Source organism: Arachis hypogaea, chromosome 15 (genome assembly GCF_003086295.3).
Source record: "Arachis hypogaea cultivar Tifrunner chromosome 15, arahy.Tifrunner.gnm2.J5K5, whole genome shotgun sequence".
Taxonomy (NCBI): domain Eukaryota; kingdom Viridiplantae; phylum Streptophyta; class Magnoliopsida; order Fabales; family Fabaceae; genus Arachis; species Arachis hypogaea.
In genome coordinates this window covers 15,019,051-15,091,139 of record NC_092050.1, presented here as the reverse complement: position 1 = coordinate 15,091,139, position 72,089 = coordinate 15,019,051, and the positions used below count along the sequence as shown (strand labels likewise).

The window sequence follows — 72,089 nt, the reverse complement described above, 5'->3', positions numbered from 1 at the left end:
TGTCCAGTCAGGTGCAGAGATGACTGGTGATGTGACCAGCTTGGCTTTCAGGGTCTCAAACACCTGCAGACACTCTGTGTCAAACACAAATGGCGTGTCAGCAGCTAGCAGATTGCTTAGAGGTTTTGCAATTTTTGAAAAATCCTTTATGAACATTCTATAGAATCCTGCATGCCCCAGAAAGCTTCTGATTGCCTTAACATTGGCAGGTGGTGGTAATTTCTCAATTACCTCTACCTTGGCTTGATCCACCTCTATCCCCTTGCTTAAAATTTTGTGCCTAAGGACAATTTCTTCAGTTACCATAAAGTGACATTTTTCCCAGTTTAAGACCAGGTTAGTCTCTTGGCACCTTTTCAGGACAAGTGCTAGATGATCAAGACAGGAGCTGAATGAGTCTCCAAATACTGAGAAGTCATCCATGAAGACTTCCAGGAACTTCTCTACCATATCAGAGAAGATAGAGAGCATGCACCTCTGAAAGGTTGCAGGTGCATTGCACAGACCAAAAGGTATTCTTCTGTAAGCAAATACTCCAGATGGACATGTGAATACTATTTTTTCTTGGTCTTGAGGATCCACTGCAATTTGATTGTAGCCTGCATAGCCATCCAAATAGCAGTAGTATTCATGGCCTGCTAGTCTCTCTAGCATCTGGTCTATGAATGGTAAGGGAAAATGATCCTTTCTGGTGGCTGTATTGAGCCTTCTGTAGTCAATACACATACGCCACCCTATAACTGTTCTTGTGGGAACCAGTTCATTCTTTTCATTATGAACAACTGTCATGCCTCCCTTCTTGGGGACAACTTGGACAGGGCTCACCCAGGGGCTATCAGAAATAGGATAAATAATCCCAGCCTCTAGTAACTTAGTGACTTATTTCTGCACCACTTCCTTCATGGCTGGATTTAGCTGGCTTAGCATCATCCTCCAATAGGATCTTGTGCATGCATCTTGCTGGGCTAATGCCCTTAAGATCACTTATGGACCACCCAAGAGCTGTCTTGTGTGTCCTTAGCATTTGAATTAGTGCTTTCTCTTCCTGTGGATTTAAAGCAGAGCTTATGATCACTGGAAAAGTGTCACCTTCTCCCAGAAATGCATATTTCAGGGATGGTGGTAGTGGTTTGAGCTCTGTTTTAGGAGGTTTCTCCTCTTCCTGAGGGATTTTTAGAGGTTCTTTTATTTCCTCTGGTTCCTCCAAATCAGGCTGAACATCTTTAAAGATGTCCTCTAGCTCTGATTCAAGACTCTCAGTTATATTGATCTCTTCCACCAAAGAGTCAATAATATCAGTGCTCATGCAGTCATTTGATGTGTCTAGATGCTGCATAGCTTTGACAGCATTTAACTTGAACTCATCCTCATTGACTCTCAGGGTCACTTCCCCTTTTTGTACACCAATAAGAGTTCGTCCAGTTGCTAGGAAAGGTCTTCCTAGAATGAGAGTTGCACTCTTGTGCTCCTCCATTTCTAGCACTACAAAGTTAGTGGGAAAGGCAAATGGCCCAACCTTGATAATCATGTCCTCAATGATGCCTGATGGATATTTAATGGAGCCATCAGCAAGTTGAAGACATATCCGGGTTGGTTTGACTTCTTCAGTCAACCCAAGCTTTCTGATAGTGGATGCAGGTATTAGGTTGATACTTGCTCCAAGGTCACATAGAGCTGTCTTGGTACAAGCACACTCTAATGTGCATGGTATCATAAAGCTTCCTGGATCTTGAAGCTTTTCTGGTAAGCTTTTTAGAATGACTGCACTGCATTCTTCAGTGAGAAACACTCTTTCAGTTTCTCTCCAATCCTTCTTATGACTTAGGATCTCTTTCATGAACTTAGCATAAGAGGGTATTTGCTCAAGTGCCTCTGCAAACGGGATCTTTATTTCAAGAGTCCTGAGATAGTTTGCAAAGTGGGCAAATTATTTATCCTGTTCCGCTAGGCGGAGCTTCTGAGGATAAGGCATCTTGGCTTTATATTCTTCAACCTTAGTTGCTGTAGGTTTATTCCCTACAGAAGTGGTTGAAGAAGCCTTCTTAGAGGGGTTACTATCAGCACTTGCAGGTGTCTGATTCCTCATTGGCGTTTGAACGCCAGGATTGGGTGTTGGATGGGCGTTTAACACCAGCTTCCCACCTTTTTCTAGCGTTTGAACGCCAAAACTGGGCAAGGAATGGGCGTTTAACGCCAACTTTTCCCCCTTTTCTGGCGTTTGAACGCCAGAGTTATTCCTCTCTGGGCTCTTGATGTCCTCAGAGGGATTTTGGGCAGTGGTTTGGTCATCCTTTGTCATTTGTTCCTTTCTTGACTTTTTGCTACTTTGAGCTGAGTTATTTAATGTCTTCCCGCTCCTTAGTTGGACAGCTTGGCATTCTTCTGTTATCTGTTTAGATAGCTGCTGTCTTGTCTGATTCAATTGTGCTTCTATATTCTTGTTAGAATTTTTAGTGTCTTGGAGCATCTCTTTGAATTCTGCTAATTGTTTTAATTTTGTCATAAGGAGTAATTGCTGATTAAGTTCAACAATCTGTTCTTGAGGATTAGGATCAGTAGTTACTGCCATAGCCTCTTCTTTTATGGAGGACTCACTGTTTGAGTACAGATGTTGATTTCTAGCAACTGTATCTATGAGTTCTTGAGCCTCTTCAATTGTTTTTCTCATGTGTATAGATCCATCAGCTGAGTGGTCTAGAGACATTTGAGCTCTTTCTGTAAGCCCATAGTAAAAGATGTCTAACTGTACCCACTCTAAAAACATTTCAGAGGGGCATTTCCTTAGCATCCCTCTATACCTCTCCCAGGCATTATAAAGGGATTCATGATCCTCTTGTTTAAAGCCTTGGATATCCAGCCTTAGCTGTGTCATCCTTTTTGGATGATAAAATTGATTCAGGAATTTGTCTGATAACTGTCTCCATGTTTTTATGCTTGCTGTGGGTTGGTTATTTAACCACCTCTTAGCTTGATCTTTTACAGCAAATGAAAACAGTAATAATCTGTAGACATCCTGATCCACTTCTTTATCACGTACTGTATCAGCAATTTGTAAGAACTGTGCCAGAAACTCAATAGGTTCTTCCTGTGGAAGACCGAAATACTGGCAATTTTGCTGCACCATGATAATGAGCTGAGGATTTAGCTCAAAACTGCTTGCTTTGATGGGAGGTATACAGATGCTACTCCCATATGCAGCTGTAATGGGGTTAGCATATGACCCCAGCGTCCTTCTGGACTATTCATTTCCACTTATGTCCATGATGGAGAAAAGGAAATTGATATGAATTGCAAATAAATTATATTTTTATTTTTTATTTATTTAATTAAAAGTGACCGAAATTAAAATAGAATAAAATAAAATAAATGGAAAATAAAATTAAATAAAATTTTGAAAAAAAAAGAAAATAAAATAAAAGCAAATTGAAGACTAAATTAATTAATTAATTAAAAAGATTTTGAAATTAGCAATCAAAAAGATATGATTGAAAATTATTTTGAAAAAGATTTGATTGAGAAGATATGATTGCAATAAATTAAAAAGATTTGATTTTTGAAAAAGATTTGAAAAGATCAATTTTTGAAATTAGAATTTTGACTTGGCTAAAAAGAAAAGATATTATTTTGAAAATCTTTAACTACTTTAATGCCAAATTTCGAAAATTATGAGTAAAATAAGGAAAAGATATTTTTTTTTATTTTTGAATTTTAATGAGGAAAGAGAAAAACAACAAAATGACACTAAACTTAGAAATTTTAGATCAAAACAGAGAGGACAAACAAGAAAACTTTGAATGTCAAGGTGAACACCAAGAACACTTTGAAGATCAAGATGAACACCAAGAATAAATTTTTGAAAAATTTTTAAGTAAATAAAAGCACAAAAACACACCAAACTTAAAATTTTTAGAAAATCAAACACAAATTTTCGAAAAATTAAAGGAAAACACAAAGAAGACACCAAACTTAGAATTTTTTTTTTTAAAAATCAAGAAAGAACTAAGGACATGCAATTTCGAAAAATTAAAAGAAAATAAAAGCATGCAATTGACACCAAACTTAAAATATGAAACTAAACTCAAATAAAAGACTCTAAACCAACAAAAATAAAATATTCCTAATCTAAGCGACAAGATAAACCGTCAGTTGTCCAAACTCGAACAATCCCCGGCAACGGCGCCAAAAACTTGGTGCACGAAATTACAATCACACTTTTGCAACTCCGCACAACTAACCAGCAAGTGCACTAGGTCGTCCAAGTAATACCTTACGTGAGTAAGGGTCGATCCCATGGAGATTGTCAGCTTGAAGCAAGCTATGGTTATCTTGTAACTCTTAGTCAGGATATCAATAATTCTCAGATTTAATTGTAAAAAGTAAAAGGACATGAAATAAATACTTGTTATGCAGTAATGAAGAACAGGTTGAGGCTTTGGAGATGCTTTGTCTTCTGAATCTCTGCTTTCCTACTATCTTCTTCTTCATGCACGCAAGGCTCCTTCCATGGCAAGCTTTATGTTGGGCATCACCGTTGTCAATGGCTACTTCCCTTCCTCTCAGTGAAAATGTTCCAAATGCGCTGTCACCGCACGGCTAATCATCTGTCGGTTCTCGATCATGTCGGAATAGGATCCATTGATCCTTTTGCGTCTGTCACTACGCCCAACACTCGCGAGTTTGAAGCTCGTCACAGTCATCCCTTCCCAAATCCTACTCAGAATACCACAGACAATGTTTAGACGTTCCGAATCTCAGGAATGGCCGCCAATAATTCTAGCTTATACCACGAAGACTCTGATCTGAATCATGAGGCTAAGAGATATGCATTCAATCTAAGGTAGAACGGAGGTGGTTGTCAGGCACGCGTTCATAGGTGAGAATGATTATGAGTGTCATGGATCATCACATTCATCAGGTTGAAGTGCGAATGAATATCTTAGAATAGAAGCAAGCATGATAGAATGGAAAACAGTAGTAATTGCATTAATTCATAAAGAACAGCAGAGCTCCTCACCCCCAACAATGGGGTTTAGAGACTCATACCATAGAGAATACAATATGAAACGTGTAAAGTGTCATCAGGTTGAAGATGAATCACTAAAAGTAGTTTTTATAGTAAACTGATGGCCTAGGGTTACAGAAAATGAGTAAGCTAGGGTGTTTAGTGTAAAAATCCACTTCCGGGGCCCACTTGGTGTGTGCTTGGGCTGAGCATTGAAGCTTTCATGTGTAGAGACTTTTCTTGGAGTTAAACGCCAGCTTTTGTGCCAGTTTGGGCGTTTAACTCCAGCTTTTGTGCCAGTTCTGGAGTTAAACGCCAGAATTCTTGAGCTGACTTGGAATGCCTGTTTGGGCCATCAAATCTCGGGCAAAGTATGGACTATTATATATTGCTGGAAAGTCCAGGATGTCTACTTTCCAACGCAATTGAGAGTGCGCCAATTGGGCTTCTGTAGCTTCAGAAAATCTACTTCGAGTGCAGGGAGGTCAAAATCCAACAGCATCTGTAGTCCTTTTTCAGCCTCTGAATCAGATTTTTGCTCAGGTCCCTCATTTTCAGCCAGAAAATACCTGAAATCACAGAAAAACACACAAATTCATAGTAAAGTCCAGAAAAGTAAATTTTAAATAAAAACTAATAAAAATATAATAAAAACTAACTAAAATATACTAAAAACATGCTAAAAACAGTGCCAAAAAGCGTATAAATTATCCGCTCATCAATCGCCTGTCAGGTAAATCACATTATTGCTTTTTAGATGGTTACACATACTATTTTCAGATTCATATAGCTCCTGAAGATCAGGAAAAAACTACTTTTACATGTCATTTTGGGACTTATGCTTACAAGAGAATGCCCTTTGACTTGTGCAATGCACCAGCTACTTTCCAAAGGTGTATGATGAGTCTTTTCTCTGATCTTATTGAGGACTGTATGGAGGTTTTTATGGATGATTTTAGCATTTATGGTGATTCTTTTAGCCTTTGCTTAGATAGTTTATCTAGAGTATTAGATAGATGTGTCAGTACAAACCTTGTATTGAATTTTGAAAAATGTCACTTTATGATTAAACAATGTATTGTACTCGGATATGTTGTGTCTAATACTGGCATTTCTGTAGATCCAGCAAAGGTGGATGTTATTTCTAGTTTACCTTACCCCTCCTCTGTGAGGGAAGTCCGTTCGTTCCTTGGCCATGCAGGTTTTTACCGGAGATTCATTAAGGACTTTAGTAAGGTAGCACTTCCCTTATCCAGATTACTGCAGAAAGATATTGAGTTCGAGTTCAGTGAGAATTGCAAACAAGCGTTTGATAAACTGAAGACTGCCTTGACTCAAGCTCTAATTGTGAGAGGACCTGACTGGGGCCAGCCATTTGAGATCATGTGCGATGCTTCCAACCATGCAGTAGGAGCAACGCTGGCTCAGCGTGAAGGTAAGGACCCCTTTGTAATTGCTTATGCGTCTAAGACTTTAGACGCCGCTTAGTCTAATTACACTACTACCGAGAAAGAGCGTCTTGCTATTGTTTTTGCTCTGGATAAATTCCGAGCCTATTTACTTGGTACTAAAGTACTAGTATACTCAGACCACGCAGCTCTAAAGTATTTATTAGCTAAAAAGGAATCCAAACCAAGGTTTATACGTTGGATACTGCTACTACAAGAATTTAATTTAGAAATTAAGGATAGGAGTAGTAACCAGAATCTAGTGGCAGACCACTTGAGTCGCCTTGAGCACATTAAGGATAACTCCACTCCTATAGCTGATAACTTCCCATTTGATAACCTGCAAGCAGTATCTGAGGTAGTCCCTTGGTATGCACCTGTAGCTAATTATCTAGTTAGCCGCACCTTTCCTCCAAACTTTACTAAGCATCAAAGAGACAAGCTGAAAAGCGAGTCTAAATATTATATATGGGATGACCCATATTTATGGAGATGTGGCGCTGACCAGGTAATTAGAAGGTGTATTCCTCAATCAGAATTCCAGTCCATTTTAGAGGCCTGTCACTCATCTGAGAGTGGAGGACATTTTGGCCCTCAAAAAACAGCTAGAAAAATCTTAGACTGTGGATTCTGGTGGCCTACTCTTTTTAAAGACGCTGCTGGATTTTGTAAATCCTGTTTTCCATGCCAAAAATTTGGTAATATATCCAAGAGGGATGAGATGCCTCAACAAATTATGCTTTTCTGTGAAATTTTTTATGTTTGGGGCATTGACTTCATGGGTCCATTTCTGAATTCTAATAGTTATTTTTATATATTGTTAGCTGTAGATTACGTTTCTAAATGGGTGGAAGCGATTCTTACCCGCACTGATGATGCTAACATTGTTGTTTCCTTTGTTAGAAACCACATTATTTGTCGCTTTGGATCACCGCGAGCAATCGTGAGCGATCAAGGCACCCATTTTTGTAACAGGAGACTAACAGGATTACTGAAGAAGCATGGGATAATTCATAAAGTAGCAACAGCCTACCACCCTCAGACCAATGGGCAAGCCGAGGTGTCAAACAGAGAGATAAAGCGTATATTGCAGAAGATAGTCAAACCTCATAGAAGAGACTGGAGCACCAGGCTACAAGATGCACTTTGGGCATACAGAACAGCATACAAGACACCCATTAGGATGAGTCCCTTTTGCTTAGTTTATGAAAAAGCCTGTCATCTCCCAGTTGAAGTAGAGCACAAAGCCTTTTGGGCAGTAAAGGAGTGCAACATGGGATTTGAGAAAGCCGGAGCTGAAAGGAAGTTGCAACTGCAAGAATTGAAAAGCCTTCGCCTGGAAGCCTATGAGAACTTAAGACTGTACAAGGAAAAGATGAAGGCTGTACATGATCAGCACATTAAAAGGAAAGAGTTCCAACCTGAGGACTTAGTCCTCCTTTACAAATCTAGACTGAGGCTCATGCTAGGCAAGTTGAGATCAAGATGGGAAGGTCTCTATAGAGTAGAGAAGGCTGAGCCGTATAGAGTTTTTCACCTAAGTCATCCTTCAAGCTCTGAACTCATCAAAGTTAATGGCCATCATTTGAAGCTATATCATGGTGAGAAGGTGATGAAAAATAAGGAGTTAGACATCTTCCTCTTGGAGGATCCACTCACAGTAGAAGACTGAGCTAGTGGAGCGTCCAACTTACGGACGTTAAAGCAAAGTGCTAGGTGGGAGACAACCCACCATGGTATGATCGTTCCTTTCTTTTCTTTTCCAATAACTCTTCTCTTTGTTAACACATTTAGTTTGCATCTGCATTTACATATTTTTATTAAAAAAAAATTCAAATATTTGCACGCGACGCGACCGCATCGCCGACGCGTCCGCGTTGCAGGTGGATCAGAAAGAATAAGAAATCGAACAGAAAGTCACGCGAGAGTGTGGCTGGAGGCGTGCCTTTGGCACAAATCACCCCATGCGACCGCGTCGCTGACGCGTCCGCGACACTCACGTGGACGCGTGACCTGGAAATCGACGTAAGAAAGGGTGCACGACCAAAAGTTGTGCTAGAGTGGTGTTGGACTGGTGCTGAACGCACACGCCTTACCACGCGGATGCATGGCTCACGCGTCCGCGTCATATCCCTATAATGGCCACTCACGCGATCGCGTTGACCACGTGACCGCGTCACCCTGGAATTTGGCAATAATGAACTTTGAACAGAGAGTTGTGCGAGCGCGAGGCTGCCCTCGCGCCAGTAGCACAAAACGCGTCACGCGTCCGCGTGACCGATGCGACCGCGTCGATTAATTTAAGCGCAAGTCGTGCGAACGCATACCCCACGCGTCCGCGTCGCTTGCGCCGCACAGCTTATCCTAATTTGCCAAATATCTTATCTTTCTCTTCCCCCAAATTCTACTTTTTCTTTTTCCCCCTCATTATTTTCTTCCCCTTTCTTCCTCCTTCCTTCTTTCTCACTTTCTACTCTCTCTCTCTCACCACCATTATCAAGGTTTTTCTTTTCTTCCCCCCTCCTTACTTTTCTATTCTTCTTAATTTATGTTTTATTCTTCTTTTCTTTTTCTTTTTACTTTCATTATTCATATTTTCTTTTTCTTTCTTTTTCTTTTGATTGGTGTTGGATGTTTATTAGGGTCATTATTATTCCTTTTGTTTGCTTGTGGAGTGTTAATAACTTGTTTGGCAATTATATGTTAATTTTTAAAGGGTTGCTTGCATGTTCCATTTATTATTTTCAATAGCTTACCTACCATGCATGCTATGTGTTTGTGAAAATGCCCGTATGGCATTGTGCACTATTTTTGGAATTCTTTTATCTACTACTCTAAATGCCTGCTTTTCACAAAACCTTTTTTTATATTTTATTAATTTAATATAATTGTTATTACAAACAGGTTGCTAGTTTGAATCCTGTGGTAGTTTAACATGGACATTGAATGCTTGATCTACGCTACTCATGCCTTTGCCTGCATGCCAATAAACACCTTGCATTCAATTGTCATCATATGCACTGGCTATTTTCTGTTGATAACTTTTCACATGTAGTCATGACCATGTGTTAACATCATTTATCTTTTAATGTGTATTACTTACCACCTTTCCCGTTCTCTTCCTTGCTCTATCCCTTGACATTTTGACATACTTTCTCTTTTCTCCCTTTAGGATGGCCACCAAGAAAGGCAAGGAGAAAGCTGCCCCCAAATCAACAGCAAGGAAATGAATAAAACGAGCATTAGTGGCAGAGCCATCTTCAACTGCAGTTAAACCTTCAACAAAAAGAATTAAGAGGATTATAAAGGTTGATGATAAAGCGAAAGCCTTACCAGCAAAGGACACTGCGCGATTTACCAATCGCTACTGTGAGCAGATGTTCCCCATCCTGGCAGAGAGGAGTTATAACAACGAACACCTTCTTATCCTCCCAAACCATATTGCTGAATTTGTTGAGCCGCAAATTGCACAAAGACAATGGGGTTTCCTACAGAGACAGCCATGGCAGGTTAATCTTTCCTGGGTAGTCGAGTTCTACTCCAACTTCCACCTGCCGACCCTGCAGTCTGTCTATGTTCGTCAGAAGCAAATCCACATCACAGAAGAGGCCATTCAACGAGCTTTAGATCTTCCCCCCACTCCAGAAGGACTGGACGCATTTCAAGAAGCCGCACTCAAGCGCCAGATGTACCAATTTGACTGGGACGCTGTTCTCAGAGTTATCGCACTACCTGGCAGCAGATGGATCTACGGATACCATCGTGCCTGTCCTAAGGGAATATTGGCTTCCGCACTTACCTTGGAGGCTCAAGTATGGACACAGATTATGTCCCATTACGTCTTTCCGAGCACCCACGAGTCCTGCTTCACTGCAGACATGGCCGTTCTACTATGGTGCATCCTTACAGACCAGCCTCTGAACCTACCACGACACATCCAGAATGCCATGGGACACGTACAAATTGCGAAAAACATACCTTTTCCCGCCTTGGTTTCAGATCTCGTCTCCACAGCCGGAGTCTCCTACAGAGCTGGAGACACCAAAGCCATGCTTCCACGAGATGATCAGTACGTCCCTAACGGGAAATATATCAGACCTCCAGCAGCCACTACAAGCCAGCCTACTGAACCGGCTGAAGAGATTCCTCCTTCAACACCGCAAGCACCTACAACCACTCAACTGCTCCATCAGATACTTGAAAGGTTAGATCAACAGGAACACAATGCAAAGCTAAGAGAGCGCCGTAATAAGCGCCGATTCACATACCTCAAAGAGCTACTTAAGGGAAAATACAGAGACTCAGACACCCCGGACTCCACTTCTTTTACCAGCACAGGGAGCCATGACGGTCCCGACTGTGGAGATACTGCTACCAGCCCACCTTTGTTCCTGACAGATGGCACCGAGGACGGTGCAAAGCCTTAAGTGTGGGAAGGTCGGTCAGTACCTGACTTCCGGAGGTAATCTCTCTTCCCTAACACCAATAAAATAGGATCTTTAGTTAGTTTTTCTTTTGTAGAATAGGATAAATTTCATAGTAATAGATTAGTTGCATGCATGTTCTACTTGATTTAAAAGACAATAAGTTTCTTCTAAGACCCCATTTTTAGAACAGAATTTCACTAATTTTAATCAAAACTTTTATGTTAAATTTGCTTGAAGTTGTATTTGGAACATGGTTTTTGAGCTAAAGAACACACAACCTGTGAGATTTGAGCCTTTATAAATGGTTACATTATTTAACCATAATTATTTTATTCTTGTGTGTTTACTTCTCTATGATTGTAATCTATATTTTGTTTCATCCTATATGTCCAATGTTTAATATATTTATATGCTTGCATAGGATTGAGGCCATTAATTGTTTAGCTCACATATCCCAAATAAGCATACCCTTACAATTACCTTTGTCAGCCACTTTGAGCCTTTAAATCCCATTTGTTCTTTATTTTACCACATTACTAGCCTTAAGCGAAAAAACAATTTTATATTCCAATTGAATCTTTGGTTAGCTTAAGATAGAATTGTGTGTTAATTAAGTATGAAAAAATTGTGGGAACAAAAGATAATAAGGGAATGTGTCATGATGATATAATGGGAATTTGGGTACCTACTCATGTGAAACTATAAGAATTAAAAATCTATGTGCATTGATAAGTTATGTTTATTTTTATATTTATGTTCAAAAAAATCCAAAAAAATATTCAATAATTAAATAAGGGGACAAAATTACCCCAATGTTAAGTTAAGTATTCAAAGATCAATGCATGTATGATAAAATTAAAATAAAAGTTAATACATGAGTAAGGAATGTGAAAGGAAAATTTTGGATAGTTAGGTATGAAATTTAAGTTATATAGAATTTATATATGTGCGTTAGGTGAAAGATTGGGTTAATTAAAGATTCAATTTATAAGCTTACTTAGCCATATATATACCTGTACCCTTACCTTGGCCCCATTACAACCTTGAAAAGACCTCATGATGTTTGCATTGGTATATTAAATGTTGTTGATTGGTTAGGTGAAAAATAAAAATTAGAAAGCATGATTATAGAAGGATAGAGTGATTACCCTATACACTAGAGAGATTAGAGCATACATACATCATCAGTGAGGGTTCAATGCTTGAGTTCTATGTTCCCTGCTTTCATGAGCTACCTTCTTGCATTTTTATCTGTTCTTACTGAATAAGAATTGAATTAGTGAAATTTGATTTGTGATTATCTTGAAGAGCTTATTTACTTTTGACCAAGTGGACAAAAATCATATTGTTGCATTCACATATATAGGTTGCATTGTATTGCATGAGTTTTACATGTTCCTACTCATTTATTTTATCTCCTTCAACTAAGCATGAGGACATGCTAATGATTAAGTGTGGGGAGGTTGATAAACCATTATTTTATGGTTTACATTGTGTTTAATTATGTGGTTTTATCAAATCTTTACCCACTTATTCATTAAATAAGCATGCATTTATAATTCCTTCCTGAAAATACTTTATGGTTGAAAACTTGCTTCCTAGAGACTTTTAATTTTGTATTTTAATTCTCCTTTATTTCATTCGATGCCGTGATCTGTGTGTTAAGTGTTTCAGGCTTTATAGGGCATGAATGACTTGGAGATTAGAAAGGAAGCTTGTAAAAATGGAAGGAACACAAGAAATTAAGGAGATAACCAGCGAGAAGTGACGCGGACGCATGGCTCACGGGACCGCGCGACATAGAGGAAATTGCAGTGACGCGGACACATGGCTCACGCGACCGCGCGGATTAGAAACTGCACCAGTGACGCGAAGGCGTGGACGACGCACACGCGTGGCAAGGGGAAACGCTGGATGGCGCGAACGCCTGGATGACGCGATCGCGTGACGTGCGCGATCTGCAGAATTTGCTGGGGGCGATTTTGGGCCCTGTTTTGACCCAATTTTCGGCCCAGAAAAGCAGATTAGAGCCAGGGAACATGCAGAGACCAGGAGACAACATTCATTCTATCTAGTTTTACTTTTTAGATCTGATTTTACTCCTCCTCTAAGTTTTCTCTCTACACATTCATAGTTCTTAGGATTTTGAATTTATTGCTTTTTGGATTGGGATATTGAGAAGAGTTATTACCTCCGCCAAGACTTCATTATTCTAGTTTGTTTTCCTTACTTATCTCTTACTCTTCCATGTCCTCAATTATTCAGAATTATTATTGGATTATTTTTAGAATTTATTAATACAAGAACTATTTTTATTTTTAATTGATCTTTTGATTATTATTTATCATGTCTTTCTTTACTTCCCTTTCTTATGTTATGAAGTTTACATTCACAATGAGCGAGTACTTCCATAACTTGATTGGGAGTTGATTGAAAGGAGGACCTTGAGTTGGAATGCTCAAGAGAAAAATTGTAATTGGATTTATTGTTGGATTGTCCTCTAGTCACTGACACTAATCCTTTCCAAGGGAGAGGATTGGAACTTGTGAATAGAAATAGCTTTCCAACTTGCTTGACTTTCCCCTACCTAGTAAGGGATAACTAAGCAGAACAACCTTCAATTATCAATTAATCTTGAGAGTACTCCAACAAGAATAGGGCTTCCAACTAATCTACTCCCAGTCAAGGTTTTTATTTAAGATTACATAAATTCTCTAATTTAATTTCCTGTTTATCAACTCAAACCATTTTAGAAAACATCTGATTAATAAAATAGCACACCTTTCTGCAACTCGTTGGGAGACGACTTGGGATTCATACTCCCAGTATTTAAATTTTAATTTTGTGACAACCCTTCTAAATTGATAAGCGGATTTTCGGTCGGTTAAGGACTGTACTTGCAACGTATCTCTTATAACAATTTCTTAACTCGCCAATTTCCACCACGTCAACGACCTTTCTAAATCAAGCCTCAATGGGGGTGCCTTCAAATGAGTCAATAAAGCGAGGGTTTAACATTTGCCAAAGACTCTTGGATTTAACACAGTCCCGCAGGTAATATTCAATTGTCTCCTGAGCTGCATTGCATCTCCGGCACAAATTCAAACTAGCTAGATGTCACCTGAATCGGAAAGCCTCCATCGGGAAAGCGTTATGAAGCCCAAGCCACGTAGTAAAATTTGATCTTCTCCGAAAGATTTAAATGTCAAAGCCATATCCAATTACTATTTCCATTCCAATTCACTTTATGCTTCAACAATCAACTGTAACATTCTCTTGCACTGTACCCTTTTGTCCTTACAGGTCACCAACTCCACCCCAGATCCAAGTCCGCCGAATTCAGGTAGGGAAGGCTGCAAATGAATTGCTTAACTGCAAGAGAAATTGTCGTAGCAAGTGTATCTACCACCCAAGATCCATCACACTACAAATCAGCCACTACGAATTCTGACTCATATATGTGAACCTAGGGAACAAGATCACAAAGTCTTCCAAACGAGGTCCATTCATCATACCACACAAACTGCTGCACATTCCCTACATTCCACCTAAATCCATCTTTAAGAGCCTCATATATTTTAAGAATGTTCTTTCAAGTGGCTGACACATTCTGTCCATGACTACCATCAAAATAATTCGAATTTTGGAGGTATTTTTGTATCACAATATGCAGTTCTACACCTATAGTTTTTTTTTATTATTGAAGCAATCCCAAACCAAATTGCTAAGAAATGCAAGATTAGCACAGTATGTATCTCTTGCACCGAAACCACCCGCCTTTTTGGGAGTAATAGCTACTTCCCACTTAACCAATGACAACCCTCTCCCATTATTATAGTCTCTCTATAAGAACGGTCGCATCAGTGAATCAATCTTTTCATGCTCAATATTAACCCCTAGGTACCTTCCTAATTCCTGACAAAAACGAATACTAGAGACTTTCGAGAGCATCTCCTTCATTCTCACAAAAATATTCTTTGAACATTGAGCCCTAGACTTACTAAGATTCACCCGCAGGCTTGATACTTTGGAGAATAAGTTCATGCACTTCATAACCTCCTCTACCTGAGCTTTCATAGCTTTACAGAATAGCAACAGATCATCAGCAAACATCAAATGGGATATTTTTGGATCATGTCTGAAAACTAAGATCGTTATCCACGAGCCTTGAGAAATCTGATAGACAATAAAACAAGCAAGACACTCCATACAAAGCACAAAGAGATAAGGGGACATGGGATCCCCTTGTCTCAAACCCCTCTAGGGGTTAAAGCTCTAGAGTTTGTCATCATTCCACAAAATAGATAAAGAAGATGACGTCACACAAGCCATAATAAGATGAATAGTAGCCCTGGAAAGCCAAACCGAACCAAAGAAGCTTCAAGAAATCTCCAGTCTACCCTGTCATATGTCTTCTCCAAATCAATCTTAAAGGCCATAATCTCTTTCCTAGACTTAGTGTTCTTCATGAAACTCATAAATTCCTGCGTAATGATAATGTTCTCCGTAATACCTCTTCCCAGGATAAAACCACCCTGAAGTGGACCAATGATCTCCGAAAGAAAGGGTCTAACTCTGTTCACTAGCACTTTCATAATGATTTTGTAAAGAACATTACATAAACTGATGGGGCAAAAATCTCTTAAGGAAGTAAGAGCTTCAACTTTAGGAATCAGGACAATGTATGTCTCGAAAATTGCAGCATTTAGAATCTTTTCCTCAAAAGCTCTCTTGACTAAACCCCACACATCATAGCCCAGAGAGTTCCAAAATTTCTTATAAAACAGGGTCTGAAAACCATTTGGTCCCGGAATTTTGAAAGAATTTATAGTCATTACAGCTCTTTTCACCTCTTCCAATGCTATCGGTTCAACATAGCATTTAGATCAATATTCTCTCTTGTTGAAAAGAACTTTTGGAAAAAGGAGTTCGTTTCTTTCTCTAACACCTGCGGCTCAATAGCCCAAGTTCCATCTTCCAGAAATAGTCCATAAATCTTGTTCTGTTTTTGCCTGATGTTCGTTTCGAAGTGAAAAAACTTAATATTTCTGTTACTACACCGAACCCACTGCTCTCTCGATTTCTGATACCACATAATGTAAATTTTTCTTGAAGAAGGATATTAAAGTATTTTTTTGAAATAATATTTTTTATTTAAATTTAATGTTTTTTAATTATTTTTTGTATTCTATATTTTCATTCACCATAAAAAATAATATTTAATGAAATAGAAACATAATTGATTAAATATATAATAAATATTAAATTAGAATAATTTTACCAACAACACAATTTTTTTCTTGAATTTTAATTTGATAATCTAACATCTTTTTTTCTTGAATGAATGTTTAATATTCAAATTACATTCAAATAGTATATTTAAATAAACTAGATCAATAAGATTTTCATAAATATTTCAATAGGTATGAGACTGGCTAAAAAATATTTTTATCATTTATTAAAAGGATTCCGCTAGGGAGATAATGGACTATTTGTACAATGTGTACAATAGGCTATTGAGTTACAAAATGAACATCTCCCATACTATCTAGAATAACCATCCGAGTACTAGCGATAATAAACATCTTTCCAAAACCTTAAACTGATTTTGGGGTTCACCAAGGCTCGAACTCTTAACCTTCTGGAACTAGCGCTCTAATACCATGCATGATACCACTCATCCCAAAAGCTTCAGCTAATGGAAAAAGGTAACACTAATTATTATATCTTTAATACTCTCTAAACTTCTATTATACACATTGTATAAATATTCTATTGGCTGTTCATACTTTCCCTTATTAAAAAATCGAAGACGATTTTAATAATTTTCCCTATTCAGATATCATGTCAAATGCAAGAAAAATCAATGATTGCTTATTTAATTACTTTTCTCAGTTATTGTCATACATGTTTATATCTTAAATTGTTTTCAACAAGATGTATAAGTTCAAATAAAAATATTTAGACAATAGACACTAAACTCAAAATCTATACAAAAAATATATTAATTAAAAACTACTTTATTAAAGCTTATCCTCATATTTTGCATCACTAATTCAAACTCCCTTCCCTTCGAATTTATGTTAAGCGTCCTTTGCTTACAGTACTTGATATATTATTCTAAACTATACGTAAATCACTAGCAATGTTTATTATTTTTTTCAACAATATCTAAACAATTATCATATCCATATTATTATTATCATTTAGAATTGTTAGCACTCTAAGCTTTCTCTCTAAATTATCAGAACTTATAACTTCATGCTTGACATCTTTTGCTGTACAAGTTCAATCATCTATGATGTTATTATAGTCCTATTTAATTATTTAAATTTCATATAAGTTAGCAATTACTCAATACTCTAATATAAATGTAAAAGAAAAAATATTGTATTCTTTCTCTGAACACTGTTATTACATTTATTATTGATATTTTCTTTAAACGTGTTACTTACTTACTTTTCTCCTATTCACACTGACTACCCGTGCATCTGCGCAAATAAAAAAAATGGAGATCATTATGAGGTAAATATAAACTATACTTAATTATTAATTAATGTAAAAAAATAAAAGAACACTATTAATAGAGTAATTAATAGAGTAAAGTACCATTTTAATTATTCTCAACGTTTGAATCAAATAGCAGAAAATTCAGAGCATGATTTATATTTTTACATCACTTATAAATAATAACATAATATATAATATACTCCATGACTTTTTCTTCTTTTTTTTTTTTGTTTTAATAACAATCTTTTTTACTTACCGAAAAATTTTTATATACTTTTTCAAACATATCAGTGATTCTTTTGATACGCTTTACATTTATGTTATTATGGCTGTATTTGTTTGTTAAGATATGGACATTAATTATTAGGTACGTGGCATAAGTCCGCTATTTATTTGCGAAAGAGATTTAGATAAACATGATGGTATACAGATACACATAAAATATATATATTTAGTGTTTCTCTTTAAAGTTGGAAAAAGTATAAGTAACTAACAATATTTTTGAACAATGTGTAAACAATGTGAATTAATAGGATTAAAAGAGTAAATTTAATTAATAGCATTAAATTAGGGTGTAATGTATTTTCATTTGATTGGTAGTTGTTTATGTTGTTCAAAATAGTCATTGTTTACCTAGCACTCCTCTTAAAATTGAAAACGAAAACACAATGCATAAAACACAAAATTTAACTTTTTTATCCTTAATTATTTTTAAAATTGTCAATTTTATCCTCATATTTTCTTTTTATTTTATGTTCTCCCTCTTCTGCTACTAATGATTTTCTCTCTTGCTTCCTCCGCCACTATTGCATCTACCACCGCCATGCCATCTTCACTTCATCCTCTCTATCTCATTTTTCAAATTCTCTTTTCTTTATCTAGATCTGTGCTCTCACACATCTGAAGTTCAAATCAACCAATATTTAGAAAACACAAATTGAAACACATAGAGAGAGAGAGGTGGAATTAGAGAACTTGATCTATAGTAGAGGCCGTGCGTGCGATGGATCTTAGTTAGAATCAGAGACCATTAGCGGAGATGAACAATTTCGCGGTTATCGACAATAGAGGAGGGACGAGACCAGAGTTTCAGGTGAGAATGATAGCGGGACCGAAGCTGACCATAAAGCCATTAGCGAGCCACTGAAGTTCCAGGTGTTGAATGTTGACAAACGTTTCCAATTCTGTGTCGCACCACTTAGTTCCTTGTGCCTCCACTCCTTCCTTTTTTTCTTTTGTTGTTCATATCTAGTTCAATTTTTTCTTTTATCTTTAAAAAAAATAAAAAATATTGAGTTAATTATTGATATAATTTTTTTGCTAAGTTTCTTATAGTAATTTAGGTTGATGCTGAAATTTTAGTAGTGATAATAATAGTAAAAAGTAATGGTAGTTGTGGCAGTGATAAAGTATATTAAAAAAGTTAAAATTAACATTTAATTTATACATATATATTTTGTACATTATTATTAAATATATTATAAAATTTATGTATTTTTATGTTCATATATTTGTATGTATTTATTTATGTATTTATGTATGTGTCTATATATATCTCAAAAATACTAATCAAACAGAATCTATAGTCTCCATTTGTCTTGTCCACGCACGGTGCGGCGGGTATCTTTGCTAGTTAGTAGATAGTAATACACAGTAATAGATTTGACAAACACAAGCAGGTGCTTTCCTTTGATGAAAATGATAATCTGTATGTATTTTTTCTTTGGGTTGGGTTAAGTGAATGATCTTTGGGCTATATTCGGGGTTTTTTTTTTGGGGGGGGGGGGGGGGGGGGGGGGCTGGTATTTAACTTCTGTTTTCTTGATACCAAAAAAGAAAACTGTTTCCTTCAACTCTTAATACTCTCGAGGGTAATACTACTGCTTAAGTGCTTAGTTTTACTTCTTTCTTAGACAGAAAAGAACCCATTTTCTTTATTACTGGAATGGTTTATGTAAGTGCCGGTTACAAGACTTGTTTGAAACAAGGGTGGGTGGCAATGGGTAGGGTAGGGTAGGGTTTGGATCCAACCCTAACTTTACCAGCAGGTTGAGATTCTAACCCTATCCGCTCTTAATCCGTGTGCACACGATTCTATCTGCGGGTTACAAAAAATATACAACATTATTATATAACTTGATGATAATTTAAAATAGAATTAATTTTTATGTAAAAAAAAAATTAAATTATCAATTAATGATTTTCTTTTAGTTGTTAAGGATCTTTTGCATTTAGTGAGAGGTCTTTGATTCAACATCTACTTAAAACATATTTTTATATAAGTATATAACATAAGGAAAAGTATATGGAACCAAAATGTGACCAGCCAAAAAGTAAACAAAACCGTTTAATTAAAATCACTTTTTGAATAATATGTTTGAAAACCGTTCTTGAAATCACGGAGTACAAACCAAAACCCAATTTTTCATCAAACCCAAACACATTTTGGCTGATTTTTGGCTGATATGCTTTTGGTTCCCTAGTTGTTCTCCATAACATAAACATATATTGAATACGAGTTGGTCGGGTAGGATTAAGGCTCAACCCGCACTATACCCGACCCGCACAAGAACCCTACCCGCACCCTACCCTATCCGCTGCGGATCGGGTTGGCAACCCTACCTGATCGGATGGGAATTCAACCCGCAGGTAGGGTACATATTGCCGAACAATTTGAGCCGGACCATATATAAGAATTATGTTGGATCTTTCACCCAAAAATCGAACTCTTGTCCGATAAGTTATTGTGTTGTGTGTCTTGGTTTTTGCTTAAGCGAGAACTGATTGCTAACTTGTTACATGTACATCTTTGAATTAAATACAACTAAAACCCTTAGGAGATGGTTCTCTGCAGTAGTATACTCATGATTGTAAATTTCAATTTTTGAGGATGTAATGGAGTAAGAGGGTAATCATATATGTACCAAACTCCACTACTGTCTCAACTTTATTTGTTCCCATTTCTTAATCTTATTATTCTTGTTATAATTGACAGTATTATTATTGAGGGGACACAAAATCCAAAGATCATCATATTCATATGTAGTCTGTACCGCTGTTCACACTAGTGACACTATTACTTTATTTCTTCGTTTATTTCATTTTCTACTACCTTTGGCATCGCAATTACTCAAAACAAGCATAAATTAGGAAGAAAAATGGTATTTAAGTAATTAATTATATTAGTCAGTACTCACAACATATTAAACCAATAAAGAAGAATAAATTTAGTTTTAAGGGAAGAAGTGAGTAACGGAAGAAGTTTTCACTATTATGATCATGTGCACATGTTTTTGACAACACAGTAGTTCGATTGGACTATTAAAATGGAGAATGCATGCATTGGGATGATTATATTGTCTAAAATTATTAGTTATGACTACTGTACAAATTTATTCACTATATACAGATGGATTCATTACATACAGTTCTTCATGAACCTCGACTACTATTGGCCATTGGATGAAATAGCATCAATCAATAATAATGAGTGCAAAAAAGCATTTTGTGGTGCAATAATAATGTAAAGACATATAATCCATTTACATTATCTTAGGTGACATGGAATTAAGTGGGATCTATATTACGTGCGCTTTGTGAAATAATAATGTCAAATCTGTTATGGAACATTTATCATGAACAAATTAAAGTAGCTTTATATTGGTAATATATTAGCCAAAAAATACATACTATATAGATAGATGGTTTGCAAATTGTTTATATTAACTGAAAGGGAAAATATACACCTATCAATTACCAAGTGAATTACTAAAAGAGAATAGTGAAAAAGTTGCTGCAGAGAGTAGTGAGGTAGCGAGGTATAGTCGTATATAGAGGGTGTGGCCCCTGAGGTCGCGTGTCCTCATCTAATCATTTTTATTTTTAAAAAGTGACAGTGATAATTTGATTAATACTACTATAGTTAGAGATGAGGCGTGTTAATAACGCGCATGTACTTTTTTCAACTGACATAACTGAATCAAACTGACACTCATCGCTGTCCTGGTTTATTTTGAGCTGCTTCTAATAATCCAGCCCCATTTCTAATTTTTGTTTAAATTTTATCAGGAAAATATTTTTTAATCTATAATCAACTAATAAAATACCAGGAAACAAGTTTTAAGATTTATCACTTTTGTGACTCTAAAATTGGCCAATAAAATAAAAATACATTACACTTTAAATTATTCACCTAAATTTTAATATTAGATTAACCATCCGCACACATAATGAATTGAACATCTGATATATCAATTGTTCACATTGTTTAATATTTTTACAATAATGCTAAAGAACCAAGATGGTTCTAGCAAAAAACCAGCTAAATGCCCTCTACGTGGATGATGCTAATGTTATGCATTAGAATGTTTCTTTTCTTTGTAAATTGGATAGTTTTGAATCTATTTTCTGATTTATCATGTTTTAGGCATTTGGAGAGGGAAGGGGGTAAAGAGACGGAAGCTAATTGAATCAGTTTCCGTGATTCACGTTGCAATGATACTGAACATATCTCTTCCTAATTTAAATGTGGTGAAACATTTAATAACCAATATTTTAAATAATAAATAAATAAAACTAATTACTATATTTATAATTAATTAAATTGTTCCATTTCTTGTTGATTTAGAGTTGGTTCCATATACTTTTTATATTTTTTATTCGGAAATGTTTGGTAACCAAAGAAAATCATCCAAAAACAGCCATAACTTGCCTTATTTAACATTTATTAATTGTTGCGATAATTAATTAATGCTAAATAAGGTAAATTCTGACTTCTTTTTTGTCTATCTAACATTATATTGTCTACCTATACTTTTTTTTTAAATTAAAAGAAGATAAATTTTAGACTGATATTGATCGAAAAGATCTATTTTCAATTATCTTTTCCTTTTTACTTATTGATGAGGGAGAGTCATAAGACTTGCAGAATCTTTGGCGTTGAGCAGCAAAACTTAAAGTGGAATTGCTTTGAATGCACAGCTGGTAATTAAGGAGTGGTCTCTTCACTCTTTCTCTTGATGTATACATAAATATTTATTTATATATGTACTTTACGTATTTGGCGTATGGTCTACTTTAATTTGTACTCATAATATTGCCCAACCTTTACTTCATATATACCCTCTTAGTCTTACTTTTAGAGTTTCTACATCATTCCTTCATTTCGCCATTGTTAAAAGTAGAATGGAAAATAAATACATATTTGAATAATGTGTATAAAAAAATGCAGAAGAAATAATGATGATGAGATAATAAAAATAAAAAATAAAAACTTGGTTGCAAGGATAAGATCACAGGGGTACGGTCCAAAATGAAGCAAATGTGGAAGTTTGACATAGCTATAATAGATAAGCAGAGAGAAGTGGCGATCCTTGGTTTAACCGTGCGTGGGGAACAGAAACAATAATGTGTGTATAACAAGAATGATTATGTATATATATGAGGACAAGGAGGACTCTCACTCACTCTACCTACCTATGGTGCTGCCTCTCCACTTTCTCATTCCATCATTATAGTTACAGTCTCCTTATTATTCTCATGTAATTCCTGAAGCAAAAAACATATAACTAAACTTGTGGAAAGCGTGATCTTGATGCATGGAAGGTTTTAGGGGGGCCAAGATGACACATGGATCACGTATTAGACGTTTGCTTCAATTCACTCCGTTCTTTGCCATACTCATACATACACACAAGTAAGCCAACCCTTTTCCTTTCCCTCCACCCTCCTACTTTCTATTTTTAGGAACAAAGGAAGCAAATTAATTAAAGAGTCATGTATATCTATTCTTAATATATAAAAGTAGATACATAAGCATGCACCACATTATTTTTGAGATATTTTTTTTCCTCCTACTAATACCATGTCAGCAATATTGCTTACTTGGCACAACTTTAGAATCAACCACTCAATTCTTGCCAAATCACTACTATTTCCAAATCAGCAAAAAAATAAAATATACAAATAAAAAACTAAAAAATAGAATCTAATAAATTTGTAACCTCCAAATACATTGAATTCATATTCCTATATTTATTATATCTTACCGTTATAAATAATACAATAAATTTATAACCGCAACAATTAATTTATAAATTAAAAGTTTAAAAAATGAAAATTATATTTTATTATTATAATTATGTTTATTATAATCATTTTAATTTTTGCCAATGAGTTATACCTCAAATAGCATAATCTCCCATATTAGTCGCGAGTTCGAGTCTCTGTATCTTTGGTAAAAAAAAATAATCATTTTAATTTTTAGAAGTAACACTAGGTACAAAGAACTATTATTGTAGTTTTTACTTATTATTAAAAACAAATTCTATTTTATTTTACCAATACAAATTTTGAAAAGAATATTTAAAAACTAAAAAAAAAAAACAAATTTATTAAAAGAGTATCAAAACGAAACCAAAAAATATATGATATTAGACATACATTTTCATATTAGATACATTTGTAGTATATAAGATGCATCATGCATGCATGTTTACCTCAAAACACTAATTAACTATTTTTTTTTTACTAAAAATGTTTAACTTTTAGCTTTTGTTGTGTATATTTGTACATATAAGATGCATCATGCATGGATACAAATCTAAATATATAATTATTACAATAATTATGTTGACCACAACTCCATAAGTTTAGGCCATTCACTACGTCAATTATATCTTACCGTTATAAACAATACAATAAATTTATAACCATAACAATTAATTTATTAATTTTTATAAATAACTCACTAAAGGTAATAAACATCTATATTACAAATGTCATAATAATATTATTAATCATAATAAATTTTGCATTATAAGTATTTAAATTTCATACAATTTAAACTACATATATAAGTCTCTTATCACTATTCCTTCACATAACATCAAATTTAGCACAAAACATTTATTTTTAAACTGTACATCTCAAACTTACTTAATAGAGCATCATTCTTTCAGAGCAGAATGATTAGATCTAATGGTCATGCAATGAGAATCTGATGATCAGGTATGACAAAAAAAAATCACAACACGCATCATACATTCATATTTCCTCAAATACCATATACCTAATGATAACATAAACTGAATATTGGAATAGAAAAAGATCTTCACAATTTTAGCAACTATAAACGAAATTGATGACAAATTAGGATGGAACTGTGTTAAATGTAAAAAGTGTCAGAAAAAAGCATATATAAAAAAAGAAACAACTACATTTGTGGCACATGTAATCAAACACCACAATATCTAACAATAAGGTAACTCTATATACTTTTCATAATCTCATCTATCAAATTATTAGTTGTTAGCCCAATATTTATTTTAGGTTCAGAATTCAATTAAAGGTTTTAGATCAAAGTGTTACAACAACTTTTGTACTATTTGATGGCGACGCAAAAAATTTATTGGGCACAACTGCTTTAAATCTAATGACATTTCAGAAAAATAATGACATTGAAGCACCACCCCATCAAGAGATTAAGGAGAAAGAAAACCATACAAATTCAAGACACATTCGAAAGAAGAACATACATACAAAGATGGAACCAAATAACACAATAAAAAGTGCATCAAATTCAACAATTCATAAAGAACATATCTTCACAGGAACCTAAGACAAAAAGAAGAAAGTACCAACTCTAACAACCAACAAAAAAAAGGAGGACGAGCGCCACATAAGATGACTAAGTCCATCAACTAAAACAAATGCAAAAATCAAACCACCAAATAAAAATGTTACTTTGTACAACTCCAACATCCAAATCTTTTGTATTACAAATTATTTAAAATAAAATACTTTTTAAATTTAACTTCAATTTACACATATTTAATTTATTTCTACAAAATATAACAATTTTTAATATTTATTATATACTATCATTAATTTACCGTCCCGCGTATCGCGCGGGTCTCATTCTAGTTATATAGTAATGCTAGATGTACAAATTTTTTTGGTAACCAAGCACAATTAAATTGGCTAAACTATAACTAAAAACACTCTCAAAATAAAGATATATATAATTTTAATAAAGAAACTAAAAATATCTTCTTCTTTTTTAATGTTTACATGTGTCATATTATTATTAGACTCTACTAACACATAACTCAAAAAATGCGTGCCATAATTTTCTTCTTCTTCAAACTAAAACATTTTTTTCTACTCTCATCTCGGGTATGTCTAAAATGAGCTCAACACTTATGTGCTTATTGAATGTGCCACATTTATATAGACCATTAGATTTGTTTAGATTAAAATCAAAGGCTAATATAAAAGAAGATCATTGATGGACTCTAATAAATACAGAATATCATAGTACATAAATAAATATTTTAAATGACAATACTTTAATACACAATACTTTAAATGACAACATAATCTTTTATTCTTAAATAATTAAATATAAAATATATAAATACAAAATATCTAAATATTTTTATTTATTAAAAATAATTATTATGCAAAATTTTTTATAATATTAAAAAATTATATTAAAATAATATTTTAAACTGTAACATAAAAATATAAAATTATTAAAATTTTATTTTATATTACTTGATAAATAATTCAATTATTATATTCAAAATTTATTAACTAACTATTTTTATTAAAGTATATAATATAATTTTTCATAAAAATATTTTTAAAATATAATTTATTTAAAATATTATATATAATACATGATATATATACGTTGATTATACAATCTTATATATACGTAAATTATATTTTTAATGACATAATAATACACGTAAATGTATATATATAAAAAAATTTACTCTTATCAGTATATAGGAATTAAATTCGTACCTAATGAATAAATTATTATAGAAAAAAAAATAAATTTGATAAAATAATTCTATAAAGATTTTTTTTATTTCATTTTTTTTCAGCACACTACCCAAATCAAACTCTCACAGTGAAGTGAAGTATGCTGAAGAAAACCAAACAGGGCTTAAGGATCAATTAAACTGGCATTATTCGATATAGAAGTATCTGAAATGTGTTAAATAAAATTAATAGTCTAATAAATAATAACTAACTAATTACTATTAACCTATATATAATAAAATATAATTTATTTAAAATATTATATATAATACATTATATATATATATATACACGTAAATTATACAATTCTATATATACGTAAATTATATTTTAAAAATATTTTTATAGAAAATTATATTATATACTTTAATAAAAGTAGTTAGTTAATAAATTTTGAATATAATAATCGAATTATTTATCAAGTAATATAAAATAAAATTTTAATAATTTTATATTTTTATGTTACAGTTTAAAATATTATTTTAATATAATTTTTTAATATTATAAAAAAATTTTACATAATAATTAATTTTAATAAATAAAAATATTTAGATATTTTGTATTTATATATTTTATATTTAATTATTTAAGAATAAAAGATTATGTTGCTATTTAAAGTATTGTGTATTAAAGTATTATTATTTAAAGCATTTATTTATGTACTATGATATTCTGTATTTATTAGAGCCCATCAATACTCTTCTTTTATATTAACCTTTGATTTTAATCTAAACAAATCTAATGATCTATATAAATATGGCACATTCAATAAACACATAAGTGTTGAGCTCATTTTAGACATACCCCTCTCATCTCCTCTCAAAACAGTTTCATCTTTAAATTTAAAAATCTTTCAAAATCTAAAATTGTTTACCATAAATGTTTTTGTTCAGCACAAAAACTAAGAATTTTCTTAAATCTTTCATTTTGTTGTTATCTTCGTTGCATAGCACAAAAAAGGTTATGATTAGCACAAAAATTTTAAAACATAAAACAAAAATTTTTTTTCTCATCACAATAATTATGAGATGTATTAAATTAATGCTCATTTTTTGTTTTATTTTAACATGTGCCAAATCTATCATCCTATCTAACTAAAATGATAAAAAAAAATCTAAATATCTCTTCTATGATAACATTACAAATATTTTTATTTCTCTTTGTTTATAAATTTATGTTTGATCCCATTGAATTTTCAAATTGAATTCATACTTTATTCATGATAAAGGTTTAAACATTGCTCCACTATTGATAAATAACCTACAGTCGATTTTACATGAAATTGTTTTTGGATTACTACCAAGTATTATTATTTAGTTTGATAAAAAAATCAATTTATTTTATACAGTGATTTAATTTAAAAAAATGATTTAAGTTAGATTAAACATTTATTTTTAATTTATTCTCTTTTTTTTTAATTATACTCTTAAAATTCATTCTCTTCTAATTTTTTAAAACTAATCCCAAATTTTTAATTGAGTGTGTTCTTATTTAGATTTCTTAATCTAATTTCTTATTTTAAATGTATTCTTAATTTTTGTTTTTATTCAATTCTTTATGAATGATAAAAATCATTTAATAAATATATAACTGTTCAGCTTATCGCACCATTTGATGTTTAGAATGAAATTGATTAGGCGTTTGACAAAATTTTAGAAATCTTAGCGTTCACATTTTTATTGTCAGGGTTAACATAAAGAGCTGATTGTGTTATGGTTACTTTTTAGATTTAAGCCATTACAAGGAAAGCTAATACTTTTGTCCTAAAAATATTATTTTTCCTGCTTTGCGATTTTTATACGTATAAAAAGACGTGATTTTTTTTTTAGAATATCAAACTTTATTTTTCAAACAATCTATATACATGATATTTCATGAAAATTAAATAAATAGAAATAAAATATAAATTAAAAAAAAAGAATTTTAGAAGAAGAATGAAAAAAATGTACCAAATTCATCATTTAAAAATAATACGAAAAATTAAAAATAAATTTTAAAAGTTAGTTATTTGATTTATCCAATTCAATTTTTTTTAAAAAAAATTATTTATATAAAATAAATTAAATTTTTTATTAAACTAAATAATAACATATGTCCGCAATTCGAAATAGCTTTATGTGATAGCAAGTGAGTTATTGCGACTAAATTCTCAAAGTGGTCCTCTAAATTTGGCCCTTACATCATTTTGGCCCCTAAAATTTTAATTGTACTAATTTGAATCTCCAGATTAAATTTCGAATGACATACTAGTCCTTCAATCTATTTTCAGCATGAATCAACAGCCAAACTACTGATGTGGCATTATTTCTGCCACGTGGCATCATCACTCAGTCCAGATCATTATCATCCTCTTTCTCATCCCTCTCTCCCTCTTCTTCCCCCATCCTCCGTCACCTCTCCGATCCCTCTCCTTTTCCTTTCTCTCTTCTTCCCATCCTCCACCACCTCCTGCTGCAAGTCCCTTTGCCACCTCACTACCCCATCTAATCTCCTCTCCTGTTCCTCCACTTTCACCGCCGCAAATTGAAAACACCTCTCTACACACAAAATACACACATACACATACATTGAAAAGAAAATTTCTAGTTACAATGGCACACAGTACCAAGCATATTCACCAATAATACAATTAATCCACCAATTTGATCACTAAATATGACAATTACAATTCATAATAATTTTTAGAGAGAGAGAGAGAGAGAGAGAGAGGACAACGTTAGCTACGATCTTAACGCCGTAAAGAGCCTGAACGATGAGTTGATTTCCGGCGGATGCAATGGTGGCGTCGGCACCGGAGTGCTATAACACCGACGGTGATGACGGCCTCCACAAGTTTGGTGTCATTGGCAATCGAAACTAAGACCTTGCAATTTCAAGTTTAAATAGCACATGAATAAGTAAAAGGAGTGAGTAAGTATAAGACTTTGTTTGGATTGTTATAATTATTTTGTTACCTTTTCAAGAGGTTGAAGTCATTATTGGGGAAATTAAGAGTGAGAAGCAAATGCGATTTTTGGGATGGATTAAAGAGAGTTTAAAAGTGAAGTTAGTGAGAGAGTGAAGGAGCAATCGTAAGTGGCGCAAGATCGAAAAATGAAAGGTAGAAAAACATCGTGGCGGCAGGTGTTGTGGCGGTGGAAGTGGAGGAAGAAAGGAGGAGATCGGAGAAGATAGTATATGACAAAGGGACTTGCAGCATGAAGTGATGGAAAGTGAGAAAGAGAGGGAGAGGTGGTGGAGGTTGGGGGAAGAAGAGGGAGAGAGAGATAAAAAAGAAGATGATGATGATAATGTGGGGTGAGAGATAATATCACGTAGTAGTAATGGTGCCACATCAGCAATCTAGCTGTTGATTCACGTCAGAAATTAGTTGAAGGACTAATATGTTGCTCAAAATTTAATGTAAAAGTTTAAATGAATGCAATTAAAATTTTAAAAATCAAATTAATACATAAACTTATAAATTGGAGGACTATTTTAGAGATTCAGTCAAAATATTGCCTTTTTGTCGCTTATTATTTTTCATGTGTGAGAGAGAGGTGTATAACAAGAAACTGTGAGGAGAGGTGTGTTTCATACTAGTATAGGATATACAAATCGAAAGCAACGATTTGTTTGTATTATTTTCTTTTTAAACAAACAATCACAAATCAGACGGTCCGATTTGTGATTTCGAAAATAAAAAAAAAATTTAATGTTAAAATCGGACCGTCCGATTTTTATTTTAAAAAATAAAAAAATAAAAAATACAAATCATATCCTCTGATTTGTAGTTTATTTTTTTATTTAAATAAATCGAACTGTTCGATTTGAATAAAACACCATATAAAAAAAATACATAATCTTTCAATAACAATATATTACATATATATTTAATCAATATAAAAAAATTAGTCCCTTTTTGTATATTATATAACTCAGCCTATCCACTCCAGCGTGTGTCTTCACTTCACGTGCCAAACACTTTCCTCCACGTGTCACCTTTCAATTGGAAGTCAACAAAAAGTGCAGCCACCGCTCTTCAGCTGTGGAGACCCGGGTGTATGTATTTGGAGAGGAGTCACTTTCGTATTGTCTATGGTCGGTCGCTTGGTGGGTCCAACTCGTGGAAGCTTTAACAGCAGATTTAATTATACAATTTAATAAAAGGCTTAATTTTTTATATACTATATTGCGGACCAACCAACCAGAGGCCGCGTGCGGTTGCTCCAACTGAAAACCAATTATTATTTTACTAAATCCTTAAATAATAAATACTATAGAAAACATTTCAAATGTATCCAAGAGTATTTATGCACCAGTTATTTTGACTGTTAATTTTAATTAATATATATTATATATATTTTTATAAATCAACATATATTATATATATTTTTATAATTTTATAATTTAGATCAACGGTTAAAATAACTGGTGTATCGGTACTTTCAATGCACTTGAAATGTTCCAATACTATATACTATACTCCTCTTTCTTGTCTTGTCTCTCACTAATTTATTTGCGCTTTTTTATCCTCACCCTCATGCCGCAATGCACATAAATATGTGATATCTCAATATAATGTAACACACCACACTCTACATAAAACAAGCTGCTAGCTAGCTAATGCAACGTCCAACCACTGGAAGGCTGGTAGTCTATGCTAATAATTAACAAGCCTAACTAAATTATATCAGAAAACTTTGATCAACAATAATCAAGTAATGGTTATTAGGATATAAATTAACAATATTAGGTTATGCTATATCAGAACAAGGAGCATATATTATATATATATATGATGCTACTCAGCAACACATACATATAAATAAAGAGTTCCCCAAAAAAAAAAAGTTCAACACAGAATTTGAGACAAATTAACTTTAATGTTGATGATGAGTGTATTAGAAGTTTGTTACCTTTTTGTTTAATTGGTATGATGAAACTTCCCTTTTACAATTTCATTTATAATTACTACTAAAAATTTATATACTGCAGATTTTTAGCATTTATTTAAGGATAAAGCATTATTGTGATCCATCTAGAAGAACTGTACATCATAGGTAGCGTTTGTTTTGAGGTACTGAGACAGAGACTGAGAGACTGAGACTCAGTATCGTGTTTGTTAGTTCAGAGACTGGTACTAAAATTTCCGTCTCTGTCTCTAAAATTTCAGTATTTCAGTACCTCCAAAAAGTAGAGACACAGGGGACTAAAATTTTTAGAGATGGAGACTGAAACTTTAATAACATTTTATACCTAAAATACTTTCATTTCAATTAATTAATTCCAATTTTACCCTTTGTGCAAATTAAATTAGAGTTTTATTTTTGTTTCAATTCCTGTCTCCCATTTTGCACCAAACAGAATACTGAGATTTATTTCAATCCCTGTCTCTTAGTCTCTGTCTCTCAGTCTCAGTCTTTCCGTCTCTGTCTCTCCACCAAACGCTACCATATAGTACCTGTGTTGCTATTATTATAACAACTACTAATATAAACAAAAAAGAAGGCATGCTGAACAATAAATAAATATATAAATCAAAATGTGATCTTGTACACCAAATACGATGTAAAAATGTTAGAAAACGCAAGGCTTTTTGAAATTTTGATGCCAGGGAGGATGTCCAGCATTTTTTCTATAAACTGCATGCTTATTCTTTATTTAATTGAAAGTATTAAATCCTAGTTTCTGAGAATTGTTTAATTTAGTCGTTCACATAATTTAAACCCAAAATTTTGTTTAAAGTGAGATGAAATGAAGAGAAATAAAACTCCATTGATGATTAGATATTGGGAAAATTTCAGCATATCATCAACTGAATTTTATTCGCTCACATGTCTGGATATATATCAACACTTGGTCCCTTTTATTAAAAAAGAAAATGTGCATTCGTGGTTCAGCATTTGATGAGTTGATCTATGCTATGCTGCATGGATCATATATATTCATTCTCTTTCACTCTCTCTCATTATTGTTTATTATATCATCTATAATCTCTTCATTCTCTTTCTGGGGTCCCACGCTGGCCCTCTGAAACGTTAACACCACATCATTCTTTTCTCGTCACCATCAGTTGCTGGTGGGTGGAGAGAGATTCCTCTAGCGCCACACTTTTATGAACTGAAAGCTTTTCCAGTAATCTAGCTCCAACTCAATACATCGATAAGGAGAGAGAAAAACTTTTGAGAGGGATCATTCTTTATTCTTCTTTAAATTTATATATTTGTTTCTTGGTGTTTTACTTCCTATTTAACCCTACCTCCTCTTCATTCTCCCATTCCCTGAACGAACCAACATTTCTTTCTTTTTCCTTTTAATTACTTCTCTTTTTGAAGCTAAGGATCCTCGGGATCTATCTCATCACCTTCATCATTCTTGAGTGCACAAGGCCGTGATCCACTTCAATTCCCGAGGCTCTCATTAATTACCACTTTTTCTGTTCTCTTTTCCCCATCCTGTTCATTCCATTGCTGTTTTTTGGTGCAATTTCTGGAAGTAGCTCTTACAAAGACTTGGGTTATATATATTGATTTAAAAGGATTCTTATCGATAGAGAAATTGTACTACGTACAAGAAAAGTTTGGTTAATTTCATATACAACAGATCTACGTACAGGGATTCTACTTGGAGTTCTTAGGTGCAGGATATATCAAGCTAAGGTTGTTCTTTAAACTTGTTCTCATTATATATAATGCATATCTACTTTAGCATATTATTAATATGTGAGTATCTCTATCTATATTCTTAAGGCATGACGAGAGAAAATATTACTGGTTTGTTTCTTTTAATAACTCAAGTCAACCAGCATAAGTCCAAAAAACAAAAAGAGACAACAATAAAAGACTGATGAAAACATGACATAATTAAAATCTTTGACATGACTTCGATCTGTGTGTTTCGGTTGCAATTTGTGTGTTCTACACCTACCGTGATTCATGTGCTTTACTTCAGCTTTTTATTTATTTATTTATTATTCCCTTTGTTCTGGTTTTAATTTGCACCCGACAGATATTGATCTCTTTGCTTATTCATTCGACCGCAAAACAACCATGCTAGCTTTAGTTTATCTGCCTGTGATAGATGCCATGATCATTAGATTTTCCCGAACCGTTTTTATATATGTTTGAATGATCAGTCATCAGTTCCTAAGTCAAAAACTTCGCCTCTTCTCTTAGACAATTTTAGCAAACTATGCTGTAAGCCATTACGTACGTTCGTGAAATGCTTGAGTGCTCTACCAGTTTTGCTGTAGGGTTGGCTTCAAATAGGGTAAATATTTGATGCTATATAATCAAACCCTAAATCTAATGGAGTTGTTTTGGAGAAATTTTATTAGCTGACGAGACCGTAATTGTTTACGGTTGATTTTTCCATCCTTCTATATTAGTTCTATAGTGTTTGTATATAGCAACAGTATCTAAAGGGGAACATCAATTATCAACAATTATATATGTTATTATCTTCTATTCCTCATTTTCTTGTCCTTTGCTGTTGTTGAACCTTTTTTTTTTTTTTAATTTCAATTTTTAACCGTGAACTTCCATTCAACACTACTATCATATCTTTTTTCCTCTTTGTTAAACTTCTAACTTGTAAGCACAAATCGAATTCAGGCAGCAGAAGATTCCTTCGAATTAGACCCTATCAAATACAGTCAACACTACTAGCTGTTGCTGTTATTCATTTTTATTTTAAAACTGTTGTTACAGAATTTAACATATTCCTGTGAAATCTACCACACAATACGTATATACATATGTAGATCATGTTATTATTTGCAAACAAAAAACCAATTATCAATCAATCATCACTGATATAAAATACATGTTAAAATATATAATACAAACATTAATAAACATAAATTAAATTACGTGGCTAATAACACATTAATACACAGAAATTTTGCTGAAATTTTACAACTAACGGAAGTGATATGATTTATTGAAATGCAGGAGGTTTGAAATGAACGCATTTTCCCATGTTCCTCCTGGGTTTCGGTTCCATCCGACGGATGAAGAACTTGTTGATTACTACCTAAGGAAAAAGATAGCTTCGAAAAGGATTGATCTGGATGTGATAAAAGATGTGGATCTCTATAAGATTGAGCCATGGGATCTTCAAGGTACGTATCAGAGCCACTAACATACATTAGTAGATAGAAATGAATTATAACTGGAGTGAGATGCATGCATGCAGAAATATGCAAAATAGGAAGCGAGGATGAAAATGAATGGTACTTCTTTAGCCATAAAGATAAGAAGTACCCAACAGGGACTCGCACCAATAGAGCTACAAAGGCAGGATTCTGGAAAGCCACGGGAAGAGACAAAGCCATATACTCAAGCTCAAGCCATTGCCTGGTTGGTATGAGAAAGACTCTTGTGTTCTACAAAGGACGAGCTCCCAATGGCCTCAAATCAAACTGGATCATGCACGAGTATCGTCTTGACTCCAATCAGGAAGATGGCTGGGTTGTGTGCAGAGTCTTCAAGAAACGGATGCCCACGCTACGCAACGTGGTAGACTATGATGATCAACTTCCCTTCATGCAAGGATCTCCATCCACTCACTATCCCTGCAAGCACGACCTTCATCAATTCCAATACAACACCCATGATGCTTTTCTCCAACTTCCACACCTTGAGAGCCCTAATCAAGTTTTGAGTTCACCCTATGCCTACGCCGAAAACAACAACAACAATAATGGAACTTTGCAGTCCTATTCATCTGAACGCATTCAGCAACAACTTCACTTGCTTTATGGTAGCAATATTGAGCAAGCAGTAGTGGTGGACCAAGTCACGGATTGGAGAGTGCTTGACAAATTTGTTGCTTCTCAACTCATGAGTCAAGATCAAGATCAGGCTTCCAAGGAAACCTGCAGCGTGGCTGATGAACAACATGTTGCTACTACTGTGCTTCCAAATGGATCCACCAAGCAGGATGACTATGTTTCAACGTCTGCCTCCAGTAACTGCGATATTCACCTGTGGAATTGAAGTCAATATTATTATATTATATATAGTAACTAGAATATGCATATAGCAATTAAGTACAGTTTTAGCTCCGAGTTTGTGTACATAATACGCCCAAACGTCGTATTAAATATTCTTATTGTTGAACCTTTATTTTGTGCTGTATGAATGACTATCATCATCCACCAGATGCTAAATTTAAGTGTGTCTGTTGATGTTAAACTGGTTTCTTCATTATATATATGTAGTTTAATTGCATTTATTACTACACACATGTGTAGTCTCGATCAATTAATAATTGTGATTCTCCATGAACCGGCAAGTGTAAAGGCTTGAAAACCTAAGCCAAGTGGATTTATTATATTTTTCTTGGTAAAAGAATGAAGTGATATATAGAGTCTTTGTGAATAGGAGTTAACGTACCTACTGCATGTGGATGCATGCAAATTCAGCTGTAAATTAGCTAGCTAGTGTCATAGCTAACTCAGTGAAGGAGGAGGAGGAGGAGTTGGAGGGATGCTCCACTAGTGCTGAAGTAGTTTATGTTCAAACTTTGATAATGTATGGTTTATATATACCCATAGGAGCAGTATGAAGGCAAATTAAAACATTCATTAAGCACCTAATCATGATGATAAGGGAAACAAGTAGCCCTTTTTATGTGGGGGTGTCAGAGTGAAGATAGAGTAGTAGAGCAATGCAATGCAATGGCGCGACATAATGATTAGGCGTGCTTCCATCAACTTAATATCGTAATACTTCCACTACAGTAGCCATCTGCAGCAACTAAAAATTATCAAGAAATTAAGACAAAGTACTCCTTTAATTTGACTCAATATATAGTGTTTATCATATAATAGTAGAAGAAGAGAATTAGCTAGCTAGGTCAATTCATCGGTCGCGTTCTCCTTGCATAAAAATTAAAAAGTAAACTAGCAGCACACCATGCGCATTGACATGCGGAATGTGTGAGTAATAATGGGGCCGGGGTTTGTTAAAAGAGCATTTTAATAATCCACACATGCTAAGCTAGCACCATTTTTTGCCATGTGCGGCGGTCATATATACATTATGCAACATCACACATAACATTATTTATAATTACTTCCCCAAAAACCAAAGTAAACCTCCCAAAGATACTCTGCTTATTATGTTTCCCTTCTAATAAAACGATTAATAAAATAAAAGATGCTTGCTTTTCTTGTCTGAATTTGGTTAAAGACAAACTTATTAGATTCCATCCTCGTCAAATGTTTGACACAAATTGGACACGTTACATGTATATATACCAAGTGAAAACAGAACCAACTTTCTAAGAGATAAAAGCGGCATGGAGATGGAAACCCAAGGTAACATTAGATTTCAGGCGTGGATTAGATGAGGTGGTCCAATAATAATCCAAATTGCTTTTTGAAAACCATGAGCAAGGAGCTGTATCGCCAAAGGGGAACATTCCATGGACCGGAGTGCACTGCTGGGGAAGGTGGAGGAGTGGGACAGGCTATTCTCCCTTCATCATTGTTGTTTCACTCTATTCTCTTTGTTCGGGCTCCACTAACCTCTTATGAAAACCCTCACATATCTTATTATTAATTTCTAATGCCAGATATTAACTTAGGTGACTTGAACATCGTGGATGAAAAAGTTTCATTGAGCACTATTTAGTAATGGAAATGTTTTGATATATACTGTATCAAACACTGTATTGAGATGCACTGTTTATTTGCGTGAAATTAGTATCATATTTACAAAAATTCTAGAGCTAGCAACATGATTGATGTGGCGATATATCTAATATTTAGATGACCAAGACAAAAGGAAGAGTAAATTGCAAGCAACATGATTGATTCGTTAATTAGAGATTAGTTCAAAGCTTGGGTTACGAGTAGGGATAGATGGGATGTTCACCTCTAGTTTTGTATAATTATATTGTGGGCTCTAATTAGAATTGGATTATATTACGATGCATACTCCCATAACGACATCTTCACATGAAAATAGTATTGTAGATCATTAGACGGTTTGATATACTTGACCAAATATATTTGACTAACTATCTAAGAATTTACAATATCATCTTCACGTAAAGATGTATAATGTGAGTATTTCCTTGTATTATTACCTTGACCATAAGTTGCTTTCCCGCAAGTTGAACTTGGCTGGCTTCTAAGACCTCTCTAATCACCCCAAAAAAATGCTACCTAAGCTAAGACTATCATAACATGGTGGATATACTTTTTTGTCCAAAGGATGAGGTAAACTAAAAAGATCGTGAAGACTGTGAGGATCAATCAGTAAATAGTTGATCAGTTCTGCTTTTTTCTGCATCAATGTCTTGAGCAGTTTCTACATACAATATTAGTGGTGATTAGTGTATGCTGCACTATGCACGAGATCACTCTATGTCCATGCCCATTGCAAATTGTAAGACAAAAATATACAACAAATTATTCTTCAAGTTATATATAAGTATTATGTGATATGCATGAGAAATCGTGTGATCAAAACACAGGAGAACTTTATATTCTCCCCAAATTAGCAAATATATCTGTTATCTTACAGGGAGAAAAACAGGGTTCAAAAACAGGTTCTGCCCAAAGATCAATCAGTGTAGGCGTGAGTTGGTTTGAGGAGGATATGCTCTGCATAGAGATGCCTCATTCATAGTCTCTTAAAACATATGGCCAAATGCGTGCAACTACTTTGCATCGCAAAGGCCAGTTGCTTCATCACAGAAACCATCTCGATCAAGCAGTTTCTGTGGTGGAGCACTTAACAGGGGAGACGACGGGCTGCCATATGCATTTCGTCGTTTGTTGCCACAACCCAAGCTTAATCTTGTGCTTACTCCTGTTACAGGATTTGTGCCGCTTGCATACTTGCATAAAGCCTACACCAACAGTTGTAACATAGTTAAATATCAAGCAATGTAGGTACCACAGACCTAACAATAATTGGTGTACCTGCTTTTGTGGAAGGTCCAACACAGCATCACTGAAATCAGCACCTTCAATGATGGCACCTCCAAGGTCACTCCGTGTCAGCACTGTTCTAAGGAGAATAGCATTTGTGAAATTGGCTTCATTAAGAACCTGTACTCCCCCGGACAAGCAAAACCACATATAATCAAACCAACTAATGCATAGAATTAATTAATTTGAGGTGTTAGTTACCATTCGATCCATCAAAGTGTCACTTAAATCGGCACCTGAAAAATGTCCAAGGGAAATGTAACAAAACTATAGTCACTAAATTTTGGAAGTTCTACAGAGAAACTAATGCTCTATAGATATTCATATCCAAGCTTATACCTGTAAAATTAGCCTTGTATGCAACAGCTTTCTCAAGATATGCACCATTGAAGGTTGAACCGCTAAAATCAGATTCTCTCATATCAGCAGCTGTGAAATTGGCTCTTCTGTATCAGTCAGTAATTTAGAATGATCATGAATAGAGGCTCTGTCAGAGGACACGTTGATCAATTTTACATTGGGAATAAGTTGAATAACTATTTTGCAATTACCTGAAATTTTCATTCACATGCACTGCTTTCCTAAAAGTAATGAACAAAAGAATTAGGCGACTATAGTTTTGGCTACAAGCAAGTCGAGATTTAAAAAGCAAGGAAAGGATTCAGGAACCTGAGGTCGGCAGAACCATACTGAGCAGCGGATCCAATGCCGAATTCACCCCTCATTTCGGCCTCGAATTTGTTGAGATCAGCAAGGGCAGACATGTCAGAGCTGAAGGCAATAACTGCCGCTGCCAACGTGGCGGAAACCAGTTTCCCCCACTTCCTCCTGGGTTCTGTGTTTCTCTTCATTTCACAGACAACTTTAAAAGCTCCCTTTGGATGAAAATAAGATTGGTGTACATTGCAAGTCTTGGATGCGTGAAGACAGCCTGTGGAAAGCGGAGTCAATGAATTTAGTGCCATTGGAGAAGAACAAGAAGAAGAAGAGATGCAGTAAGTTTGGATTTGCACTTTAGCAACTCATTATGGAAGTTGAGTACTTGACTGGTGGTAATGTAGTAGCACACGTGTTCCACTATTATCTATGCTTCTTCAAACTTGATGCTTTGGAACACACTTTAATTTTATCTTCTCTACAATTACCAATAAGCTTTTTTTTTAAAAAAAAAATTGTTTAGAAGAAAATAAAAATTAGTTTAAATCATTTAAAAATTATTTTATTTTATATTTATTAATTATTATTAAAATAAATATATAATATTAAGTATATTATTTTAGATATTATATATAATTATGAATATTAAATTAAATTAAATAATTTTAAATTATTTTCTCCTTAACATTCATGTATCTTAAATATATTTAGTGGTTGTTTGGGCGTCATTATTTTGATAAAAAAAGATCTTTTTTCAATGAAAAAAGAGGGCAATTTACGCAAATAAAATGAATGAGCAAAATCTTTACGCAAATACAACATTGGCAATTTTCAGACGCAAATGCAACAAACCAACTATATATAATCCGCTACACCCTGCAGCGGAACTTAATTGCACGTAATCCGCTACAGGATATCGCGGATTACGTTGAGGGCGGGGTTACTCATAAACCGCTACACCCTGTAGCGATTTATGATCAAATGGCGTTTCTGCATAATCCGCTACACCCTGTAGCGGATTATGAGTATAGTGGTGTTTATATGTTAGGGTTTAAAACCCATGATGCAAAATGCACGAATTGATACAAAATATAATCGTCATTCGCAGTAACTCGTACAAAAATAATACAGGTATAACTACATAACTAATACAGATATAACTGTCACAAGTCGTTAACCCTAACAGAAAATAAATAAGTCATAATTCATACATGGATAACTGTCGGAAATTAAGAGAATCGGACGCTATTGCTGGTCACCGTCAACATCATGGTCGCGTCCGAATGGACCAAGTAGGTGCGAGCCTGTACCACATCGAGTCGGACGCCTAATCCTAGCCACTCGCCGATCTCCCGGCGGAGCCTCCTGTGCCCCAACTCCAAATGCAGATAGTGGCGTCCCCCCATCCCAAACCAAGTGTCGTACGGGCTGTCTGCGGGCTCATTCAAGTCGACCGGGAGCTGGGTCTCAGGAACCTGGGTCTCAGGCATATCCGCTGGCTGTGACCTATACTCCGTAGGGTCTGAAGGGCCGCCTGAAATCGAACTCTGGTACTGATAAACGTCGTCACCCCGTATGATCTCAGCAAAATTCGCATAGAACTGGGGTCCACCCAACTGATCGTCCAAATCCATGGTGAAAGAAGTGGTAGTAAGATCGGCTAACAGCTGTGTGCTACACCCATGTAGTACCTGAGAGCTAGATACGTGGGTAAAAGGTGTACCACCCATACTAGCCTCCGCGGTGCCACCAACATGAGTGTCTGTAGGGTGCCGACGCGACGATCCTACCTCGTCATCGTGGTGGACGGGAGGTGCTCCTCCACCACGAGCAGCCCGTCGTCTAGCAGAAGATCAACGAAGGCGATGATCTGCCTGACTTCCGTCATCACCACCAACCTGCTCCTCCTGCATCATGTCGTCTAGCCAGCGCCAGTCGCAATAAGTGGCATGTGTACCGATGCATCGTCTCTGCTCCAAACGTCTGTTATCCGGCATATCGGACACTGGAACTCTAGTCGGTGCCTGCGACGACCCTCTGAGTATAGCATCGTTCGGAACCTGGGTCGGCTTGGGGTCGGCGAAAGCAATCCCTGGTGACAGAATCTTATGTGCAACACGGTGCCACCAGTCCAGGTACTCAGGGGATGGAGTAGGATCAGGAACTCTCTGGACACTCAACACAGAACGAACTTGCTCGTCCCAATGCTGATGCCATGTCCTATAGTAAGTGGGGAACCATCTATCTCCACCCCTGCCGTCCTTACTATGAAGATACTCTATGTTGAGCGCTGGCTCAGGCAAATGCTGTACGCCCCCTAGCTGTGGAAAGACCCTGTCTACCTGATGCCACTCAATAACTGCAAAGTAGATCAGGCTAGTGAGAGCCCGCCATAACCGGCTGTGCTCCTCGGTCAGTATCTCCGAATGGATGACTGCCAGTACGTCCAGTGAACCATAAGGCTCCCACATAATCTGATAGACAAGAGGCAAGGTCAGCATTATACCAATGTATACATATAAGTGTGAAAAAAACAATTAAAATAACAACAAACAAAAACAAAATATTTACATCTCGATGAGTCAGTCGATCCAATGCCAGACGATACTGTATAATTCGCCGTTCCTTTCCATCAGAAGAGGGCAAATATGTGGCCCATCTGAGTTGCAGAAATAGCACGTAAGTATGTAATTTCAAATATAGAACGTAATGAACTTGAAAGAAAGAATGAATTAAAGTATACCTAGATGCCAATGGAAAATAGAAAGCATCAAAACCCGGCGGCCTCAGCGTGGGGAACCGCCAAAAGATCCATGACTGTAGCAACTGTAGGGGTCCAGCTAAGTTGGTGACGTTTCTATTCGCCACCCTGCACATGCATCGGTACAGCCACGCCAATGCAGTGGCGCCCCAGCTATAGCTGCCCATATCGTCAAGTCTCGCCACAAAAGGCAACCAGCGAAGGTGGACTCGATTAGCACTCTTGTCCATGAACAGCTGTGTCGACAGAAGCATCATAATATATGTGCGTGCATATATGCGCACGGTCTCCTCCGAAGCATCCGCTGGTAACACCTTAAACCGCTCATGAAACCATGTGAGGTGGACTGTGTATAACTTTCTCTTATCCGGTGGCGGAAGCTCACCAAATAACTCCTCGAACCACTCCCATGCCGGTCTGGCCCCCTCGATGTGCATGTGGAAGTCTGTCATGCACCCGGAAATAGCCTGACCATCCACAGGTAGCCCGAGCTGGTATGCCACGTCCTGGAGCGTGATAGTACACTCTCCGAATGGCATATGAAAAGTGTGGGTCTCAGGCCGCCACCTCTCGATAAATGCGCTGACCAGAGGTTCATCCAACCAGAACCAATGCGCGTTCAGCCTAGCCAGGTGGTACAACCCAGCCCTTTCTAAGTAAGGTATGATCCTATTATGTAACGGCATATTTTGTTGCCTACGGACGCTATACACACATCGGGTTGGCTGTATTTTCAGAAATAAAGAACACCAGCTTAATTTCTAACAATAACATCACCAACCAAATTGTAGCTTGTATTTCTAGTCTTAAGCTACTTGGGTTTTGAAATTACTAATTTACCTCTCTACCTTGACTACTAAATGTTAAATGTCAAAGTTTATATTTCAAATTTTTATTTTCAAACTAAAACCTAAACTAAGTCTCTGTCTATCTAATTAATGAATTACTTCCTTAATATTGAATAAAATATATATTTATTAAAATAGTGTTTGGAAATATAGATACTTACCTCTGCATCGATGGTTCCGGCTACGTGAGCAACGCCGTCGAGCCGATACAACCGCCGTTCATCCTCCATTCTTCCAAACTACTCAAGAATTTGAAATTTCTCTCCCTTCTCTCTACTTTCTTTCTCTAACTTTCTTTCCAAAATAACTCAAATGATTTCCGCTACAGCCTCACGCGGTATATATAGACACACCACTATACTCATAATCCACTACAGGGTGTAGCGGATTATGCAGAAACGCCATTTTATCATAAACCGCTACAGGGTGTATCGGTTTATGAGTAACCCCGCCCTCAACGTAATCCGCGATACCCTGTAGCGGATTACGTGTAATTAAGTTCCGTTGCAGGGTGTAGCGGATTATATATAGTTACGTTTGTTGTATTTGCGTTTGGAAATTGCCAATGTTGTATTTGCATAAACGTTTTATTCAATCATTTTATATGTGTAAATTGCCCGAAAAAAGATCTTTTTTTTATTTTTTAGCGTGTTTGGCAAATTTCTAGTAGTAAAAGTAAAAGCACTAGAAAAATTTAAAAAAAAAAACATCTTTTTTGAGAAGCTGTAATTTACATCTTTTTTTAAAAGATCTTTTTCTCTTAAAAAAAAGATGTTTTTCATGTAATAAATAAACAAAAAAGTACTTTTATATTGTTATACCCAAACATAATTGATAGATAAAAAGATCTTTTTGTATGAGATACCCAAACATAAAATTACTTTTACTTTTCCATAAAATCTTTTAAAAAAAGATAACTCGAAAAGAGATCTTTTCTTAGAAGCTCACCCAAACAAGCTCTTAATTGGACTACATTTACTATTCAACCTGTATTATTAATTTATGGGGAGTGTTAGGTAAACAATGACCATCTTGAACAATATGAACAACCACCAATCAAATAAAAATACACTACACCTCCAAATTAATCATCTAAATTTTAATATTAAAATAATCATCCGTACACCTAGTGAAATGAATATCCAATATATCTATTGTTCACATTGTTTAATATTTTCATTATCTACCTATATTTTTCTTTAATTTATTATTGTATGAAGAAGTATTCATCTCAAGATAATAATTGGCAGATAATTTAATATATATTATTAAAATTATTAATTTATTTGAATATATTTTTATGAAAATAATTTATTTATTTTGTTATATTTGATTTCTTCTGTGATGAATAATGTTTGTTGTTCCGAGAGTTGTCTAAAATGTTGATTTGAGTCTGAAAATAAGGTCCAGATCTTTTGCGAAGTAGCGTCCAATTTGTTCTTGAGCCGAGGTGCCACCGAGTTCTTCGTGAGGAGGTGGGAGTAGTACCTGCAAGAGACTTTGATACTTAAGTTAACAAGAGTTTTAAGTAGATATTTTAGTAGGTTAGAATGTGAATATACTTAAAGAGTGTTAGTGTATTTATAAGTAAAGTTGATAACTATATTTTTTGAAGTAATTCTATCTTTATTAATAAATAACTATTCCTTTTATCTTGATCATTCTTGAGAATTTGTTAAAATCTATCTTTATATTTAAAATTAAACTTTGCGAAAGAATCTAGAATTTAAATAACATATATGTTGTAAATACATGTTAAAATTATTAATTAAAATTTTTTATGTAAAATATATAAAATAACATTAGACTAAATATCTATCAGTTCGTTGTCAAAATCCTTGAATGATGTCAAGAAATTTCAGGGAGACTAAATATAACATTAGACTATTATTAAACCCTGTCTATATAAATTTATTAGTATTTTTACTCGTAATAATATATTATGAAAATATATATTTTTTAAAATTATAATCAATTTTATTTTGAGAGTATAAATTATATATGGCAAAAAAAATTTATAATATCATACTATTTTTACCAAAAAAAGTTGTAGGTCCACAAAATTTTTTTATTAAGAATACCAATTTATAGATAAAAAATCAAATAATACAGTTTTTAGTTATTATTTTTATATGAAAAAGTTTAATTTTTTATTAATAATTAATTTTAACATTCGTTATCTAAAATTTGAAAAAATTTAACGTGTATATTTTTACGTTTAATTAGGTGTTAAGTCTGTTGCATAAATAAAAATAATTAATTTTTATACTTGTTATTTAAAAATAATATTTTTTCTCTTTATGTATATAAAAATATAATTAGATATTAGCATACAAAATTATATTGATAATTATAAAATTAACTCAAAATTAATTTTTTTTAAAACAATTGAATATTGATTCTAACTTTTAATTATAACATTAGTATTCTCTCCAAATTATATGTAATAAATATTTGAAAGAAGAGAAATAAAAATATAGAGTAGAAAGATAAGAGATAAAAATTTAAAATTAAATAAAAAACTAAAAAAATATGTACATAATAATAATATTTTTTAGGGCAAATCACAATAATAAACCAAGGGAAGCAAAATTTTACACAAATCCGCCAAACCAAAATCTGCTTCATGAATCCACCAATGCACATGTATATGTAGTTCGAACCAGCCTGATTCGAACTCCATTTCTACATAATTCGAACCAGGTTGGTTCGAATTATACACAAACACATGCACAGACTAATTCGAACCAGCTTGGTTCGAATTATACACAAACACACGCACACACTAATTCGAACCAGCTTGGTTCGAATTATACACTTATTAAAAAAATTAATAATTTAAAAATTAAAAAATATATATTTTATTTTATACATTAAAAAAAAGCTAACAAAATATTTAATTACGAGACTTCTTTGAAGTATTAATGAGCTATCAATTCGAATTCCATCCAATACTCTTTTGTCCATTTTTAATAGCTCATGAATATTTTTTAATAAATTTTTTTAATAAATTTATTTAAATTATACTAAAAAAATATTTGATCCTATGCAAAACAATTTAAAAAAAATGGCTTAAAAAATGTTAAAAGTACTATAAAAATTTGTAACGTTCTAATGATTTAGGACATTAAAGAAATACTCTACATAGTCAATAATAATTTAGAAATTAAAGAAAAAATATTTTTATCATGTATTTACCTAAATCACTAGAATATTACAAACTTTTATAGTACTCATAACATCTTTTAAGCCATTTTTTTAAAATTATTTTGTATAGAATAAAATATTTTTTTAATTGTTTTATATGGAACAAAATATTTTCTTTTATTTCTAAATTATTATTGACTATGTAGAGTATTTTATTTAAAATTTGAGTACATGCATGTATTTACCTAAGTTATTAGAACGTTACAAATTTTTATAGTACTTCTAATATTTTTTAAGCCATTTTTTTTAAATTGTTTTGTATAGGATCAAATATTTTTTGTAGTATAATTTAAATAAATTTATTAAAAAAATTATTAAAAAATATTCATGAGTTATTAAAAATGGACAAAAGAGTATTGTATGAAATTCGAATCGATAGCTCATTAATATTTTAAAGAAGTCTCGTAATTAAATATTTTGTTAGCTTTTTTTTAATGTATAAAATAAAATATATATTTATTTAATTTTTAAATTATTAATTATTTTAATAAGTGTATAATTCGAACCAAGCTGGTTCGAATTAGTGTGTGCATGTGTTTGTGTATAATTCGAACCAAGCTGGTTCGAATTATGTAGAAATGGAGTTCGAATCAGGCTGGTTCGAACTACATATAAATGTGCATTGGTGGATTCATGAAGCAGATTTTGGTTTGGCGGATTTGTGTAAAATTTTGCTCCCTTTGGCTTATTTGAGTTTTTTACCCTATTTTTTATTTGAATTATATTATTTTGTTAATTTTGTTTTCTGTAGAAGAGAAAGGTAGAAAAAATAGAGAATGAGAAAAAAGAGAGAGAAAGATATAGATGAAGAATGAGAGTGAGAATGAGAGTTTGTTAATTTTGGAAGAAAATTTTTTATTTTAATTGTAATAAAAAAATTTCATATGACAGATTTTGATTTGTCAAATTACTAATATAAAATATAAATTATATATAGAGTAAAAATGATAGAGAGAAATAGAAAAATAGAGGAAAGTAGATGAGAGAATTTAGGAAGGGAGTTTATTAATTTTGAAAAAATATTTTTGCTCAATTTTAATAAGAGAGTTTCATGTGACACATTTGATTATTAAATTATATAGTAATATATGATACATAATATAGGTATATTTTAATTTTAATTTTAATTTTAATACAATTAAAGAATGTCATGTTGCACATCTTTTATTGTCAAATTAGTAATTTATAATTAATATTAATATTAATAATGATATATAAAATAGATAGAGTGGTTGAAGAAAGTGGAGAGATAGAAGAAGGAAGAGGGAGGATGGGAGAACTCTTTAATTTTGGAGGAAAAGATTTAATTTCAATTGTAATGAGGGAGTAACATGTAGCACATTTTGGTTGTAAAATTAGTATAGAGGAGAGAAGAATTCTTTAATTTTGAAGGAAAAGATTTAATTTCAATTATAATGAGAGAGTGATATGTGGCATAGTTTGGTTGTAAAATTAGTAAGGAGAAAAAGAATTTCTTAATTTAAAAAAAAATTTGATTCTAATTGTAACAATATTATACAGACACGAATTAATAAATAAAATGTAGAGTAAACATAAATCAACAATAATGATTATGTACGTACCCTTCTCAAGAAAAAATATGATAAAATATAAAAAGTAAAACAGCTGGTGTCAGAAATAGGTTATATTATACCTACAATATTCAATAAACCAACCATTTATTTAACTTATCTAAGGTGGAGAAACTTATTGTCTTTGTGATTGAAAAACTTGTTCACAGTCATCTTCCAAACTTTTCTATCCAACCAAGAACTTTAACCGTTTCATGTAATTATGATGTTACTTCACTTCATCATAGGTGACATGCACATACCAGTTTTGCTGCTACTAACACTTAGCTTCTGCCATGTTGCGAATTCCTTATTAGACACCATAACCTCCTCTAATTACATCCTTAAGGACCCCAAAACCTTAAGCTCCAACAACACTTTGTTCCACCTAGGATTCTTCACCCATTCTAACTCATCAACCTTATCCTACCTCGGAATTTGGTACATGTCCAAATCTTCTGTGGTCTGGGTTGCCGTCAGAAACCAACCTATAAAGGATTCTTCTTCAAGGCATCTCAAAATATCTGAGGATGGAAACCTTGTTTTCATGAACCAACAGAAGCAGATTCTTTGGTCAACAAACATCACAAATATTACATCCACACAACGGCACAGCTTCAGAACACCGGAAACCTTGTGTTGTAAGAAATCACCATAGGAAGGATCCTTTGGCAGAGTTTCCAGCACCTTGCAGATACTTTCTTGCCGAAAATGGAGCTTAGCACCAATGAGATTACCGGCAAGAGAGTGAAACTCACCTCATGGAGAACTCCTAATGATCCATCCATAGGAGACTTCACTATGAGTCTTGAACCGCTTCACATCGCTCAAGTGTTCATATGGAGAGGAACTCAACCTTATTGGCGAAGTGGTCCATGGAACGGTCAAGTTTTTATTGGGATACCTACTATGAACGCGAACTATCTTGACGGGTTCTCCTTAGATGGTGAAGGTGAAACCAACGGCACTTACTACCTCTCATACAACTATGCGAATGTGTCAATGATGTATGTGTTGAGTTCTGATGGAAACCTTCATGAAACCTGTTGGGATTATGCAAAGAGAGATTGGATTGTGGACTGGTCTGCTGTAAGCTCTGTGTGTGATGTTTATGGAGAGTGTGGTCCCTTTGGAATCTGTGATCCTAAAAATTCACCTATCTGCAGCTGTTTGAGAGGGTTTGAGCCAAAAAATGCTCAAGAGTGGAATAAACAAAACTGGAGCAGCGGTTGTGTGAGGAAGAAGCCTCTGCAATGTGATGAGAGAGTTAGAAATAATGGGAGTAGTGATGGGTTTGTGAAGCTGCAAAATGTCAAGGTTCCAGATTTTTCACAGTGGTTATCTTCCATTGCTTATGATTGCAGAACTGAGTGCTTGGCAAATTGCTCTTGCATTGCATACACTTATGATTCTGGCATTGGCTGCATGTTATGGTGTGGAAACTTGATGGACATACAGCAATTCTCAATGGGAGGCATTGATCTTTACATTCGAGTTTCCTCTTCGGAACTTGGTAACTTTATTATGAATTTCATTGCTCAATGCCTTGTTTGTACATGATGACATGTAGAACACCAGGACTAACTTTATCTTAATTTCTTTGAACACTGAAAAGAAGAAAACTCACACACTGATCATAGTTCTTTTGGTCATAATAGCAATGGCTCTTATTGTGGCTTGTGCATATATCTTGAGGAAAAGGGCAATCAGAGGAGGTAACTACAATTCATACAATATGTTTTCCTATGCAGAATAAATAGTTTGAAACATTTGATATTTCTGTGCAGTGAAAGCACTTTAAAGAATTCAGAGAAGAAGTTATGTTAATGATATGAGTCACGTTGAACTTCCGGATAATTCACTATTTGAGCTTGAAAAGCTTGCTACTGCAACAAACAACTTCCACTCAAATAATAAGCTAGGACAAGGTGGTTTTAGATCTGTACATAAGGTATTAGTATTACAGTATGTATCTTTTTTCTTAACACAGTAAGTGTTATATCCCACAGATTGTGAGTTTTATTCATATCTTTCAGGGTAGATTGGAAGATGGACAGGAGATAGCAGTTAAAAGACTTTCAAAAACATCTGGACAAGGTGTAGAAGAATTTATGAATGAAGTTATGGTAATATCAAAACTTCAACATCGAAATTTTGTCAGACTTCTTGGATGTTGCATCGAAAGAGATGAAAAGATTTTGATCTATGAATACCTACCAAACCGAAGTTTGGATGCACATATATTTGGTTAGTTCCCATCATTTCATCTTATTTGATAAAAATGAATCTCTTTTCAGTGGATGAATTTGTTATCATTCAATTAATTTGGGTCCTTCTTTGATATATAGCTAAAATACTCATAACAATTTGTTGTTATTGCAGATCCGCCTAAACAAAAGGTATTAAATTGGAAAAAACGTTTTAACAATCGCTCGAGCTCTACTTTATCTTCACAGAGATTCTAGATTAAAGATTATACACAAAGACTTGAAATTAAGTAATATATTATTAGATAACGAGTTAAATCCGAAAATATCAGATTTTGGTATGGCAAAAATTTTTGAGAATACTGAAAATGAAGCCAATACTAGAAGAATTGTTGGAACATTATAAGTATTCTATCTTTTGTTGGAATTTAATTTATATATGAAATGATAATTAAAGAAATTAACTTTAAAATTTATGCAGTGGTTATATATCACCAGAATATGCTTTACAAGGACTATTTTCAAAAAAATCAGACGTATTTAGGTTTGGTGTTTTACTTTTGGAGATTATTAATGGTAGAAAAAATAGTAGCTTTTATGAGAATGTTGAATCTTTGAACCTTTTGGGGTTTGTAAGTTTTTTTAAATTACTCACGTCAATTTAATCTTTTCCAAAAGGAATTTCTTCCTAGTTCCTAGTAATGTGAAGGTTAACAACCAGTACATGCTTACTGTTAATGTTTGCAGGCTTAGAAATTGTGGAGAAATGACAACATAGCATCATTAATAGATCCATAAATATCAAATCCAAGCAATAAAGAAGACATAACGAGGTGCATACATATTGGTCTTTTGTGTGTACAAGAACTTGCAAGCTATAGGCCTACTATGACTGCAGTAATTTCGATGCTTAATAGTGAGACTGTTAATCTTCCTCCTCCCAAACAGCTAGCATTCATTTAAATACAGACTATGATAGATATAGAGTCTTCTCTTAGAAATGATGGAGCATCTTCCATCAATTACATGAGTCTGACAAACATCCGAGGAAGATAAAGGATTGATCATGTCTTCTTGTAAAATAATTAATTATTATGATGCTTCATCAATTATTTTCTTTCTTTATGCTACTACAGTTAAAATTAGAATCGCTGCTTCATTCAAGCAATTTGTAACAACAGTTACTTACAATATTTCATTCAACTTTTATATATATATAAAGAAAAAAGAACTGTATTCAAGTTATAGAAATAAAATACAAAGAATAAGATACGAGGTTTGCTGATGCTGGAGCGTCGTTTAGATCACCAATCTTAGCGAGATTAATAACTCCACTATGATAAAAATAGCCAAAAATCCACTTTAGTTGGCTAAACTAAGGATGCACCTCTTACTCTCAAAGAGCCTATAGAAAAATAAGCATGCTGCGCAGAAATTGTGATCATTCCTTCCTTGGTAACGGCGCTAAAAACTAAATATGCACGTTCAGGTTCTTAATTCTGTTTCACAACTTCGCACAACTGACCAGCAAGTGCACTGGGTCGTCCAAGTAATAAACCTTACGTGAGTAAGGGTCGATCCCATAGAGATTGTCGGCTTGAAACAAGCTATGGTCATCTTGTAAATCTCAGTCAGGCGGATATTAAATGGTTATGGAGTTTTCGAATAATGATAATAAATAAATAGAAAATAAAGATAGAGATACTTATGTAATTCATTGGTGAGAATTTCAGATAAGCGTATAGAGATGCTTTCGTTCCTCTGAACCTCTGCTTTCCTGCTGTCTTCATCCAATCAATCCTACTCCTTTCCATGCCAAGCTGTATGTTAGGCATCACCGTTGTCAATGGCCACCTGTCCTTTCAGTTAAAATGGTCCAATGCGCTATCACTGCATGGCTAATCATCTGTTGGTTCTCGATCATACTGGAATAGGATCCATTGATCCTTTTGCGTCTGTCACTACGCCCAACACTCGCGAGTTTGAAGCTCGTCACAGTCATTCAATCCCTGAATCCTACTCGGAATACCATAGACAAGGTTTAGACTTTTCGGATTCTCAAGAATGGCCGTCCATGGGTTCTAACTTATACCACGAAGACACTAATAACTCGGACTCGATCCCCTGTATTAGATATCCAAGAGATACTCATTCTAGCTTGTTTGCATGTAGAACGGAAGTGTTTGTCAGGCACGCGTTCATAAGTGAGAATAACGATGAGCGTCACATAATCATCACATTCATCATGTTCTTGGGTGCGAATTGATATCTTAGAAGCGGAATAAGTTGAATTGAATAGAAAAACAATAGTACTTTGCATTAATTCATGAGGAACAGCAGAGCTCCACACCTTAATCTATGGAGTGTAGAAACTCTACCGTTGAAAATACATAAGAACAAGGTTCAGGCATGGCCGAATGGCCAGCCCCCAAAACGTAATCTAAAGATGAAAAGATGAAAAGATCTCCATTCTCTAAATACAATAGTAAAAAGTCCTATTTATACTAAACTAGTCACTAGGGTTTACAGAGATAAGTAAATGATGCAGAAATCTACTTCCGGGGCCCACTTGGTGTGTGCTTGGACTGAGCATTGAGATTTACACGTGTAGAGGCTTCTCTTGGAGTTGAACGCCAGTTTGTAACCTATTTCTGGCGTTTAACTCCACTTTGCAACCTGTTTCAGGCGTTTGACTCCAGACTGCAGCATGGAACTGGCGTTCAACACCATTTTACGTCATCTAAACTTGAGCAAAGTATGGACTATTATATATTGCTTGAAAGCCCTGGATGTCTACTTTCCAACGCAATTGAGAGCGCGCCATTTGGAGTTCTGTAGCTCCATAAAATCCACTTTGAGTGCAGGGATGTCAGAATCCAACAGCATCTGCAGTCCTTCTTCAACCTCTGAATCTGATTTTTGCTCAAGTCCCTCAATTTCAGCCAAAAAATACCTGAAATCACAAAAAAATACACAAACTCATAGTAAAGTCCCAAAATGTGAATTTAGCATAAAAACTAATAAAAACATCCCTAAAAGTAACTAGATCCTACTAAAAATATACTAAAAACAATGCCAAAAAGCGTATAAATTATCCGCTCATCACAACACCAAACTTAAATTGTTGCTTGTCCCCAAGTAACTGAAAATCAAATAGGATAAAAAGAAGAGAATATACTATAAATTCCAAATTATCAATGAAACTTAGCTCCAATCAGATGAGCGGGACTTGTAGCTTTTTGCCTCTTGAATAGTTTTGGCACCTCACTTTATCCATTGAAGTTCAGAATAATTGGCATCTATAGGAACTCAGAGTTCAGATAGTGTTATTGATTCTCCTAGTTCAGTATGTTGATTCTTGAACACAGCTACTTTATGAGTCTTAGCCGTGGCCCTAAGCACTTTGTTTTCCAGTATTACCACCGGATACATAAATGCCACAGACACATAACTGGGTGAACCTTTTCAGATTGTGACTCAGCTTTGCTAAAGTCCCCAATTAGTGGTGTCCAGGGTTCTTAAGCACACTCTGTTTTTGCTTTGGACCTTGACTTTAACCGCTCAGTCTCAAGTTTTCACTTGACACCTTCACGCCACAAGCACATGGTTAGGGACAGCTTGGTTTAGCCGCTTAGGCCAGGATTTTATTCCTTTAGGCCCTCTTATCCACTGATGCTCAAAGCCTTGGATCCTTTTTATTGCCCTTGTCTTTTGGTTTTAAGGGCTACTGGCTTTTTGCTCTTGCCTTTTGGTTTTAAGAGCTTTTGACTTTTTCTGCTTGCTTTTTCTTTTCTTTTTTTTTTCTGCAAGCTTTTGTATTCACTGTTTTTTCTTACTTCAAGAATCATTTTTATGATTTTTCAGATTATCAAATAATATGTCTCCTTTTTCCTTATTCTTCAAGAGCCAACATATTTAACATTCATAAACAACAACTTCAAAAGACATATGCACTGTTCAAGCATTCATTCAGAAAACAAAAAGTATTGTCACCACATCAAAATAATTAAACTAGTTTCAAGGATGAATTTGAAACCATGTACTTCTTGTTCTTTTGTAATTAAAACATTTTTCATTCAAGAGAGGTGATGGATTCATATTCACTACTTTAAGGCATAGACACTTGAATACTAATGATCATATAGTGAAGACACAAACATAGATAAACATTTAACATAAAAACAAAAAACAGACAATTTAAGAACAAGGAATGAGTCCACCTTAGTGATGGTGGCGTTTTCTTCTTGAGGAACCAATGATGTCCTTGAGCTCTTCTATGTCTCTTCCTTGTCTCTTCCTTGTCTTTGTTGCTCCTCCCTCATTGCTCTTTGATCTTCTCTAATTTCATGGAGGATGATGGAGTGCTCTTGATATTCCACCCTTAGTTGTCCCACGTTGGAACTTAATTCTCCTAGGGAGGTGTTGATTTGCTCCCAAAAATTTTGTGGAGGAAAGTGCATCCCTTGAGGCATCTCAGGAATTTCTTGGTGATGAGCTTCTTCATGCGTCTCTTAAGATCCATGAATAGGCTCTCTTGTTTGCTCCATCCTTTTCTTAGTGATGGGCTTGTCCTTATCAATGAGGATATCTCCCTCTATGTCAATCCCAGCCGAATTGCATAGATGGCAAATGAGGTGAGAAAAGGCCAACCTTGCCATAATGGAGGACTTGTCAGCCACCTTGTAGAGTTCTTGAGGTATAATCTCATGAACTTCTACTTCCTCCCCAATCATGATACTATGGATCATGATGGCCCGGTCTACAGTAACTTCAGACCGGTTGCTAGTGGGAATGATTGAGCGTTGAATGAACTCCAACCATCATCTAGCTACAGGCTTAAGGTCCAATCTTCTCAGCTGAACCGGTTTGCCTTTTGAGTCAATCTTCCTTTGAGCTCCTTCCACACATATGTCCATGAGGACTTGGTCCAACCTTTGATCAAAGTTGACTCTTCTTGTGTAGGGGCGTGCGTTTTCTTCCATCATTGGTAGGTTGAACGCCAGCCTTACATTCTCCGGACTAAAATCTAAGTATTTCCTCCGAACCATGGTGAGCCAATGCTTTGGATTCGGGTTCTCACTTTGATCATGGTTCCTAGTGATCCATGCGTTTGCATAGAACTCTTGAACCATTAGGATTCCGACTTGTTGAATGGGATTGGTTAGGGCTTCCCAACCTCTTCTTTGGATCTCATGTCGGATCTCCGGATACTCATTTCTCTTGAGTTTGAAAGGGACCTCGGGGATCACCTTCTTCTTGGCCACAACATCATAGAAGTGGTCTTGATGGGCTTTGGAGATGAATCTTTCCATTTCCCATGACTCGGAGGTGGAAGCTTTTGTCTTCCCTTTCCCTTTTCTAGAGGTTTCTCCGGTCTTAGGTTCCATCAATGGTAATGGAAAAACAAAAAGCTTATGATTTTACCACACCAAACTTAGAATATTGCTCGCCCTCGAGCAAGAGAAGAAAGAAAAGAAGTAGAAGAAGAGAAAATATGGAGGAGAGTGAGGGGGAGGTGTATTCGGCCAAGGTGTAGAAGATAGGGTTGTCTTGTGTGAAAATGAAGGAGGATAGAGGGGTTTATATAGTGAGGGGGAGGGAGTAGGTTCGGCCATAGTGGGTGGGTTTGGGTGGGAAAGTGATTTTGAATTTTGAAGGTAGGTGGGGTTTATGGGGAAAAGTGGATGGATGTGAGTGGTGGTAGGTGGTAATAGGGAAGGGAGATTGAGGTGATTGGTGAAGGGTTTTGGGGAAGAGTGTTTATTGGGAAGAGAGGATGAATGAGAAGAGGGGAGAGTATGAGTGGAGGTAGGTGGGGATCCTGTGGAGTCCACAAATCCTGAAGTGATCATGTGGGGTCCACAGATCCTGAGGTGTTAAGGATTTACATCCCTGTACCAATTAGGCATGCAAAATGCCTTTGCATGCATTTCTAGCGTTTAAACGCCGAAGTGATGCTTGTTCTGGGCGTTCAACGCCCATGTGCAGCATGTTTCTGGCGTTGAACGCTAGCTTCATGCTTGTTTCTGGCGTTCAGCGCTAGCTCTTCTCAGGGTGTATTCCTGGCGTTTAAACGCCAGGATGTTGCTTGTTTCTGGCGTTCAACGCCAGATGCTCCTTACTGGGGTTTAAACACCAGTAAGTCCTTCCTCCAGGGTGTGATTTTTCTTCTGCTGTTTTTGATTCTGTTTTTAATTTTTGTATTTATTTTGTGACTCCACATGATCATGAACCTAATAAAACATAAAAGAACAATAAAAATAAAAATAGAATTAAATAAATAAATGGGTTGCCTCCCAACAAGCGCTTCTTTAATGTCAATAGCTTGACAGTGGGCTCTCACGGAGCCACACAGGTGATCAGGTCAATTTTATAGATTCCCAACACCAAACTTAGAGTTTGGCTGGGGCCTCCCAACACCAAACTTAGAGTTTGATTGTGGGGGCTTTGTTTGACTTTGTATTGAGAGAAGCTTTTCATGCTTCCTCTCCATTGTCACAGAAGGATAGCCTTGGGCCTTAAATACAAGGTAGTCCCCATTCAATTGAAGGACTAATTCTCCTCTGTTAACATCTATCACAGCTCCTGCTGTGGCTAGGAAAGGTCTTCCAAGGATGATGCATTCATCCTCATCCTTCCCAGTGTCTAAGATTATGAAATCAGCAGGGATGTAAAGACCTTTAACCTTTACTAGCACGTCCTCTACTTGTCCATAAGCCTGTTTTCTTGAGTTGTCTGCCATTTCTAATGAGATTCTGGCAGCTTGCACCTCAAAGATTCCCAGTTTCTCCATTACAGAGAGGGGCATGAGGTTTATCCCTGACCCAAGGTCACATAGAGCCTTCTCAAAGGTCATGGTGCATATGGTACAAGGTATTAAGAACTTTCCAGGATCCTGTTTCTTCTGAGGCAATGTCAGTTGATCCAGATCACTCAGTTCATTGATGAGCAAGGGAGGTTCATCTTCCCAAGTCTCATTACCAAATAATTTGGCATTCAGTTTCATGATTGCACCAAGGTACTTGGCAACTTGCTCTTCAGTAGCATCCTCATTCTCTTCAGAAGAAGAATACTCATCAGAGCTCATGAAGGGCATAAAGAGGTTCATTGGAATCTCTATGGTCTCTAGATGAGCCTCAGAGTCCTTTGGTTCCTCAGAAGAAAACTCCTTATTGATCACTGGACGTCCCAGGAGGTCTTCCTCACTGGGATTCACGTCCTCTCCCTCCCTTGTAGGTTCAGCCATGGTGATTAAATCAATGGCTTTGCACTCTCTCTTTGGATTTTCTTCTGTATTGCTTGGGAGAGTACTAGGAGGAGTTTCAGTGACTCTTTTACTCAGCTGGCCCACTTGTGCCTCCAAATTTCTAATGGAGGACCTTGTTTCATTCATGAAACTTAAAGTGGCCTTAGATAGATTAGAGACTATATTTGCTAAGTTAGATGGATTCTGCTCAGAGTTCTCTGTCTGTTGCTGAGTGGATGATGGAAAAGGTTTACTATTGTTAAACCTGTTTCTTCCACCATTATTAAAGCCTTGTTGAGGCTTTTGTTGATCCTTCCATGAGAAATTTGGATGATTTCTCCATGAGGGATTATAGGTGTTTCCATAGGGTTCACCCATGTAATTCACCTCTGCTATTGCAGGGTTCTCAGGATCATAAGCTTCTTCTTTAGAAGATGCCTCTTTAGTACTGTTGGATGATTCCTTCAATCCATTCAGACTCTGAGAGATCATATTGACTTGCTGAGTCAATATTTTATTCTGAGCCAATATGGCATTCAGAGTATCAATTTCAAGAACTCATTTCCTCATAGGCGTCCCATTATTCACAGGATTCCTTTCAAAAGTGTACATGAACTGGTTATTTGCAACCATGTCAATGAGTTCTTGAGCTTCTGCAGGCGTTTTCTTTAGGTGAATGGATCCACCTGCAGAATGGTCCAGTGACATCTTTGATAGCTCAGACAGACCATCATAGAATATATCCAGGATGGTCCATTCTGAAAGCATGTCAGAAGGATACTTTTTAGTTAGTTCCTTATATCTCTCCCAAGCTTTATAGAGGGGTTCACCTTCCTTCCGTCTGAAGGTTTGGACATCCACTCTAAGCTTACTAAGCTTTTGAGGAGGAAAGAACTTGGCTAAGAAAGTCTTGACCAGCTTATCCCAAGAGTTCAGGCTATCTTTAGGTTGAGAGTCCAACCATACTCTAGCTCTCTCTCTTACAGCAAACGGGAAAAGTATAAGCCTGTAGACCTCGGGATCAACCCCATTGGTCTTAACAGTATCACAGATCTGCAAGAACTCAGTTAAAAACTGAAAAGGATCTTCAGATGGAAGTCCATGAAACTTGCAATTCTGTTGCATCAGAGAAACTAATTGAGGTTTAAGCTCAAAGTTGTTTGCTCCAATGGCAGGAATTGAGATGCTTCTTCCATGTAAATTGGAATTTGGTGCAGTGAAGTCACCAAGCATCTTCCTTGCATTATTATTATTTTCGGCCATGTCTTCTTTTTCAAGATTCTCTGTAAGGTTTTCTCTGGATTGTTGTATTTTAGCTTCTCTTAGTTTCTTCTTCAGAGTCCTTTCAGGTTCAGGGTCTGCTTCAACAAGAATGTTCTTGTCCTTGCTCCTGCTCATATGAAAAAGAAGAGAACACAAAACAAAATATGGAATCCTCTATGTCATAGTATAGAAATTCCTTTATGTGAGTATAAGAATATAAGAATAGAAGAAGAGAAATTCGAACACCAAGAGAGAGAGAGGGTTCGAATTTTGAGATGAAGAGAAGTGTTAGTGAATAAATAAATAAATAATTAGAAGGAGATAAGAGAGAGGGAATTTCGAAAATTAAACAAATTAAAATTGAAATATTTTTGTTTTTAATTTGAAATTAGAGTAAAATTCAAAAATTAGAAAAGAAATAAAATTAAAATTAAAAATTAAAATAATTAGTTAATTAAAAAGGAATTTTGAAAAATGTGAAGGTGATTTTCGAAAATTAGAGAGAGAATTAGTTAGGTAGTTTTGAAAAAGATATGATTGAAACAAAAAGATAAGATTGATTGAAAAAGATTTGAAAATTATTTTTGAAAAAGATAAGAAGTTAGAAAAGATTTTGAAATTGATTTTGAAAAAGATATGATTGAGAGATATGATTGAAAATCATTTTGAAAAGGATTTGAAAAGGATTTGAAAAGGAAATTAAAAAGATTTAATTTTGAAAATTAAAGTTGATTACTTGACTAACAAGAAACTAAAAAGATATGATTTTAAAATTTAAAGATTGAACTTTTCTTACTAGGCAAGTAACAAACTTAAAATTTTTAAATCAATCACATTAATTGTTAGTAAAGATTTGAAATTATGAAACAATATAAGAAAAAGATTTTTGAAAATCATTTTGGAATTTTCGAAAATTATGAAAGAAAAATGAAAAAGATTTGATTTTTGAAAAAGATTTGAAAAAGATAAGATTTTTAAATTGAAAATTTGATTTGACTCATAAGAAATAACTAAATTTTAAAAAGTTTTGAAAAAGTCAACTCAAATTTTCGAAAATTTATGAGTGAAAAAGGGAAAGATATTTTTTTTTATTTTTTGAATTTTAAGAAAGAAAGAGAGAAACAACCCAAAGACTCAATGCATGAAAATTTTGGATCAAAACATGTGATGCATGCAAGAACACTATGAATGTCAAGATGAACACTAAGAACACTTTGAATGTCAAGATGAACACCAAGAACTTATTTTTGAAAAATTTTCAAGAAAAGAAAACATGCAAGACACCAAACTAAAAGATTTTTTTTTATTCTTTAGACATTAATAATTCAAGAATGCATATGAAAAACAAGGAAAGACACAAAACAAGAAAATATGAAGATCAAACAAGAAGACTGGCCAAAAACAACTTGAAGATCACGAAGAATGCAATGCATGAAATTTTCGAAAATAATTGAGAAAAACAAACACATGCAAGACACCAAACTTAAAAACTGACTATAGACTCAAACAAGAAACACAAAAATATTTTTGATTTTATGATTTTATTTTTTTTTTTGGTTTTTTCAAAAATTATTTTGGAAAAACGAAAAAGAAGAAAATTTTTTTTGTATTTTTCGAAAAAAAAAGAGTAAAAACAAAAAGGTTAAAATTAAAATAAAATTATCTAATCTGAGAAACAAGATGAACCGTCAGTTGTCCAAACTCGAACAATCCCCGGCAACGGCGCCAAAAACTTGGTGCGCAGAAATCGTGATCATTTCTTCCTTGGTAACGACGCTAAAAACTAAATACGCACGTTCATGTTCTTAATTCTGTTTCACAACTTCGCACAACTGACCAGCAAGTGCACTGGGTCGTCCAAGTAATAAACCTTATGTGAGTAAGGGTCGATCCCACAGAGATTGTTGGCTTGAAACAAGCTATGGTTATCTTGTAAATCTCAGTCAGGCGGATATTAAATGGTTATGGAGTTTTCGAATAATGATAATAAATAAATAGAAAATAAAGATAGAGATACTTATGTAATTCATTGGTGAGAATTTCAGATAAGCGTATAGAGATGCTTTTGTTCTTCTGAACCTCTGCTTTCCTGCTGTCTTCATCCAATCAATCCTACTCCTTTCCATGGCAAGCTGTATGTTAGGCATCACCGTTGTCAATGGCCACCTGTCCTCTCAGTTAAAATGGTCCAATGCGCTGTCACTGCATGGCTAATCATCTGTCGGTTCTCGATCATACTGGAATAGGATCCATTGATCCTTTTGCGTCTGTCACTACGCCCAGCACTCGCGAGTTTGAAGCTCGTCACAATCATTCAATCCCTGAATCCTACTCGGAATACCACAGACAAGGTTTAGACTTTCCGGATTCTCAAGAATGGCCGTCCATGGGTTCTAACTTATACCACGAAGACACTAATAACTCGGACTCGGTCCCCTGTATTAGATATCCAAGAGATACTCATTCTAGCTTGTTCGCATGTAGAACGGAAGTGTTTGTCAGGCACGCGTTCATAAGTGAGAATGATGATGAGCGTCACATAATCATCACATTCATCATGTTCTTGGGTGCGAATGGATATCTTAGAAGCGAAATAAGTTGAATTGAATAGAAAAATAATAGTACTTTGCATTAATTCATGAGGAACAGCAGAGCTCCACACCTTAATCTATGGAGTGTAGAAACTCTACCGTTGAAAATACATAAGAACAAGGTTCAGGCATGGCCGAATGGCCAGCCCCCAAAACGTAATCTAAAGATGAAAAGATGAAAAGATCTCCAGATTCTCTAAATACAATAGTAAAAAGTCCTATTTATACTAAACTAGTCACTAGGGTTTACAGAGATAAGTAAATGATGCAGAAATCCACTTCCGGGGCCCACTTGGTGTGTGCTTGGGCTGAGCATTGAGCTTTACACGTGTAGAGGCTTCTCTTGGAGTTGAACGCCAGTTTGTAACCTATTTCTGGCGTTTAACTCCACTTTGCAACCTGTTTCTGGCGTTTGACTCCAGACTACAGCATGGAACTGGCGTTCAACGCCATTTTACATCATCTAAACTTGGGCAAAGTATGGACTATTATATATTGTTAGAAAGCCCTGGATGTCTACTTTCCAACTCAATTGAGAGCGCGCCATTTGGAGTTTTGTAGCTCCAGAAAATCCACTTTGAGTGCAGGGAGGTCAGAATCCAACAGCATCTGCAGTCTTTCTTCAACCTCTGAATCTGATTTTTGCTCAAGTCCCTCAATTTCAGCCAGAAAATACCTGAAATCACAGAAAAATACACAAACTCATAGTAAAGTCCCGAAATGTGAATTTAGCATAAAAACATCCCTAAAAGTAACTAGATCCTACTAAAAATATACTAAAAATAATGCCAAAAAGCGTATAAATTATTCGCTCATCAAAGCATAGAACTTATTTAATATATAACTCAATCAACTCAACTTCGTAAGTAAAAGGGGTACATATGCATATTTATACTAGTAGGGGAGGACTCATAACACAATATAATAATACAAACGTAAAGATATATGCTCCTGCATTGTTCTCCTTGAGTTGGAAAGAACTCCTGCATTGTCCTCCCTACATAGCTTAGCTTGATTCTTTTGACCATCTACATATATTATAACGGAGTTTTTTTTTTTTTTTTTGGTGACATATTATAACAGAGTTAATACGATCTTTTTGCCATATTTGATAAATGAATATGTATTTTTGAAATCCTCATGAATAACTCAACGATCATATTGCCAAGGACGTCCTAACAGTAGTTACATGCATCCATCGGGCTGACATCACACCACACTGTATCCTTATATTTTCTCCCCATAGAAAATTCGACACAACGTCGCTTTGTTACTTTAACTTCATTCTCCCACCAAGCTGACACATGCTTCTTCAACTTGATTGCTACAAGCTTCACGCGCTTGTCATCTAGAATGTTTTTTAATTCGAACACCCTTTTCGTTGTGCAAAGCCAGTCGATGTCAGGTTGGAATCTCCCTTTAAACTCAAGAATATTAATTTTGATTCTGTAACATCCCAATTTTTTTTTTGAAACATTTTACATTTACCCTCTAATTTTATAAAAATACCAAAACTATCCCTTGCCCCTTTTTTAAAATCCTAAACCCTAATTTCAATAACACTTACCTCACCATTCACTCTCCCACACACGCTGAATAATGAAACAAAAAAAAACTCAGAAGAGAGAATGAATGAGAGAGAAAGCAAAAGAGGGGGGAAAGGAGAGGACGACGTCGACTATGAGAGCGGGAAGAGAGGGAACAAAGACGCAATGAACGGAGGAGAGGAAAGGAGGCGACGATGATTGTCGCAGTCAAAGGAGACGTCGTCGTTCCGTCGCTGCTGCTGTGATTAAGGAGCCGAAGGAGAGAGAAGAAGCAAGTAGAGAGAGAAACGTGACAGGGGAGGAGCCGTTCCTCTGCTACTACTGCTTCCATTGCTGTTGAGGCCGCCGTCGTCTCTATTGCAGTTACCGTCATTGCTGAATGAAGAGGGAGAGATTGAGTTGGACAGAGAAGGGAGGAAGAGAGAGTCGCGATGGAGGAGCCATTGACCATCATCGCGGCTGCTGTTGCTATCAACGGAGCTGGCCGTCAGGGACATCACCGTCGTTGATGCTGATGAACCGTCTTAGTTGCTGTTTTGATCTTGCTCAGCCCCACGCTCCTTTCATTCTCGTCTCTAAGGGGTTCGGTCTCTTCAGTCCCTTGAGACCAAATTGTAAGTAGGTTTTATATTTATAACTGTTAAAGTTTTTTGTTTATGCTATTCTGAGTTTTTAATTATATTTATAACATTGTTGTTGAGTTTGAAAAACTGAGATGATGATTAAACATTATTAAAATATAAATTAAAAATTTATTAGAATATTATTAAGTGTTTATAATTGCTTCCAATAATGGAGATAGAGAAGGTAGGAGTTCAGAAAAATAGTTACTTATTTAGATAAGAAAAACTGGTTCCTTATATTATATCTGATCTCCTTAAAGAAATCGAGTATATAATAGAGATCATCCTTTTTGAGTGAACTTTTTACTCTTATTAGATTTGACTTTATATTTTTGGATCAAAATATGAATACTTGCCATTGCCATTAACAAAATTCTGTCACTTTTAAATTTAACTACTTATGCTATGGAAGCGTATAGACCTCTACTTTGATTACTTTTCAATTATTAGTTTTTACATTAATTTTCTTATTTAACTTTTTATTTTTTATTTTATTATTTTGTCTATTAAATTTTAATTTCCTGCTATAACCAGCCAAAAAATTCAAATAAAGAGGAGTAACTAAAAAATGAGCCTGTTAAAACTTGGCTGTCGGAAAGGCCCAACATAGAATGGTAACTTTTCGCCAAAAAAGCAGTAAAAATGATAAGCCCATTAGTCTCTGACCAATTTTGACGAAAGGAGAGATAATGATTCTTTGTTTTATTGTTTTCCTCTGTAGCTGGTTATCTAGTCTTGGGGATTGTACTTGGTTTCGTCAAAGGTAGTTGTAAATTGGGATGTTCGTTTTGTAGAAAAGCCATTTGATAAGATTAAAACAACGATGCTTGAGGCTTTATACTAAAGAAGCAAAAGAAAGATGATATTGCAAATACAATCATTTACAGAAAGTAACGGAGCGAAGTACAAAAAATAAGGCTTCCCATGAAACAGAATTGATCTCTTGTTTTGCATGCCAAAGCTAGTTGGTCTGGTCAGGGTTGTAAGGTCTTATGAATGCAGAATTCATCTGCCAAACTTTGAGTGAAGCAGTAACAGAAGCAGCAGTTGCATTATTGAAGAAGAACAACCTAGCAGCTCCATAGATTGCCCTTGTTGGGTACACCCTTGATGTCACCGTGGTCCTTCCACCTTGCGCAAAGCTTTCCACTATTGAATGGTCCACCAATATCCTCACAGAAAACTTTTCACCTTCAAGTACTGGAACCAAGCTTCCAAATGTTTTCTTTACTACATCGCTTGCCACAGACGACCTTGACTGATCGGAGCAGAATGAAGTCTTGAGATTTCCATCACTTCCTTTAACCACATAGAAGTACACTGGAGTGTACTCAGAAAGCCCATCATCTGCAAGAACCAAAAGACCAAAAGGTCCCAAGGCACCACGCTTTGCTGCTCCACCGCTGCTCTCGCAACTGTAATAGTCCACATTAGACTCGCTTGTTGCCTTCTCCAACTCTTCCTTTTCAATCTCAAATTCAGCTACAATATCAAGCTGTGTAGCTGTCCCAACATCTATTGGGACCACGGATCCTGGCTTTGCCTTCAAATCCTTAAACTCATCGCTTCTCAGTCTCAAGCTCTCCACCTCCGCAACAGGCCATTGAATTAAGTTGCTACCTGTTTTCGTATCAAGTGCCACTGTTCTCGGAATACCCTGTAACATTAAAAACAATGTAATTAGTATAATGTTATTGCTAGGTAGCTATATATGGTGTATACTAATAGTAGTAGTAGTATATACCTGAAGTGAAGCCCAGCCTTTGGCAACATCAGCATATTCAGCATCAGACTCTCCAATCCAACCCCACAACACTCTCCTTCTCTTGCTATCATCAAAGAAAGTTTTGGACGCATAGAACACACCATAATCATACCTCAATCCAACACCAACATCGTTGTCAACATCATCTGGTATGAACTTGACATTCTTCTCATCATAGCTGCCAATTGCATAGTAATCATGCCTGTCATCATCTAAACTAACCTTCATGACATGCTTCACACCCGCCCCATTAACAGAAGTGTTCAAGCCATTCTCAACCTCCTTGGAAACAGGGAAAAAGTCAACACACTCCCACATGCCGGTTGTAGGAACAGCACGAAGGAAGCCCTCTATCTGCTCGTAGGTCTTGAAGTCCAGGGTGTCATAAACCAAAGCAATGCCAGTTTTGTTAAGCTTGGATCCAATGGTGATACGCCACTTGCCTTGGGAGGTAAGCCAAGCGGTAGTTGGGTCACGAAAGTCAGTGGCACCAATGCCAGGTGGAGGGAACAAGACAGGGTTGGAAGGGTACTTGACCCAATCAATGAGGAGGGGATCAGATGGATCAGCAGGGTATGCAAGGTTTTGAACCTGCACTGACTCGTTGGTGGAACCAGTGTACAACATGATGATTTTGCCGTTGGGTAAGATGGTGGCGGAGCCGGTCCAAACGCCGTTCTTGTCGTACCATTGGTCAGCAACCATAGCAAGTGGAAGGTGTTGCCAGTGAATCAAGTCCCTTGAGATGGCGTGTCCCCAAACTATGTCTCCCCATACGGCTGCGTTTGGATTGTACTGGTAGAAGAAGTGATACCATCCCTTGTAGTATAGTGGACCTGAAAATTCATTTCATTGCTTAATCCTTTTTCTTTTTCTGCTTTCAATTAATTTAACATTCCCGCTACCTTATTAATAACATTTCTGCTAACTTCTACTAATTTTTATTTATAGCTATATTTAATAAAAGTGTCTTTGTAAATATGTCTAATAAAAATAATTTTTTTATGATTGTGTTTAATAAAAATGTCTTTATAAATATATTTTTTAGATATATCTCTTTATACATGTGTCTAAAATATAATAATTAATTATTGTTAATAATAAATTGACAGGTAATATACTTTATATTTTTCTTTAATTCAATTGCCACGTGTGTATGCACTTTTTTTAGGCCCTGTTCAGTCCATTATTATATTACTAATACTGTTTGGTCACATAAATGTCAAATCCTTGACTGACCAACAAACGAGGTAAACATCCTCGTAACTTCTCATATATTTATAGACCAATTCTTGCACAAAACATATAGACTTGGGTTAAGTCAATGGTAGACATTCAAAAAAATGCAGCAAATTATTGTCATTGTTATTGTTGTTAAACAACCGATTATATATTGTGAAAAGTAAAGAGCTATGGAAAAAGGAGAGGGTGGTCTCTTACCATTAGGATCTGAAGCAGAGGATAGCAGCAGAACCCCGTCAGCGCATGCCAAAGTCGCCAGACAAGAACAAGAGAAAAATTAGTCGCAAACATCAAACATTCGGTACATTTTATTTTTAATTATTTATGTATCTGCTGTTCAAAGGAATAGTTCCGACAAGATCAATTTGACTATAAGCGAGAATCAGGTTACTCTGATCCGGTCAATAAACATATCTTGCTTTTTACGTATCACAAAGATATGTACATTAACAAGTATTCATCTTGGTTTCGGATTTATTGCCGCCAGAGCATGACTATCTAGTTGTCACGACCTCTAGGTAAGAATGACTCATTCTTAGAATAGGTAAAATGTATAAACTATTTTAATTTAAAAATTATTAAATATTTATTAGTGAATAATTAAGTAAAAAATTAATAAAAAATATTAAAATATTCTTAAACTGACAAAATAACTTATTTTGCAGCACAAAAGTTTAGATAAAAATAACATATTTTATTGGACAGAGAGAGTATCAAATAGTAAATCAATATAATTTAAGTTAACAGATTATTTATGAGAAATTTAAGGTGGTTAATAATTTTTTTCTCAACATGTATTGTGAAATGTGTTTTTTTTGCCATTCAAAAACCAATTTGAAGAAATAAAAAAAAAAGATGAAAAAAAAAAAAGGGTGAAGATCTAAAAAATAGAGAAGTTGAGCTAGGCTCTTTGTTAGGAATTAATCTTTATTCCGAGTTATTACAAATTGTTAATACTTTTTCAATCACTTTTTTTTTACTAACAAATATGTATTCATATATGTACTCTACTAACATGTTATTAATAATCTTCTTCTTTCACAGTAATAAAAAAAAGTTTATCTGATTTATTTATTTAGTTATTTTGTTTCTTATACTAGTTATAAATTTATTATAAAACTATTAGTCATGTAAATTTTGTTTATATATAATATATATAATTATATATTCTTCCATGTTAACCGCTTTGTACTTTATATGATAACGACCTTTTACAATCTTCTAATTCATTTGTTTGTTTATATTTTTTAAAAGAATAAGCGAGTCAAAGGAAAAGAAGATACCGTTCATCCAATTCTTCTCAGGCTGAAAATGAAAAGCTGTTCTCTGCCACGATAACATGCTATTGTTCCACGGATACATTTCACCATTGTTGCTGCTGAATAGCCTGTTGGACTTCTCTGACACACCAGCAGACACACCGCGAGACACTGCTTGCTGCCATGTTAAAGAAGAAGGTACTGTTTCTGATGATGTAGATTTTTCATCAACAATGCTTGTTAATGCTGTTGCCAATGACGCTTGTTCATGGGCATTATTGGATCCCCTATAAGACCCATTGAAGGCCACCAACGAAAAAAGTACTAAAAGCCCACAAAAAATCACAAGCAACCCCTTCACCTGTCTCCGCGGTTCCGCCATAGCCTCAGCCGCATCGAGGCTATCCGGCACGGGTATGTAAGAACATGGAATATCATTAGAAGAGTCGTTATTATTAGTAGAAGTTCCCATTGGATATGATCAAATGAACGAAGCTAATGAGTCAATATGAATTGTGCGGTGGTAACTAAGGAAAGAAAAATGATGATGATAATGAATTGGGCAATGAAAACTGAATCGGACAAGTATGAGAGGGTATTTGCCACATGTGAATATTTATAGAGTCTGCCTGGCAGGATAGACCTCACATGTGCCATTCGATGTAATTATTTCCAAACCACTTGGAACTGAGAGGGAAAACCGAACCTCCTTTTTTGTTAATAATACATAATAATTGAGCTTGCTGGCCCTACAATTTTCCAATGCCAATCATTTCTGTCTCTTATTATTGATAATTTTGTAACTCTTTTTCGATTGATTTCCTAAAATTGCTTCAATAATTTTTAAAATAATTTCGAGTCTAATTCTCTACTGTTCCTTCTAAATAATGTAATATTTAATATAATGGTATAGAAGAAGCTTGTAACAATTGACTGTCCATGTAATATAATAGTAGTAATAATAGGGTTATAATGTATATAATATATAGAAGAGTTATGACATTATTGCAACTTGATATTTGAAATACTTTTTTTTATTCTAATAGGTTCATTTTAGTTTGGACTGCAAAATAATATGTATAATTATTTTATATATATTAAAATCTAGCTCAATTATAGGTAAATACTATTCGATGGTATTTTTAACACCTAAATATAGCATATTATATATAGGCAGAAATATATATAATAGTTGTTAGATGAAGATATTTAGAGGAGGTAAAATTTAAAAAAAAAAATTGAGCTGATCACTGTAGGGTATTATTAATATAAGCACAACCTATTTAATAAATTAAGTGTATGTTTATTAATTAATCATATAAATTTTATTTTTGTATGATGATCTGTTTGAAGTATATTTTGATTTTGCAAAGGCTAAGCTTATAATTCTTTTCTTTCTAAGAACAAGTTATAAAATTACGATAAAGTAAGACAGTTATTTAAATAAAAAGGTTTAAAATGTCTTTTTTTTTTATATATTTTTTAGTGATTAAAATTCAATACACATGATCAATTAAATCGTTTTTTTTTTTTGTCAAATTAGAATAGATAAATTGATTTGGTCGAAAAATCGGTAAATTAAACATTGAACTGGTCTAAATTAATATTTTTTTTTAGTAAAAAATTATTACAATAATCTGATTATTGAAAATAACTAAAATACTCATATTATCTATATATTTTTTTAATTTTGAAAATCTTAAATCCTAATCCTATAACGACACAGAGAGAAGAGAAGGGTTAAGATTTAAGGTTCTCAAAAGTATATAATAATAATAATAATAATAATAATAATAATAATAATAATAATAATAATAATAATAATAATTGTATTTTAGTATTTTCTATAATTGGGATATTATAGTTATTTTTTATAAAAAAATATTAATTTAGACTGATTCAAAGTATAATTTATCGATTTTTTAGCTAAATCAATTTGTCTAATCTAATTTTGACAAAAATAACATAGTTTAATTATTGTATGTATTAAATTTTAATTTCTAAAACACATCTAAAAAAAATCGTTTTAAACGTTTTTATTTAAGTGATTTAATTTTCTAAAATTAAAGGAGTTTAGAACATACCTTATTTTCATCTTTGGATGAAGACTATAAACTATTTATTCGTTATTGAGTTATAACTTTATTCTTTTTTTAACAAGATTATAACATTATTATTGTTATCATTTTATCCGAAGTTATTTAAGCTCCAATGGAACTATAATTATGAGATCAAATATTATAGATACTATTGATAACTGCTTTCTTTTTTTATTGTTATTATTATGAAACACACTAATCTGATGATGTAAAAATTCGACCCTAATGAGTAATTTTGACATCAAAATAGTAAAATTGGACAATAAGGCACGTATGTCCATGTACGGATTCAAATATTAATTAGAAGTCTAGAAAAGTCGAAACGAAGAGAATAAAAACTGTAATGGTGAAATAGATAGTCAAATCAAAAAGTAAGACATGAAACACAATTAACATGTGTTTGGAAATTTAATTTAACCCTAACAGATAGGATTAGCCTTAACATGGGAAATTACTTGAATTTCAAGTTTTGGCAAGAACGTGTGTGCAGTTATCATTGAGAAATAAGTAATGATTGAAATGTGGGTAAAATTGATAACCGTAAAAAAACCTCAATAAAAAAGGATTTCTGCTCTATAAATAGAAAAATCAACAAATTAAAAGGAATTTCTATTCAATAACACAAAAATTACACTAAAAATTTTACAAATTTTTAATCATACTGATGTACCAAAATATCATAAAATGTAAATGCATGAGAGTACTTAGAATACTTGCATGTGAGTATTAAGAGTTAATTTATTTTGTTTATTTTTGTTAAGCATTTCTTTTTCAATTTAGTTCTTTAATTCAGGTTTTAGTTTTTTTCTTATTATTTTTACTTGTTTAAGCAAAGTTTATTTCTTTTTTTCAATTTCAATTTCACTTTTAAGTCCGTTTGATTCTACTCGACCGTTTGATTCTACTCGAATTATTATTGGTGTTAAACATCTTATTATACACTTCATAATTACTGCGACAAAAATTTTAGTAATTTTTTTACTACTTGTAAAATTTATCTCGATATTAAAATCGATAAATCTTGAGTTGAACTCATTTCTTTAAAAGGAGTTGTATCTACTTTTTAAATTGAGATTATTAATATAAATTTGATCGAAGTTAAACAAAAATCAAGCCAAACATAATCTACCCCTCCTATATAAAGTCAAGAATATTCATACACAAACAATAATAATAATTTAAAAGGATTCAAAAGGTTCAATGAAACGAAGACAATAAAAAAGGTAATAACGTGTGAGAGCTCAATTAAGGTAACAATGTGTGCCAATAATATAAAACTCAGAAAACCTGTGAACAATAATAGTATGCAAAAGAGGGCCAATGAAATAGTCCTCAATAACGTTTCAAACCTAAAATTCTTAGCAAATAGGCAGCAGAAAGAGTATACTAACGGTTCAACGAACAAGCGTAAGAATTAAAAAATCACGTTGTAATTTTGGCAGTAGCTCATTGGAAAGAAGAAGACGTCACAACCAGGCCAAGCGAAAGCTCTAGAAGCCAAATCACTGCCACATCAGAATTTGGTTTGAGGTCTGTTTTAGACTTTTATTAGCAGTAGTAAATACACTCGTTGTCATTAGTTTTTGCTAAACAATCATAATAAATTAATAACCATGCTCAATAATTATATACTTAATTAATCATAATCATTGAATACAAGTCCAAAATCCAACTCCAACATCCATCCCCTACTTCTGCCTGGAATTTTCTCCACACGATTTTTTTTATCTGACCAACAATTTAAATAAAAAAATGCTATGCACTACAAAGTCCTCAATTTTTTTAAACGAAAATTGTGGTAATTATTAAATAAAATAAATTGAAGTCAGTTATAAATGAACTTATTACTAAATATTAGTAAATATTGCTGTTATTTGAACGGTTGTTTTTTTGTTTAAAGAATTTTTTTTTTTAATTTAGACATGTGAAAGTGGATGATGTGTTTGTTGTCACAGAATCGAGTAGGGTTGATTGAAATCAATAATGTAATATAACGTCAGATTACATGGGTTTTGTATGTTACTAGGTATTATTATTTCTCTGGTCTTATTTTTACACCACATGTTAAAGGATAAGCATGGCGCAATCTGATTGGATGACACAAAAGACGGTGGCCCAGACGCAACACTTCGTAGTTTGTTTGAATAACTCACTTGCCTGATTGATTTATTTATTTATTTGTGAGGCTGGTGTTTTTTGGGTCCCACCAGACCCACCACCAAATGATGTTTACCGTCATTGACAATGAAACAAAACCAATAAAACAGAAACTGGATCCGTAATTAATCGCCGATTTAGTTCTTGTGTAGCATGATTTTGGACCCGACTATTAGGTTAATGAGCTTGATTATCATGATTTGTCCACCTCAACCTAGCTAAATTATTTTTATTTTCCACATGCACCGCGGTGTAATGTTGCAGATTCCACATGCCTTTGCTTCCCTACCTTTCTTAGCCTTTGATGATCATGGAACATGGATGACGAGTATAGTATGATTATCGACAGTAAATTAAGACATATTATATACTATGATATTATTCGCTAGTTAATAATGCATGTTTCATAATTGATAATTTGATACAATGAATCTCAATGAATCCCTGGTTGGTACTCGTACCTCGCCCTCATTCACTGAGCAAGCTAATAATACATACATACACACTATTTGTGCGCATATGAAATTTCACGGGAAAATATAATACATACAAAAATAAACTTAATGTATTTTAAAAAAAATAATAAAAAAACTCACGAGTGAATTAATTTGGCTATTTTTATTCTCATTTCAAAAAATTAAAAATAAAAATAAAATATAAAAATAAATTTAATTGAATATTTTAATATTATTTTTAGCAAAAATATAAAATAATAAAATTAAAAATAATATTTTTTTGTTTTTAATTTTTTTAATTAAAAATAATAAAAATATTTCCTATCTAAAACATAGTATTTTCAGTTAAGAACTACGTGATTTACTGCTTCATCTCTTCTTTTTATTTCACGTACCAAAACTATTTTTTTTTTTAATTTCAAATTTCTTTCTGTTCTTATCTT

At 34.3% G+C, this 72,089-nt stretch overlaps 4 protein-coding genes, 2 long non-coding RNA genes and 1 pseudogene across 9 annotated transcripts; 3 read left to right on the top strand and 4 right to left on the bottom strand.

The window, feature by feature from the left end:
* The first annotated feature begins 32,482 nt into the window (after positions 1-32,482).
* LOC112749611 (NAC domain-containing protein 7) lies at positions 32,483-35,398 on the top strand. Its single transcript, XM_025797905.3, has 3 exons — positions 32,483-32,860; positions 34,154-34,323; positions 34,398-35,398. The coding sequence occupies exons 2-3, from the start codon at positions 34,164-34,166 to the stop codon at positions 35,198-35,200; spliced, it is 963 nt and encodes a 320-aa protein (XP_025653690.1). The 5' UTR covers positions 32,483-32,860; positions 34,154-34,163; the 3' UTR covers positions 35,201-35,398.
* Positions 33,995-35,969, bottom strand: LOC140179605 (uncharacterized). Its single transcript, XR_011873179.1, has 2 exons — positions 35,600-35,969; positions 33,995-35,188 (listed from the first exon to the last, which is right to left on the bottom strand). It is a non-coding gene; the product is annotated as an uncharacterized lncRNA (long non-coding RNA).
* A 1,645-nt stretch (positions 35,970-37,614) lies between these two features.
* Positions 37,615-39,326, bottom strand: LOC112749610 (thylakoid lumenal protein TL20.3, chloroplastic). Of its 2 annotated transcripts, none has more exons than XM_025797903.3 (6): positions 38,818-39,326; positions 38,700-38,729; positions 38,488-38,594; positions 38,350-38,384; positions 38,140-38,268; positions 37,615-38,066 (listed from the first exon to the last, which is right to left on the bottom strand). In XM_025797903.3, exons 1-6 carry the CDS (start codon positions 39,111-39,113, stop codon positions 37,875-37,877), a joined length of 789 nt encoding a protein of 262 aa, XP_025653688.1. In that variant the 5' UTR covers positions 39,114-39,326; the 3' UTR covers positions 37,615-37,874. The 2 variants fall into 2 exon arrangements, with proteins under 2 accessions (XP_025653688.1, XP_072074745.1); XM_072218644.1 differs by having other exon boundaries at positions 38,488-38,577; positions 38,818-39,246.
* Positions 39,327-40,658: 1,332 nt separating this feature from the next.
* On the bottom strand, positions 40,659-42,644 carry LOC140179127 (serine/threonine-protein phosphatase 7 long form homolog). The gene is made up of 4 exons (XM_072217757.1): positions 42,576-42,644; positions 41,549-42,291; positions 41,377-41,464; positions 40,659-41,279 (listed from the first exon to the last, which is right to left on the bottom strand). Exons 1-4 carry the CDS (start codon positions 42,642-42,644, stop codon positions 40,659-40,661), a joined length of 1,521 nt encoding a protein of 506 aa, XP_072073858.1.
* A 4,831-nt stretch (positions 42,645-47,475) lies between these two features.
* Positions 47,476-49,805, top strand: LOC112746902 (G-type lectin S-receptor-like serine/threonine-protein kinase At1g11330; annotated as a pseudogene).
* A 13,705-nt stretch (positions 49,806-63,510) lies between these two features.
* On the bottom strand, positions 63,511-67,671 carry LOC112749609 (acid beta-fructofuranosidase). Of its 2 annotated transcripts, XM_025797902.2 has the most exons (4): positions 66,960-67,671; positions 65,875-65,883; positions 64,414-65,270; positions 63,511-64,326 (listed from the first exon to the last, which is right to left on the bottom strand). In XM_025797902.2, the coding sequence occupies exons 1-4, from the start codon at positions 67,405-67,407 to the stop codon at positions 63,631-63,633; spliced, it is 2,010 nt and encodes a 669-aa protein (XP_025653687.1). In that variant the 5' UTR covers positions 67,408-67,671; the 3' UTR covers positions 63,511-63,630. The 2 variants fall into 2 exon arrangements, with proteins under 2 accessions (XP_025653687.1, XP_072074746.1); XM_072218645.1 differs by lacking the exon at positions 65,875-65,883.
* On the top strand, positions 65,267-67,690 carry LOC140179606 (uncharacterized). Of its 2 annotated transcripts, none has more exons than XR_011873181.1 (2): positions 65,267-65,977; positions 66,931-67,690. It is a non-coding gene; the product is annotated as an uncharacterized lncRNA (long non-coding RNA). The 2 variants fall into 2 exon arrangements; XR_011873180.1 differs by having other exon boundaries at positions 65,738-66,194.
* The last annotated feature ends 4,399 nt before the right edge of the window (positions 67,691-72,089 follow it).

Excerpts from the sequence above, each read along its gene's own strand:
- LOC112749611 (XM_025797905.3), top strand. The coding sequence starts at position 34,164 with ATGAACGCATTTTCCCATGTTCCTCCTGGGTTTCGGTTCCATCCGACG. Across the intron at positions 34,324-34,397 it reads TGAGCCATGGGATCTTCAAG|AAATATGCAAAATAGGAAGC; the intron begins GTACGTATCAGA and ends GCATGCATGCAG.
- LOC112749610 (XM_025797903.3), bottom strand. The coding sequence starts at position 39,113 with ATGGCACTAAATTCATTGACTCCGCTTTCCACAGGCTGTCTTCACGCA. Across the intron at positions 38,730-38,817 it reads TATGGTTCTGCCGACCTCAG|GAAAGCAGTGCATGTGAATG; the intron begins GTTCCTGAATCC and ends CATTACTTTTAG. Across the intron at positions 38,385-38,487 it reads ATACAAGGCTAATTTTACAG|GTGCCGATTTAAGTGACACT; the intron begins GTATAAGCTTGG and ends GACATTTTTCAG.
- LOC140179127 (XM_072217757.1), bottom strand. The coding sequence starts at position 42,644 with ATGGAGGATGAACGGCGGTTGTATCGGCTCGACGGCGTTGCTCACGTA. Across the intron at positions 41,465-41,548 it reads TATTTTCCATTGGCATCTAG|ATGGGCCACATATTTGCCCT; the intron begins GTATACTTTAAT and ends TCTGCAACTCAG. Across the intron at positions 41,280-41,376 it reads ATCGACTGACTCATCGAGAT|ATTATGTGGGAGCCTTATGG; the intron begins GTAAATATTTTG and ends CTTGTCTATCAG.
- LOC112749609 (XM_025797902.2), bottom strand. The coding sequence starts at position 67,407 with ATGGGAACTTCTACTAATAATAACGACTCTTCTAATGATATTCCATGT. Across the intron at positions 64,327-64,413 it reads AAGGCTGGGCTTCACTTCAG|GGTATTCCGAGAACAGTGGC; the intron begins GTATATACTACT and ends TTAATGTTACAG.